We start from the raw sequence: 72089 nt of genomic DNA on the forward strand, positions 1-72089 counted from the left end.
CCCTTACCACCCGCCATGATGCGTCAGCCAGAGCCTGAGACTAAGAGGACAGAGGCAACCCTCACCCCGGATGTGGAACTTCATCAAACGTCTGACCAGGGGTGTGCGCCCACGACATCAGCGGATGATGGAGAAATGACTACTGAGAGTGAGGACTGGCTGATCGACTTCAGTGAGGAAATAACTCCCACCCTATCCCACCTGTTATCATCATCATCATCATCATCATCATCATTATCATTATCATTATCTAAGGACTGTAGCATTGACCAAATGGACTATGATTTCCTCCTTGCAGTGATCTGCATGAACTCTGTCATCCTTACTGTTGCTCTGTTGACACTGATTTCAATGCGAAGCTCAGTCAGTCCTCCAGCTCCACCGCTGCCGGATGTCTACAGCCCTGTGACATCTCCGGGGAGTCCCTGTGTTGTTGGACGTTCCCCTTGGTCAGTCGTCACACCACTTCCGCAATGGACTTGCAGGCCATCTGTTGCACTTAGTCCCTCCACCCTATACGGCTGCAGCGGGTTCCTCCTTCCCCTTGGCGTCACCTCTGTCCTCTGTCACACCGGCTCCGCCTCAGCCCTCGGGTACTCTGGCTCCGCCTACGTCGATCGTCGCTGTGATTTCGCAGAGGTCTCCTGAGCCAGTGATATCGCGGGAGTTCTTCTCCTCTCTGTCTGCGCCCTTGGATTCATCTGCCGAGTCTCCGTCGGTCATCCCCCAGATGCCGTCAGTCACCTCTTCACCATCTCGGCTCCTCCCCTCTTCGACTCTGACGTGGGCTGTCGATACTAGGAAGCTCTGGGTCTGCGCCACCATCCTTCACCAACCCGTCACCAACCCTCCAGCCTCTCACCATCACATTGCCATCACCTTGTCCACCTCCTGAAACTCTCCAACCACCCCTCTGTTCTGATACGGCACAAGGACGAGCCTTGCCAGAGGGGGGTGTACTGTCATCATTATGTTCTGTTCATGGACTTTCTGTTTGTCACTCCTGTCTCGTGTTCCCTGTTCAACATTGCCGCCACTCATCAGTCACCATGGACACTAACGATCTTCACAGCTGTCTGTCATTTACCTTTGTTTATTTAAGTTCCAGTTACGTGTGTTTGCTGTCGCCTGTCTGCCTTTCTTGGATTTATATTAAACTTTGCTGTATTGAACTTGAATCTTCTGCTTTCGTCTGAATCCCTGCAAGTACGTGACACATTTACAATGTAATTGAATGGGATCAAATTTTTAAGACCATAGGGTCAAGCCATCAAACACTGAACTGGACTAGATCCAAAAAGTAACAGAATGAACACAGAGAGGTCTGAGACCACATTCTTAAGTGGACCAAAAAAGGATCTGAGTCCTGTTTCAGGGACAGGGACAGTGTGAACGTAAAGAGAACTGGGTCCTTTTTCACTTGGTTCACCTCTTAGTCCACTTAAAGGGGTCAGAGTTTGGTTCTTTTAAAGAGGACCAAAATGTGAAAACACCCTAATGGTGTGGTGTTAATGGACCTTTACCACCAGTAGAATTCCCTGACATCAGGCTGTGTGACACGTTAGTTTTTTGTTCATTGTCCTAGGCCGTTCCTGACATGTACCATCTTTTACAACTATACTGAATACTCAGAGTTTAGACCCCAAACCAATTGCACCATCAACCTGTAATTTTAAAGCAGACCTCCCAATTTAAATAACTCAAATTCTCAATCACATTGGATAGCACTGTCTGGGCAAAAATCAAAAGGGGCATGGCTCAAATTGAGACAGGTCACTTGACTCCTCTGCAATAAAAACATGTCTGATATGGGGCAGAGTGCTGGCCCACCCCAAAGAAGTACAAGCCTCAATGCCATGGAGATGAGGATTCTCTGGTGGACACTCGTCCTGCCCGTCTTGACCATGTAATGAATGAGGATGTCAGACAAAGACTTGGAGTTGCTTCGATTGTTGAGAAGATGAGTGAACACCTCTGATAGTATGGACATGTTATGCACAGTAATTAGAACTCTGTTGTGACAGAGAAAACTGGGCCCCTGAACTGCCCAAACTTGGCTATGGAATGTCACTGTCCTGCAGAGTTTAGCTCCAACTCACCACAACACACCTGCCTGGAAGAATCGTGTATGCCTAAAAACCTTGATTAGCTGGTTCAGGTGGGTTTAATTTGGGTTGGAGCTAAACTCTGCAGGACAGTGGCCCTCCAGGAGCAGGATTGGACACCTCTCTTCTAGTCAGTTAATTTGTTCAGTTCTCCTCCATTCTCTCCCTGTTTGTTTCTATGGTTACTAATTGATTATGTTCATCAGTTCACTTGTGTCTAGTTAGTTTCTCCCTTTGTCTGCTGTGTATAAGCCCTAAGTTTCAGTAAGTTCCTTGTCTTGCTTTGGTAATGTCTGCATGTAACATGGTTGTGTTTCTCCTCTGTATTATCCTGATTATTTTGTTTATTATTCAATTAAAAGCCTATTTTGTTTATCTTCTTCAGTGTGCATTTCTCTACAGCCACCACCCCAGGATATGTCGTCATCTTGAAATTATAAGGTTCTCTCTGAATTTTTTGTCAAAATTTAGTTATTCACAAATTCTTATTCTGTGACAACTTATTTACATTTTGTGATGTTGTGTACATTTTGGGACTTTTTTTTTTTTTAGAAAACAAAAAGGTTCTACCTACAAAGGAATATGGAATGCAAAAACTTTGAAGGTCAATATCGCAAAACTGCACTTTAAATAAATGACACAGTTGTTTCACTTTTTTTTAAGTGTATTTTTATTAACATTTATTTGTAATGTGCCATTACTTTCATGATATCCCCTTCAATTCATATCATTTGTGTATACCTTGCAGGTAAAGCTGCTTCAAACATCATGTGTTCACCCAGACCCTGAGCACGAGTCAAGTGTTATGTTTAGTAGTGAACACTTTAACCTTGTTCACAAGGATTCAGTCCAGTCTCATGGGAATCAGAGAGACCTGAACAGATGGGGGAGGGCTGCCTTCGTCAGAGAGAGTCCTCTGGGAGGCAGATTGCTGAAGCCTGACAACGGTGGGGGAGGGATGTTGTTTATATGTGTGTGTGTGTGTGTGTGTGTGTGTGTGTGTGTGTGTGTGTGTGTGTGTGTGTGTAAGGAGACTGAGAGAAAGAGTGGAAGGCTGCTGACGCAATGAGACTCATTGTGGGGTGTGTGTGACGTCCAGACAGCCATGTAAATCATGAGTGCAGTGAAGAGGCTGGCTCCAGCCTAACTGCCCAGTCAAGCGTGGCCTTTCACAGGCAGAGCTCTGAAGCACAGGAATACCTTCTCCACTACGGATAAACAGATAATAGATTGAATTCAGAAGTATAGACACAGAACACCACTCTACAACACAGAAAGCTGAACATTTTCATCATCATTTAGCTACACTAAAATGTATCATTTATCAATTTATCATTTATCAATTCTACAAACCAACATTTGATTTCAAAATGCCAGTGACAGCTAAATCTGCAACCATTTTTGTGTACTGTTATTTTTATTTTTTTATTTTTATTAATTTTTTTTTTTAAACTGCTAAACAATGAAAATCAAAACAAATCAGTGTTTAAAACTACAGTCAGACATTCCTAGTATTTTGTTAACAGGGTTGCAAAAATTGTAAACCTCATATTAAAGAAAATAAACCAGGTTATATATAATATTTAGTTTGACCTTTTGAGGTGGATGGACAACACTTTCTGCACAGACCGATTGGTGTATGATATTAAAAAACCGAGAGATCAGACGGCTCCGTATCCTTTCCGAATTGCTCTCGGGCAATTTTGCTATCATACATCGATCGATCTGCGCAGCACCGCTTCAAGTTGAATAGACATTTTAGTGCCTTATATTAAACATACATTTGCCATTTCTCTAAAAACAAGTCTTACTAACTGGTTTTTACTCTGTTAATTTATTTACTTTTAAAAAATAGTGTTTAAAGTCCCACTGTAGTCAATAATTTTATCCCTTAAAACTCTTCTTTGATCACCAAATTACATATTTAAACATTTTTCCTTGTGAAAATAGTTTCTTCATGCCTTAAAATAGCTTGAATGTTAAATGTACACTTTTGATTCATTCAGTATACCCGGATCCATGAATAGGCAAATTGGTCTCCACCTCCACTCAATCACACAAACTCAGAATACCTGATCCACTCTGTCAACTTTACTGTAATAAATGCTGCACTATAGCAAGTGGAAATACTGGGTTAGTTCAGCCATATATTTTTGAACCAGAAACTGATTCAGAAGAAGTGGAAGAGTGAATTATACAGGGTCGTCATCTGCAAGTTGATCTACAATGCATTAGAATGGTAATGCGTTTTATGTATTGCTTTCTACAACGTTGGACACATGATTGACTATGTTATCAAACAACTAATAATGTGTTGCTAACGTTACACAAACTATGTTCCCGTTCACCATCTCAGAGTCAGACAGCTGCCTTCTAAAAATCAGTATCCTTAGAACGTCAGTGGAGAAAGGCATATACTGTAGTTCATCATAACATCATAATATACATATTTCACCCGCTATATTGCTAAATGTACCAGATTTTTCATATCTACAGAAAACTATACCGGGATAACCTGGCTTCTCTTGAGACCACCCACCCCCACCTCGCAGCATAGTTAATGATATGCTAAAGCCCATCTGCACATTGACAGGATTGGTTAAACCATATTTGTAACGTAGAGAACCAGGGTGATTTCAAACTGTGTTTTTGAGACCGTCTTCAGTTCACTGCCGTTTTAAGAAGAAAATACCCAGCAATGGTGTCAGTGGAGAAAGGCATATACTGTAGTTCATCATAACCTCAAAATATACATTTTTCACCCATTATATTGCTAAATGGTTTGTCTTAAAGCACATTTAAAAAGCCAGACAGACATATAAACAATGTTAGAAACTTGATTTTCACCACAAGGAGTGTTTAAGAAAAATTATTTTTTGTAGTGTGACAGCAGATAAGACACTGCTACAATTCCGTCATCACCCCAACAGCTGCTCAACTGCTGCCTGTTTTTCAGTCGGGTGGAATAATGTTGCCTTGGAAACAGTTAACATGGCAATTAATATTTTGTCAAGCTGCCACTGTGCTGATTCTTCCAAGACAGTTTGGGTAACCGACTAAGGACTGTTTCACATTGCATTTATTTTAGTACCCATACAGGTTACAGTATTCAAAGAAGCCACTTGAGCAGTGTGGCGCTACAGTGTAGCTTCAACTATTTTTGTTAAACTCAACAGAAAATATGAAGATGTAAATCTTTTCCCACCATCCAAATAAAAGAACCAATCACCAATTTCCAAAGTCATTGGTTTGTATGCTTGACAGTTCTTGATTTTTGATGATAACATCAATGCAGCTGCTGTTAGAAACTCCAGATACTATAGAAACAGCCTTTGCTGTCGAGAACAGTAAGCACAGTCTTTGCTCTGTCTGCACATGCACATTCTCTGGACCAACCTGAAATATACAATTCCCTTTAAAGGGAACTCAACGCTGCGTCAGAATGCTGACTCTATGGGAACACTCCTGCATGATTGCATCTGAAGCATGTGTGGAATCACTCCAATCTCACTGGTGTAACCTCACCACGTGATGCATGGTGGCATACAGCGGAAGCTTAAAGGATACCCGGACCAAACAATGTCAGCTTCTCTGCCTTCAGTAACCACTATTTGTTACTCTGCCTATTTGGTGTTGTCTGGTCTAGTCTGCTTGGGATCGGAGCATGCACAGTCTCTTAAAGGGGACTATGTTTATTATGAACAACTTCCACTCAGGATGCTCTGCTCCAGCCTGGAAGAGGGTGGCCAGGCTTGTGTCCCTCATGGTTCAGGTCCCGCATCTGCTTAGGCAACGCAGCAGCTCAGGTCATAATGGTCGCAAATGGAGCTGGCAAAGGAGCTTGAGATAGGTCTGTCCCTTTCTCAGCTTTTACCTGCTGGTTCCAGTGCTTTCACTCAGGAACAAGAAGCACAGTCTGTAGTTTATTCTGCCCCAAGAGGTTCTGGAATAAGCTGTTGTCTGCCCATGTCTTTAGCTCTATGGTCTCCAACTGCTCTTCAATCATGGGGCTAAATGTGCATGGGTATGGGGTGATGGCCAGGGTTGAAGAGTCTGCATCGTCTCTTAACCGTCTGGGGTCTGAGGTGTTTTCTGGGCCTTGAAGATGTACATGCTCAGACATTTGTGCTTATTTCAGTTACATTTTCATGGCTAAAGTGGGACTGTACTGTACTGTATACTGTATTCAGCATAAACTGTATATTATAAATATTTGAGCAGCATGTATGTACAAGTTTGTAGTTTTGAGAAAACTGTTTATATGTGGTTACAGAAAAATTCAATTTCTTAAGTCACTGAAATAAGGCCAGTAAAACAAGACTTTTTAGAACTGGAGCTTGTAGCCTTGAGTTTTTACTACAAAATTATGTGAAAATCATCCTGATCACTCATTCATACAAAACAATACATTTATTTCATTTTTAAGACACTTTTTTGTGTGTTAGAATGGCCGTATGTGAGGGAGTGTCAATGGTCATGAATATTGATATCATTCACACCTGCTAAGAGTCCCTCCAACAATGGGCCTATCAATGTGAATGTGAGGAACCAAAGAAAGAAAGTGAGGAGATTAAAATGATGTTTTTTCTTTGTTTGTAGTTTATTTGCAACAAAACATAATCAATACATAATGAAGGTCAAAGGAACATTATTGAGCACACTGATCAAAACATAGACACTTGAAATGTCAACACACCTTTGTGCCATTCTTGGAAACAGTTCCTGTTTGACTGTAGATACAAGTAAACCATGCCTGGCAATTCCAAGGTGTTTGCATGTGTGAGCATGCTGCTATCAGGAGCAGCTATATTATTCCATTAGAAATCACTAATACTAATGTTGCCCACTCATAACAAAAACATGATTTTTGTAGTCATGGAGTCACACATGATTTGTATGTATTATCATATATACAGTACAAAAATGACATTTTATATTTTAGAAATTATTATTGTTTATCACTTTATACAACATTTAATTTTGAGCTGATATTCGCAAAACATCATTTCACAGTAAACCTTAGTCTAAACATTCTTCAACTGTAACAATCACCAAATTACAGTGTAAACACTTGTTACTTTTAAATTGTATTATGTTTTAAATTATAGAGCAAAAAAAAAAAAAAAAAAAAACATCATCGCATTCTAGGACATTAGATGCAATGAAAGGTTGCTTATATTTTACATTTCAAGCTGGCAATATAGTTTAGGAAAAAACAAGTAAAATGTGTACAAGTCTATGTAAAAATAACACGGTAATGTAAGAATTAATCACTTACTCATCAGAAATGATATCCGCGGCTGGATCAAGTCACGCAATGCATCACAATCTTCTTCTTCTTCTTCTACTTCTGAGGTAAATTCAAGAATTATTCCTCAGCATGTCTTCTTCCAAAAACTATGAAAAGTAGAGCAATGTGATGAAGCTTGATGATTTGGTTATCGAGGTGATGGAGGCGTTTACATACTTGCGTGAATTACATGGATAATTACTGTATGAATAGCCTGAGCTGTGTGTGGGTGGGACTGGCTCATTTTGTGACATGTTTAAGAAAGTTCACAGAGACTGAGACAGCAGAAAAATGCACCTTGTCTTTTCTAGCACTGAGGTTCTTTCTCCCAGACGAGAGGTTATCATGTTCTTGTCCATTCAAACAACACATCGGTAGTCTAATACATGAATCATCAGGAAGGTCTGTATATGTCTCTCCTAGACGGCTGTACCTGGAAGATTCCTGTCAGGAGAGACCTCCTGTCACAGTCCAGGGGCATAATTTATCACCCCTGGCCGGAGATATGGAGGCTGTGGGTTTGGCCCCTGAGGAGGATCAACTCCTGGACTCTGGTCTCTCAACAGAGATTATTGAGACCATTTTAAACTCTAGTGCTCTGTCCATGAGGAAACTCTATGCCTTAAAGGGGAGACTCTTATCTTTATGGTGCAGAGAACGACAGTTAGACCCAGTTAACTGCCCAGTTGGTTCAGTGCTAGAGTTCCTTCAGGATTGTTGGGTTAACTCCCTCAACGCTAAAGGTTTTTAAGGCGGACGTTGCTACTTACAATGCACCTTTAGGCGGTGGGTCTTTGGGGAGACACCCTCTGGTATCTTGTTTCCTACTTGGTGCATTGAGGCCAAGGCCTGCTGTTCATGTGAGAGTTCCGGCCTGGGATCTGGCCATGTTTAGGAAGGGTTGTCCTTGACACCCTTCAAGATTATTGAATCAGCTTCATTGAAGTTCCTGACTTGCAAAATAGCTTTCTTGCATGCTATTACCTCCCTTAAAAAGGTAGGAGATCTGCAGGCCCTGTCTGTTGCCTTCTCCTGAAATTGCTCCAGGTAGTGTCAAAGCAATTCTTCACTCTTGACCAGGTTATGTGTCTAAACTTACTAATAACATAGAATGCTCAGTTGTTCAGCAGGCCTTTTGTCCTCCCCCATTTCAGTCGGTGGACCAATAGAAGCTTGAGTGTTATGTCCACCATTCTGCCCAGTGGCATAAGACTGATCAATTGTTGGTTTGCTTTGGTTCACCCACATGGGGTTCCTCAGGAGTTTCCCTCCAAGAAGTATATGATGTAGCGGACTGAGGCTGTCTGTACACATTTATCAGATCTTACAGCCTGGATTTCGATTCCATGCCAGCATCTCAAGTGTTTATGTTCTAAGCTGTGCTAGCCATGATTCGCACTTGATTCAGGACAGGCATTTGTCAGTATGCCATAGTGAGAATTAACGTTCCCATAGCTTCAACATTCTGACTCAGCATTGAGTTCCCTCAAAAAGGAACATCTCGGTTCCAACTGTAACCCTGGTTCCCTGAAAAGGGAATGACACAATACATCTAAAATACATCGCAACACATTGTGATAATCTCGCCATCATGTTGAGGAAGGCAATTGCTAGTAAAACTGTTGTTTTACCATTTATAAAAATTAGACTTAAAATAATAACATAATATTAATCCAATTACTTTATGCTCCACTTGGAAGAACCTGTAACATGTTTTAATATGCTGGTAGAAAATCACCATCTACTGTCGGAAATGGGAAATGTATCCCGTCTGACCAGAAACAGGGATAAAAAGAAAAAGCAGAGACAGGGGAATCCCCCCATCCCACCATGGCAAATCACATCCTGATGGTGGTAATGTTGAAGTCATGTGACTTTTGACATTCACTTTGCTTATTTTCTGCAATAATCCAAAATCTTTTTGTTGAGGGAACCAGAGTGATGCTTACTTCAGACTTCAACTACAGGAGCTGTACTTATTGAAAGATGGCCGCATAGTAAACTGACTTGAAAATGACTTTAAGTTAAAATATAATGAATATGTAATACAGTGCATATATTTACCAAAATGTTCCTCTCTAAAGTATTTGTTTTCTAGCTGACTAATGAGCTATGGTCATTGGATGGCTTTCCTGCTGTTAATCTAATATTGCATCACATTTATTATACATATTATTTAGAGATGATCAGTTTACTCACGCTTTGTGCTGCCACGTTGAACAGAGGTGACTATTTATTGTTCCAATTTTGTTTTGTTCAGAATTTGATAGCTCAGATTTTGTTTCATATCAAAAAAGCACAAAGCACAAAGCACAAAGCTTTTACTGGATGCCTCAAAGCTAATTGCAGTTATTGGATGTTAGGCACTCTACAAATAAGCCTAATTTTTAGTGAAGTTTTGTAAAAACATCAGCTGAAAACAGCACAGACTAAAAGATCATAGCCATAGACACAGCTGACATGTTTATCTGTTGTAGCTTATTCATATTGTGTGCATTAAATAGACATTGACAGTCATAATGTTGCTTTGGAGAAGTGTTAATTAAACATAACCATTTCAGTCTATGATTTCGAATGTCCAAAACTGAACACTTATTTTCATTATAATTGAGAAATAAATCTTAATGGCAAACTCCTGATAACCATTTTATAATTATGGCAGATAATAAAAGAAATAATGTAATGTAGTAACTGCGTAGAGCTGCAGCTCTTTTTTTGTGCAGCAGAAATGCTGTCAGTGTAAAAGTACAATGTGAGCCTGCTGTTGCAGTCATGCTTTGGTGCCACTTACTCTCTGTTTAAGTGTGTAGCGTGAAACAGGCCAAACACAGTGTCATACTGTTTTTTTTTTGTTTTGTTTGTTTTTTTTTAGCTACATAAACTGAGCGATGACTGAATAAATGCTTGAGGTGTTATTGGTATAGACCATGGACTGCAGTCACCTCTCTACATACATATGACAGTATGACACAGACTGAATGACTCAACCGAGAGAGAAAAGGAAAGCTGTCTAAGAGACAGGGTGGAGACATGAAGAGCAGTCAGTGCCAGCACAGGACAGAGACTGTCTTAATTTTGACTTGATTTGTGTGTTGTGGGGTAGCATATTGTAACACTGAGAGATTACAGCTGTTTGTACATGTCTGCATGTCGATGTGTATCAGCATCGGAGGTAATATGGCTTACGACGTTCTTTGAAAAGCTTGTATGACTAAGTTTAAAAGAATCTGATTTGCATTTCATGAACTTATTAGGGGTCCAAGCACTGAAGGTGCTGGAACCTTATTGTGTTTGTTGAATGGACATTTTATTGCCGTCAGAGACCGTAAATTGTAGAGACCCCAAAACTGGCAGAATGGTCCCAATAGTGCATTACTACTCTGGCACATAAACACGCACCTGTCCGATACTAAGTGGTGTCATAGCATTGCAAAGTTATTCAATGGACCGGCAACACCCATTTTTATGAATTGACCTATATCTGCTTAACAAAATGTCCAAGCTTGACAAAACTTGACACACAAAGACAACAGGACATTCTGAGGACACACACCAAGTTTCATAAAACTCTGCCAATAGGGGGCGCAACAACTAAAAAAACATTATAACTCTGCAACCGAATGATCCATAAAGTTGAAAATTGGTATGCATCTTTGGTGGATGTCCTGTCCTCTAATATGACTTGGATATATATAAAGAAAATATGGCAGCCAGCAGCCAATCAAATATCAGCAACCAATAACACCAAATCTGAATGGACTACCATTACAAAAATGTATATTTGTATATCTTGTGAGAATATTTGTCCCATGTCTGGTATGACCCAGTATGACTATTATGTCTGTATATATTGTGTACACAAAGTCCAAACTTCTCAAAAATTTGTGCATTGAGCAAACATGCTTAGTTTCATGAATTAACGATGCTCGGGAGGAAAACAGAAAATTCTAAACTATCTGCCATTTCAACTGATATTAATGTTACCCTCTATAAGAAGCCAACGGAAAAGGAATCTTTTAAAAGTAGGGTAGGCAATTTCAGAGAGGCTAGCAATAGCAAGCTAGCTTAGAAAGCATGAGATCCCACCCACCCTTCAGAGCACTCTCCAAAGCCACGCCTCCTCCAAAACATGAACGCACACAGCAGAGTCTGCAAAGCTTCATGAGAGACAGTGTTGCCATCACGTAATTGCGGATATGACATGGCTTGAACGCAGCATAAACTTGTTGTTTTGGATCAGGAGGAACTGCAAAGATGGCTGTTGTTTGTTTGTGGCACCCGATGACTGTCTGTCTACAACTCTGCATAGCCTTACAGAATGCACTGCTAACATGTGATGTATCCGCGTGCAGAGTGCACAGAGGTATTGAAATACATATGTTGACAGGCAGGTAGATTTCGGTCCAAAAAACAAAAACAAAAACAAAAAAAACACAGTCTGCTAAATGACTACTTATTAAATGTTTATATTAGGCAGGATAACAGTGACTAGAATCAATAATAATCGTAAGAACAGGTTATCAAATTGCTATAACTATTCATTTAAAACATATCTAAATTCACAGAGCTCAGGCTAAAAAACTTATGCTGTTATAGAAGAGTCTGGTTTGAGGGAGGTGCTAGACAGTGACATGTCATGGCTGTGACTGGAGACTGCGATTTGATTAACATGCAGTGTGGATTTGCAATCATTCAGTGGTATATAGCACTGATGAATATCCACTTTATACATAAGGATTTTGGTGTTTATAGTTACAAGATGTCCTGTTTGAACATGAAGGCAGGATAATGTAGAAAAGCATTGGCTAATATTGGTCTGGTAAATATTATAGTACATTATGTACTGTCCATATCCACTCTATGGTAACATGTTTTAGCCCATCCCTGTTTTATGGTTTTTATGTAAATTAAGTCTGGTGTGTTTGAGACAGAACAAAGCAACAGACTGTGAGCAATTGTCCATCAGATGAGACGCTCAGACCTGATCCCACTGAGTAAGACAGATTAGATCATCAGCTATGGGAACATCCACTCTCGGAGGCTTTTTACATTGAACGATGGCACTTTCTTCCCTACAGCTGCCATCCTTGCTGAAAAATCCTTCATAAACCAGCATGGATTCCATGTTGGTCCAGCTGGTATATGCTGGTTAGAGATGGTATACTGCTGGTCTAGCTGGTAGACCAGCAATTTTTGCTGTTCTCAAGCAAAAATTCGCTGGTGGAGCTGGTCACCAGTACTCCCGCTTCCAATTCTGTGACCAACAAGCCAGCAACCAGCTTATGCTGGATTTTTCAGCAGGGATGTTGGGTGCTTTAATATCTTAAGTTTTATTTAACAAAAAAGGCGCACGTTCAGGTAATCAACCAATCAGCGCAAGAGGAAGCCGGTATATAAAGCCGTCTCTCACCTCTATCCCGCGACAAGTTTCACAGCATCCCTCCACCACCATCTCACTCTTGTCTGGTTTCTATCCCAGTTAAGGAGGGGGAGTACTCTGGGTTCGGGCCAGATTCCGAGCTCGGAGCCCTCCCCTGGACAGCACACCAAATACGCATAAATTACTATGCAAATTACTTTATTTTGATTTTATGTAAGTGTAAACTCATGAACTAGGTGTTTTGTTGTTGTTGTTTTGTCTCATATACAGTCTCTGCTTTTGCTCTGTGCATGTTCCATACAGCATCTATATACACTCTCTTATCTAGGTAAGAGAGTATTTATGAAACTAAATGAAAACCCATTTTGAAATTGTCAGACACTGGTTTGATTTCACATTGAAATATATATTTTGTCATTTTTTTTATTTTTTAACCATTTTAACCATCACCTTTTCCCAGTTATTGTGTACAGTTTTGTACTGATATAAGTATTTGATGAAATAAACACATTCAATAAAAATCTCTGCTCAGAAACTGTGTGAATTTGTACCAGTAAAACGTGTGATTGTCACCATCAAAATTAAATTACACATACAATGACACTTTATGAAACTACTTCTTTAAATAAATATTTTATTTTCAATGAAAATAAATACATTTTCTTAAGATAGAATCAACAACATTTAAAAAAAGCATTTGTGGGAGCATGGCGACAGTACATGACAGCACACAGTTTGGAAGAGGACATACAATCTCACCTGCAGGGGACATTCTGCGGGGTGGTTTGTGATTTACGATACACAGACTGACAAGCTCAAGTAGCATTAGGTTGAAATTTTCACATATTCCCTCCCTTTAACAAAATAAAAAAATAACAAGATTGGATTGCTGGGAATGTGAAAAATCATTCAATCATCAAATAATAATCTACAAATCATTTCATTTTTCTGTTGCTAGATGTGGTTTGTCTATAATTATCCAAGATTCACAAATTACAGAATAAGCATACTGGGGAAGACATCCCAGTCTCTACAGATGCAATAAATACAGCTGACAAAATCAAAGTCTGAAACTGAATTTCCCATTTCGTATGTATCAAAGCCCTAAACAATCAGCCAAGATGGAGTTGTAAAACACAGAATATGATCAATCAGGTTCTGTCTTTTCTTGTTTGTGTTTTTTTTTTTTTTTTTTTATTTGATCGCAACTGTTCACATTTCCAAGCCGTACGTACAGCAATTACGGGGCGGGTAAAGCCGAGGGAGTTGAGCCCAGCTCTGGTGGAACAGATTAACCTACTACTACTGTATGCTGTGCTATTTCCATACCAACCCAACCCCCACGGAGTACTCAAGGCAAGAACTACCAACATAACGACACAGGAAGTTCTCAAACCCAGCAGGGCAGCCGTTCCCAACCTGAGCGATAGCAAGCAAATGAACATTTCCATTTTGTAATTATCAGGCCATCTGAGATGACTGACCATTCTGACCTCAATTAAGAAGAAGGTTGTAAGTGTAATTTAAATGTAATCAAGTTTAAACCTGCAGTGTTCAAGCAGCGAAGAAGGAAACAACATTTTGTGCTGTTTTATAAGGTTGGCTTTAACGCACATCAGGAAATCAGTGCTGTGGTTAGCAGTTATTTCGACAGTTGTTTTTTAGTTGAACAATTGACATTCAGGTTAATTTAGAAACAAGTGGAATCTTTAATTCTTTATGCAGAATGTGGCTTAATGAATATCGTGTTCCATGTTCTTCACTACAATAAGGAGCATATGAGCAAACACTACATTTGAGCTGGAATTTTGATGTCACTTTTTGAATCATATAAAGACAGCAGTTTCTTCCTCATTTCATGGAACAAGGTAGGAATGTCTACAGTGAATATTCATCAGTATCTGTGTAAAAAAAAAAAACTATAAGGCAGTTTTACAGTTCAGACTCATCAGCAGGGAGCACAGGCTCAGCATTTAGCAAGGGAGGCTACAAAACATTCCACCATTTTCCAGTTTATCTAACACAGAAATATTCCTGTAAGCATCAAGACATATCCTATATTCAAGACACTCATTTTGGGTCTAATTCAGTCATATTTAGAAAAAAAAAAAAAAAAGTTTACTGTAAGCAGTCATTTTTAAAATTGTGAATAGTTGTAGAAAAAAAAAAATTGATCAAAGGGACAGTGTAACACTGCGCACAAAGAATGTTTCATATCCAACCGCTACCACCTCACCACCCCCTTACTATTTCAAATATCACTAAGAGCTACTGGAAAATCGACCCGTTTTGAAGTACCAGCCTTCAATTCCCACATAACACTCATTCAAACATTTTTATCAGAAGTCTTGGGGTTAGTTTGAGAAAAGGCAAGTATCTATCACCACAGAGCATGTTTGATTTTTGGTAGGTGTCATACATAAATACATTTCTAAATGCTATTGATTCTAGTTGCCCCTGAGGAGGCAAAGCAGTTTCTGCAAAGTTCCAAGCAGACTTCTTTTTCCACCATGTGAAGTTACATTCAGCCGTGGGACTCTCAGTCACCATTAATCCAGGATGACCAATGGGACAAGGCCTGCTCACCAAAGCCACACTTGTGCCCAGTTCTTCAAAGACTGAAGACCATCCATAAGTCTTTTCCCTCATTGAAAGCAAACAGTGTGCACTACAACATGCATAGCACAGCTTCACAGATACAGAGAACCTGGTTGTTTTAGCCTTTCTCGTCTTGCCCCGGCTTTTTCTTGATGACAAAGTCTTTCTTTGATTTAAGGACCAGAAGCAGAATTTTAGCAGCTGACAGTGCTTGGTTGCTGCTTGCACACAAAGTCCGAGATGAAATCAAACTCGTTTTGTCCCAGGAAAAGCTCAGGCAGCTCTTGAACACGGTCTAGCCCGAGCTCCAACACCAAAGATGTCAGTACCTCCTCATCAATCAAGTCCATGTCCATGACGTTGAGGCCCAACGCTGGCCCGCCCATCCCCATCTGCATGCCTGCCAACTGAGCAGGACCCATTCTGTGCTGGACACTTCCCATGTGATGCCCATTCATGGGACCGTGAGGGTGCCCGTGGTACTGGGTATTGAGTTTCTGAAGATGCATGCTCGCCATAAGCTGCTGAGATGCTGTAAGGCCTCCTCCACCCATATACTGCTGTGGGTGTTGGTTCTGGGGGTGCATATGATGGTGCTGGGTTTGAGGGTGACCTTGCGGTTGCTGATTTGGACCTCCGTACATCATATTGGCTTGCTGCATTTGGTGAGGGTGTCCACCACTTATCTGGCCGTTGACCTGACCGTTCATGACGCCATTCATCACATTCCTCTGCCTCATGGCCGCTTCCATGGAGTTCTGGGGCCCCCTGCTGTAGTGCATGAGCTGCCCATTGGGAAGGGTCCGCAGACTGGGCTGGTGTCCGTGCACTGAAGGGCCGTTCATTCCCATGCGATACCCATGCAGGCCTCCACCAGCAGAGCCATGGGTCATTGGCATCATCATGTGTTCAGCCATGCCTTTTCAACTGCAGAGATATGAGAAGAATAACAAATATTCAAGCAAGTTCTCTTTATCAGCTGATAAACACTTTCAGTTTCTTGAAAACCATCAGTAGAAAACATCTGTGGCACAAACCAATATTATTTGGCTAAACAATTTCGGTTTTGAAGACCAGTCTCACATGCTTGACAATGAATTTCAACTGACTTTCACTGATTATAGTCGGTCCACTGCACAAAAAAAAGAAAAGAAAAAATAAATAATTTTCTTAATCAGTATCCGTGATTCGTTTTCAGAAAATATCTTAAATAAAGTTTATTTTTCTACCTGATTGACAATTTTTTTTTTTTTTTTTTTTTTTTTTTTTTTTTTATGTTTTATGCTTAATTCAACACAATTTAGTGAGGGTTATGGTTACAAGTAAGCAAATTTGTCTTGTTTTACGGATATTTAAATTATATTTATAATTGAAATTAAATTATATATATTAAGATTCAAATACTGATTAAAATAAAATAATTCCCCCACATGTCCCACATATTTTGATAACGCATCCTATAACCCAGTTGCAAGCTTAAACAAAGCAGATATATTATGACTTGAGCCCTTAGCAGAAGAAATATTGCAGTAAGGAGCATCAAAGAGCCAACAGCAGGATCAAAACAATAACAGGCAGGGAGGTGGACAAAGTGTTCAGCAAACAAAGCCAACCTACTGTGAGCAAGAGATAATGACAAAATGCATGATTGATTGGATCTACTCATATGAGAGGGTAGTGTTTAAAGTTTTGAAAATGTATATCATTATATTAAACTGAATTGGAAAGTGCAATGCAATTATAATTAGCATTAATCTGGAGGCATACATCAGTTGGTATACTCTCTAGTCAAAGCAAATATATAATCATAACATTTTGAAATAAAACATATAATGAATGCATCTTCCCAATTCATTCAGTTGATGGCATGGGGATTTTTTTCTTTTCTTTTTCTTTTTTTTTTTTGTTGTCAAACCCACAGTCCTGTTCATTGTCAGTAAATGTTCTGTTTAGTGTTGTTGTCTGTCATCCCTTAAAATCAATAGCTTCAGGAGTGGATCAGAACATGTTTAACAATTACTAACATATTTTTAGAAGTGCACAGTTACGTCTATGTCATAATATGGGATAGAAATAAGAGATAAAGAACAATGTCGTATGGGGTCTATGGGGCACCTCTCTCTCCCTCTCTCTGTGTCTGTCTACATAAAACAAAGAATTTCTCCTCTTCTTTCTGCTAAGATTTAATCAATCTTTAAATGAAATATAAACTACAGACTTACACAATCCCTGTCAGACCACAGTGAAACTTTCATTAAACACCAGCATGTAGACTTACTGTGTATTTAGTGTATTTAAAAGTTGAAATGTCTCCTACACTTATGATATTTAATGTTCAGTTGAAGCTCTGCATAGCAATACTGCTCATATAAAAAAAAAAGAATATTTGAAAATACTGATACTAAAGTATTATACGTATTATATTACCATGATATATTCCTATGCATACTGCGCATTATTTTCTGAAAAGAACAAAAGTCATACTAGAGTAACATATTTTGAGTTTTAAGAACACTTAAAAACCAGAACAGAAATAAGAACACACTTAACCTATCCAACCATATGTTCAACAATACAGATATCTAAATATCGCTAATATACGCTGATTTCATAGATTACAAAAGGACAAAAGGTCCAGTCTTTTCGTTATCACAGCTATCTCTATATAAAAAGCACATACCGTCAAACAAATCCTGTTCTTGTAAAGATGCTCTTTCGTGCTATCAGTCTCTGTAAAGCAGCGCAGGTATCTCCAGTGGCTGTACTCAGATCTGAACAAGCTGCTGCTGCTGAGCGCTTTCTGGGTCAGCACAAGGATTACACACACATACATAAAGACGACCAGTGAGAGGGGCGGAGCAACATAAATCCCGCCTCTCCTCTGCTGTGAGTGGCTCTTCCTCTAATCACAGACGTCACTGGCCAATTACTCACATGGCCTTCAGTTTAATGTGCACTGGCAAAACTCTTCAGCAAACTAAAACACAACGCATAAGTGCTGCTTGTTGTTTAAAAAAGTAATTATTTTTTTAAAAGGAACTTGATGTTGTTAGTCTCAAAAGGAAACCTGTTGATCAGGAAGTTCATTGAGCAATTTACCCACCTCATTTCAGAGAGGTACTTTTGGTTTGACCTCTTTTATTTTTCATCTGTATGGTATTCTTATCTAATACACCTCAACAGAAAATGGTCATAAAGCAGGTCGCAGCCTTTTATCTGTTATGTAAACTGCATATTTACCATTTTAAAGCGAGAGACAGACTGTAAACAGAAGAAAGAAAACCTCCTGCTGGCGTAAAGCATGTGCAATTGATTGACACTAGCAGTGTTGTACTGCCTGAACATACAGTACTATATATATCCTCACACATTCATTTACACTTTTCATTGAATTATATGTTTTACATTTCCTGTGATCTTCAAAACCTCTTGATCTAAAGGGATTGTATGTAAATGCTTGACAAAAATAAATTGTCTATATGAATATATTCATTAAAAAAGAAGTTTTAATGGATTTTAATGTGGATGATTTGGAGCTAGTAGCCAGTATACATGTGATCTCATTCAATACTGTTCAAAATGCATACCATCTAGATTAATGGTGCCATCTTTGAAGAACCACAAATATAAGATTAATATAAGTGTGTTGAATATTCATTCTACAAACACTTTCACATAAATGGATTCAAAACAGTTAAAAGTCATGCAGAAAACTCTTGACAAATTGAAATGTCTCTATTTCCTCACTCCTCCATTTCTAGAAAAGAATGTGGTGACCAGTGTATAATCTCTCTCTCTCTCTCTCTCTTCATTCTCCTGTTCTTGTATTGTTTCCTTTGTCAGTGTGTAAATTAAGCCTGAATCAGCCTTGAACAGATTAAACAGTGTGTTCAAATGTCTTTAACTTTGCACAGAACCTTTCATCATAGCCTAATGTGCCCTAAAAAGACCAATAATCAATTGTTAAAGGACAGAATTTGCGATTATGTGTGTTTAATAAGACAAGCATCTCTGTTACTATTTCTGATGCTTGGGCCTTTGAACGATTTGAATGATTAAATCTGCTCTGTTTAACTCCTTTGCTGTTTGGCTACAGACATGAATACCTCAATATGTGCAGCTTTTTGAAGCTTTTTACTTTTCTAAAAAAAAAAAACATTTATGATTTTCAGTTTGCCAAATAAGCCTATAGACTTGTATTGAAGGAGCCATATCTAGGGAATAGAATATCATAGATGGGCTCCTATGGCTTGGGCCAGTAACTAATCATAGTAAACAACCTATCAACTGCATAGCAATGTGGCTACTCCCTACAACACCCAGGACCAGTGAATTTTGCATGGGTCACCACCTTTCTTTCTCATAAAAGAACATTTTGAGAACATTTTGTCCTAACATTGTTACTTGTGTGTAGGTGTTCAGTGCTAGACCCAATTTATTTTAAAATTCCTTGCGGGGTGTCAAAATGTGTCAAGAGCGAAAGGCCTTACTAATGCAATAACAAGATAAAATTAGTCTATCTTCTCAATCTGGATATATTTTACATCAGAGTATTGCAGAGGACCATAATGGCCCATTTACAGTGCACAGTTTTATTCACTTGAAAGTATTCTGAGAAATAGCCTATTTAAAAAAAAAAGAACATTTGAAAATTGCATAATATTTAAAAGTGAAGTGTACAATTTTTCTGCAACTATTGATGCCAGATGGAATTGCAAAAATGATATTTTCTAAACAGGTTTCCCAAACATCTCATCTTTCGTCTCTTACATGGTTGGATAAGTAGTCACACCCCATACTCATGGCATGACTTACATACTTAAATGATCTTATTGCTGACTTTGCATATAGATGACTAGGCAAAAGTACACATACACAGAAAAGTATATTTCACAAAAAAAAAAAAAAGAAAAGAAAAAAAAATAGACATTTCACCATGGTTACAGGCTATCATCTTAGGGTGAATTTCATTAATGACACTAACAAAAACTCTCCCAAAAATGAAAGAATGTCGGATACCTGAAAAATGTCTCATGAGCAGTATCTGCTGCTATTGTTTTGACAACAATTGTTTGAAAATAACATTCCAAATGTTTGGTAACATTAGACATATCTTGTCTAAAGTATGCAGTTTCCTGTGAAATCATTCTGGACAGCTCTACAACATTTTTTTTTTAATTTAGGGTAAGTCAAAAACGTGGTTTGGAAGATGGAATAATGGCATTTATCTGTACAGATCGCATCTATGTATATCACTCATTCTTACTCTCACACTCATGCCATTTCATTCAGTTCAATCACGAGTCATTAAGTTCCAACATGATTAATAAAGTTATTCCAAAACAATTACAGGCTAAGACTAACAAAATGTCATTGGGAAGGTAATTACAATGAACAGGTTCAATTTGTGACTAGTTCTCCATTTGACCTTCAGAGGGAGAATGAAAGCGTTGGTAAAAAGGTCACAGCGATGGACGGTCTCTTCTGACGCGTGTGGCAACACTGCAAATTATCCGTAGCAATTTGCAGGTGGTGTGTGCATAGCATTTCCATAACAGTGCCTATATTTTCTCTTTCTCAGTCTCTCCCTCTGACATTTCATAATAAAAGTATCATGAATATTTTCACAGCTGTTTGGTTGTGTGTTTATATTGGTGTTTAGCACCCACACTAACAGGTCAGTACTGAAACCCACTGAGATGGACATGGAGAGCAGAGCGCTATGGAAACAAAGATAAATCAGTTTTTTTTTTTTTTTTTTTTTCATGGAATAGGTTTGCCTATTGAGGTTTTTGAAAGTGGGGTTTCAAAAAAGGGAAAGCTTTTCAGTAACATTTCCAAGGGAGAAACATTGCTTTTAAGGGAAATTACACCCTAGAGAAAGCTCTGAAAGAGCATTTGATAGATAGAAATGTGTAGCATACAAGTCTGAAATTCTCATTGATCAAAACTTGGTTATGTCTGTTGCAGAAAAAGTGTAAGATGTTTAAGATCTACTTTGACACTGGTTAGGTTTGAAATCGAATGTGAATACAGCAAAGTGGATTTCCAGAAGTACAACCTTACACACCTGTCTGAAAATCTAATTTATCAACGGATGCTTACATTAGATTGTGTTGCAGTACAATTAGCACTTTCTAGATAGGAATGCATAAGATCTGCTTTGACACCACTTCAATTTATAATCAAGTGTAAATACAGCAAACTGGATTTCCGAAAGCACAACTGTATACATGTGTTTGCAATTCTCATTGGTCAAAAGATATTTACTTCAGACTGTGCTGCAGCAAAAGTTAATATTTGATAGATAGGAATGCATAAGATCTGCTTTGACACCTGTTTAGTTTGTAATCAAGTGTGAAAGCAAACTGGATTTCAAAAAGTACAACCGTACTCACCTGTCTGAAATTCGTATTTATCAAAGGATGCTTACATCAGACTGGGTTTCAGAAAAAGTTAAAATTTTGACAACTTGATGGTTAATGGGGCACCACTTTCGCAAACCCTTGTGTTTTTACTCTACATCTTTGTTACTCAAAAGTATTTGCAGAATTTACTTTCTTGGCATAAATGGTAATGTATGGTACCAAAAAGCCCAACACATATTCTTGAACACAGCACTTCTAGTTATGCTAGCTCAACTGCACAAATCAATAGCTGTGTTTCCATTATTGGGCCAAAAGTGAACCTACTAGTGCCTTTTAGGGACAAACACATTTCCACTGTCACTTCTGGGGCTTGATCGGGCCTCCTTGGGGCCAATGGCTTTTTTTGGCCTGCCAAATCCCTTGGTCTGAAGTGGGAAACCTGGGGCTTAAGAAGCGGTTATGAACAAAGGCAGAGTTTATCTGAGTCAGAAGATGGTCAACGCTACTGCTCATTTCCCATGTTTTCACATCATGCTACCAGCTAACCTTAACATTTAAGACAAAATTCCCCTGGTTTCACAAAGCTTAAGCCTAGTCCCAGACTAAAATGCAAGTTTGAGCTGTTTTAAAACATGTCAGTGCCTTTGTTGATACCCGACATCTGCATATGTCATAAATTACATATAGTCCTGTTAACTCATATAACCCCTGTTTTCTGTCTGTGAGCTCCCTCTATTGCTCTAGTGGAAAGGATAACAGTATAGTGAGATAGGAATGATCACTCAAACCTCCTCAGATCATATAATTTCATGGCAAATAAATAAAAATGATCATACTTTCTGAAGAAATGTAACATAAACGATAATGATATTTTATCAATCATTTTCTAAAGTTGTGAGCCTTAAATGGATGCAGGCCATTTTTATGTGAATTTATGTGCACTCCTGACACAAATTAATAAATTACTGTCACTGTAACATTTTTGGGGAAATATCGATGCTGGAGTCTCTGAAGACCAAACGTCCACTTCTTTCATGTTCATTTTGCAATATAGTTTCCAGTCAGCTAGTTTCCCCATGCTGGTGAAAAGGTGGGGTTGTGTGGCAGGTTTTAGGGTAGCACTGCAAGGTTACTGGCACACAGCTTGATTTTGGCCTCGGTACTTGAGGTCCAAGGCTATTGGCCCCACACAGTATGTTGTTAGCCCTGGATCGCACTGGCCCAACAGTGGAAAAACACTAGCGTAAATAAACTAGCATATTATGAAATGTGTCAGAGGCACTCTAATAGGTAAACTCTAGCAGGTATTAGCATAAACTGTCTTTTTGTCAGTTTTCTTTTTCAAAACAACTATATGTCAATTTGAAGAGGAACTTGCTGAGCAAGATAAATTGTATAAACATGTTTATAGCTATTGTGGTTACCTGAACAACAATCAATCTGGTATGTATAACAACTTAAATTATGTTTCTGTAAATTATGCTAGTATTTTGTGGTAATATGGTTAATTGTTGATTTTCCAAAGTATGGCATAACAGGTTGAGCTAGCCAATTTGTACATACTCATATTCGGCTAGTTAACACATGCACACACAACAGCCTACATTATCTCCAGTGCATGCTGTGTTGTGTACAAAGATCTCTCCACACCCCATGTGTTTATCTGTATGGGGGTGGAGTCTCTCACCTGTGGCTTCAGGTAACCAGGATCAGGTCATGTTTGTGCTAGACTGCTCGCTTGATCATGTGTGTCCATGTGTTTGTGTTTTTTTTTATGAATGTTTATGCCTGTTGTGTGTATGACTCATCACATGCATTTGATTCACACACCGCTGTAAGTGTGTGTGCAAATGTGGTTTGTTTATGATTAGGAGAGAGGACGAAAAGGAAAAAGACACAGAAAAGGGGAATGAAAAGCAAGGGGGAGGGGTGATGCGCTGCATGCCTGTGTCTCGTGGTGTTAAAGTCATGTTTTGCTTCACTTGTTCCATTTGGCAGTCGTTGACCCCTCCCCCCAATGAGTCTACCTTCCCAAGACCGGCCTCCAAACATCCAGTACTTGATGAAGCTTATGAAGTACCTAGGACAGTTCAACCAAAACTGAAGATATAATTTACTTAAAATCATGTGAATACAAATTCAGACATTAGGCACAATTTTGGCATTGATCTTTCTAATCATAATCAGTCTTATTAAAAAAAAAATACTAATAAAAAAGCTCAAAAATAGTCTATAGAGCTTGACCACTATATTACAAGTCTTTTAAACCTATACAATAACATTGTGTGAGGAACAGAACCAAATTTAAGTTGCTATTTGCAGAAAATATTTACTTCCCCTGCTGAAAAATTCAGTATTGCTGATCACCAGAATATGTTTTGCATGCTGGGATGAGCATGGGATGCTGGTTTGCTGGTTTACAGCTATACCGGCACTATACCAGCTCTAACCAGCATAAACCTGCCTGGACCAACAAGGAATTCATGCTGGTTTATGCTGGAATTTTCAGCAGGGTCTGCATTTAAATTTGGCAATAAAAATCTGAAAGGTATGGTTTGACATCAGTGAAATCAAACAACATTGGTTCGTGTAACCAATCATGATGTGGCAAGTTCAGTACATAGAAGTGCAAATTACATTTTAGAGCTACAGTGAATGAGAACAATTTCTGTGAATAAAGGCTTAAGGCCACAATGTACTTCAAGCGAAATTGAAGAACAAACTAGTTTAATGTCATTTCAAATAAAATTAAATAAAAAAATTCCTTTCTAGAGTTCAAAACAGTTTGTCAAAGTGAACTTTCGAGAAAATTTCAACATCTAATTGGATCTTCTTTTGTGTTCCAGAGAACAGGAAAAATGTTGTGGGTGGAATAACATAAGGATGAGTAAATGATGACAGAACTTTCACTATCTCTTAAAAAACAAATTAATGCAGCCATGTGAGCTTAGTGAGCTCATCAACATACTCATCTGAAAGCAATTCCAACCAAAAAATTAAAATAACACACTACACACCACTTATATATCACATAAACACCCATTCTACAGGGTGATTTGTATGACAACAAATGCTCATCTACAATGACAACCCATGCAATCTAAGTTTGGTTGACTTTGGGTGAGTTTGGTTGGGTTGTAAAATGCTCACAGATGTTGTGGTTGTCCATGCGTAGGGAATTGCACATACATTCAGCATATAAAGTGTGAAGCCTTAACGATAACATGGGATAAAAACTGACTTTATGTACTTTTTGAATTCACGCTGATATTTTGTACTATTTTTACTATGAAGGAATCATCATTGCACTTTATTCCAAAGAAAAAGTTTGTTTTCATAATTTTCCACCACAATTAAATCATTTGTATTGAAACTTTTGTTTCTGGTGGAGATTAAAAAGTGCTTTTATTAAGGTTCATTAATATAAGCTCTTTATATGTGTCTTGGTTTCTCTCTTTGGAGTTCTCACAAGAGTGCTTAATTTGAAATATGGGTGAAAAGTCATGTGAAAGGAGGCTATTGCTCTACATCTCCATGATGAGGTGATTGGACTGTCAATGCGATAATGTCCACCTATGGTGGCTTTAATTCGACTTGAATGGGTCAAACTAGTTTAAATGGATGGTCTAATTACACAGTAATCAACTTACCCACTCAGACATTCCTTTTGTTCAGAATCTAAATTAATTTGAAATTACTTGAAACATGATATAATCTTTGAGTGAGCCAGTGTTTAGTGACCACTCAGTTCATTTAAATGAACCATGTTGACACCAACAGTATTGGCCACAAGAATTATTGAATAGTCATCCGAAAGTTACTGGTTGTTTGTTGAAATCAAGATGAAACCTAATCCAAAATAACTGGATTAGTCTGAACTTTGGACTGGAAGAAACAAACAGAGGGAACTTTGCCTTCTGATTTTAGAAGACATACCACATGAAGAGCATAGATGGTTTACTAAAGAATGAAATGTTCTTTACAGAATGTACCGTTTTTTTCAACTGCTTACACACATTTTCAAAACTTTGCCTCTTTTTTTTCAAAACTTTACACACAAATCCAAGAATTGCACACACAAAATGCCTCACATCTCTTGCAAAATGAAGCACTGCATTTAAAATATCACAAACACGCCTCAAAAGCAAATATTTGTCTTATGTTGCAAACACCTTTTCCATAATTTTCTATTTTTTGGATATATCATATACACACAGTTGTACAAAACCTAAACATTTTCTTTTATGAGCTTCTATGCACATTTCTGTACAATATTGAAAGTAATTGGCAGAGAGATGCTAAAAAATTCATGTTAAACATGAAAGCGAGATTGAAACCAAACTATTTATTTTTTTACTGTTAGCATTTGTGGTTGTGAATACAGTATTACACAGTACGAAAGAAAATAAATGCATCATCCACATGTAGTTGAACAGAAACAAAGATTGTGTTTGAAAAAGGAAATCAAGATACTTCCTGTTAGAATTGTGTGTTGTGTTTTGCAAAAAGTGTTTTATGAAAATGAGTCAAAGGCTGAGAATTATATGGTTTTGCAGATTTGGTGTGTGGTTCTGGTGTTTGAGTGTCAGGTTCCAGAAATTGTGTGACAAGTAAGGATTTTGTGTGTAAGCAGTTGCAAAAAAAAAAAAAAAAACTGTAAAAAGGTTCAAGGCCCATACAAGACTTGAAATCTTATCTTTAAAGCTGCTTTTCTGAGTTATGCCAATATGTTGGTCTCCTCCATGCAAGTACACTAGTCGTCTCTCCTCGACTCAAAGCAGGTTCTCGTTTCTCCCCCCAGGATCCCATTAGCTATTCATAGCACTCAAGGAATGTGGTTTCCCCACCCCATGATTTGTTTGCTCTTTCTTTTTTCCTCCTTTCTCTCCACCCTGGCTCACGCAGTGTTTGTGCATGTGTGTGTGTGGTTGTGTGTGTGTGTGTGTGTGTGCGCTAAGCACTGGGCAAGACCGGCTCTTGTCCTGGATCTACATCTGGCATTCAGTGTTCATGTAGGTCAGAGGCTGGTTATGACACAGCGCTCAGTGAAGGGAACGCTGGACTCTGATCAGAGGGAGTTCAGTTGCAAAACGCTTTCAAGAAACATTACACAATAGACCGTTTCATACAAAGTCATCTGCTGTAGAGTGATTTTCATCTGGAGGTTTTAGTAGTAAACAGTAAATTAATTAATGTGACAATGTTTATTACCACAAAAATCATTTCAATTCGTCCTTTGTATTCATTTTTTTAAAAAGGAAATGTTATGGTGAAACATTGTAAATGGGGATTTGAAAGCAGAAATGTGAAACTTATGATTTTATGAAATAGCTTACATTGATTTTGCTTAAAGTTGTCATGGTTGTCTTACGGTTTAGGCTTTAAGTTGTCATGACAACAGAGTTGTAAAATTACATATATCATTGACAATGTTAACTATACAATTAAAATAGTAAGCATTTTGACATTTACCAGTGTAAGTGCTTTAATTTGTGTAAGACTCTCTTCAAACTTTTGCCATGACAGTAGATGAACTAAAACTGAAAAATGGCCATAGAAGAAGACTAATGCCTACACATTTAATTTAATGCCCGCTAAGTACCTCATTTACAATGCTGAGAATGCAGTGGATACTTACGTTGCCAAATACAATAACCTAAACAGACAGTTTAACATGTCATAAGCAGAGTCCAGTAACAAGCAATTTATCTCTGAATGTGAAACTCTTGCATGACGTGACACAATTACAACCAATCAGAAGATACTTGATGACTTTTATGAACAGTAATGAGGAGCTGGATTTTGGACTAATGAGATTTCATTGTGGATGTAGCTACCCTGCATGATAGATGTTCTAATGCTCATTGAGGTAGTTACTAGTTTGGACAAAAATGCCGATTAGCATGCAATTAAAATAGTAAGCATTTTAACATTTACCAGTGTAAGTGCTTTAACTTGTGTAAGACTCTCTTCAAACTTTTGCCATGACAGTAGATGAACTAAAACTGAAAAATGGCCATAGAAGAAGACTAATGCCTACACATTTAATTTAATGCCCACTAAGTACCTCATTTACATTGAGGTACTTGGATCCATAATGTCTAAACACTGTAAAAACTGCAGTTACCATGGTAACCTGCAATTGTTAACTTAAAGGCCAAAGCACACTTCACTGTCGAGGCTCCTTGAATATAGTCAAAGTCCCTTTCAAGGAAAGTCTGTTCACTCAGCGGCCATATTTGCAATGCCTCCGGGCAGCTATTTCGGGTATCCAAGACCAAGTCCTATCTATATGAATGGGGGAATCCTGAAATCTCAAAAACTGCTTGGCGAACTCAAAATTAAATAACATATTTCAGATCAGCAATAAAATCTGACATGAACTATCCCATTGTTTCTTATGCTTAGATAGCATTAAAAAAGCTGATTTTTCAGGCTAGACGAGCTAATGCGCATGTGCAGTCCTAAGCGCAAGTCTCAGGTTTTTATGGGAACCAGGGCTTCTAATGGCAGCTGCAGTGATGCAATGACTTTATCAATCAGCAAATGCCTCTTTTACTTAGAAGGCGGGACATATTATTATATTGCGCGTTGCAGTTTCTCCCATTTATAACTAATAGGAGTGAACCGTCTTTATAGTCTTTGGTATAGTGAACTCATTGTCATGTTCAAGTAACCACTTTGAGATAATTTGAGCTTAGTGACATGGCGTGTTATCCTGCTGGAAGTAGCCATCAGAAGATGGGTACACTGTGGTCATAAAGGGATGGACATGGTCAGCACAGCAGTCAGGGAGGCTGAGGTGTTTAATGCTCTAAGGGGCCCAAAGTGTGCCAAGAAAATACCCCCCACAGCATTGCACCAACACCACCAACCTGAACAGTTGATACAAGACATTATGGATCCATGTTTTCATTGTTGTTTAAGCCCAATTTTGACCCTACCATTTGAATGTCGCAGAAGAAATCGAGACTCAACCAATTTTTCCAGTCTTCCATTGTCCAATTTGTGTGATCCATTGTAAATTGTAGCCTCAGTTTCCTGTTCTTAGCTGACAGGAGTGGCACCTGGTGTGGTCTTCAGCTGCTGTAGCCCCTCTGCTTCAAGGTTCGATGTTTTGTTCATTCAGAGATGCTCTCCTGCAAACCCCAGTTGTAACAAGTGGTTATTTGAGTCACTGTTGCCTTTCTATCTGCTCAAACCAGTCTGGCAATTCTCCTCTAGCATCAACAAGGCACTTTCATTCACAGAACTGGTATACTGAATATTTTCCCTTTTTTGGACCATTCTCTCCAAACCCGAGAGATTGCTTTGCATGAAAATTCCAGTAGATCAGCAGTTTCTGAATTACTCAGACCAGCCTGTCGGGCACCAACAACCAGGCCACTTTCAAAGTCACTTAAATCACTTTTCTTCTCCATTCAGATGGTCAGTTTCAACTTCACCAGTTCGTCTTGACCATGGGTCAATCAGTTCCCTAGTTCAGTAGTCAGGGAGTAGTTTCAGTGCACTGAAATGTTTGCTCCCTAAAAAGTCCCACAAAGCATAGTGAAAACCAGGGAGTATCGATGCTCACTATGTTCCATTAATGGAAGTTCTGTAGCATGTGGCATTCTGTATCATGTGAGCAAACTCACTACACATAAAGACAAGATCGAGATAGATGTTTTTACCATTATTTAATTATATTTCAGCACAGACAAATAAACATAATCTAGCTAACATTTTTAAATTATTTACAGCTGAAATGTTGCACGTATATGTAACAAGCAAAGTATTTAGCATAGTGTCCTGTAAATAACATTAAAAATAATGTCAGAAAGATATCAGTTCTGCTTTTGTTCATAAATACCAGTGATGCTGTACAATGAGGACGGAAATAGAGTCATCAGTGTCCCAATGTGTAGTGAGTCAGTATCCTTTACCAGTGTCCAAATTTGTGTACATGATATACTGATTCATGACCTAGGAATCCAGAGAGCCGATTGAGACCCATCCCCGTCTACATGTCTAAATGCATTTATTTGCTGCTATGTGATTGGCTGATTAGATATTTGCATTAACGAGCCATTGAACAGCTTGTACCAGTGGCTGGTGAGTGAATTTATACAGCCAAACACAGCTTATTGAAGTATACCACAGCTGACCAAATTAGTGCATAAAGCAAGCATATGTGTGAGCTGAGTGTACAAATTATCAGCGGTTAGATAATCTGTATGTATACAGTGTGAACGTACTATGCTAAATTTACAACACATGCACGGTACGCATACGCATTTCCTAGCGTACATGTAAAAAACAAAGTATACTTTTGGCTTAAGGAGCTTTTTTTTATTTTTTACTAATTTTAACCCTTTGATGCACAACATGGGTCAGAAATGACCCGGCTGAGTTTTTATTTTCTATATCTTTGCAAGAAATTAATTTCATCATTCAGTATTCCAGGTATTCGTCAATTAACTTCTTTTTGATCCTCACAAATCCTCATTTTAATTGTTTTTTTCTCACTTTTGTATCACTACCCTTCTAATGCGCAACATGGGTCAAAAATGACCTGTATTCATTTCCTATGTAATTTCAATCATGGTTGAGTGTTTCTTTGCTAAATCCATAAAAGAAATGTATTTTATCATTCATTTATTCCAGGTATTCCTTAAATATCTTGTTTTTGATTGTGAAAAATCATTATGTTACTTTTTTCTTTTTTACTTTATAAACAAACACAGTTTTTGTATGTCTACATCAATTTTACACAGATGGGTCAAAAATGACCCGTATTCATTTCCTATGTAATTTCAATCATGGTTGAGTGTTTCTTTGCTAAATCTATAAAAGAAATGTATTTTGTCATTTATTTATTCCAGGTATTCATTAAATATCTTGTTTTTGAGTTTCTACAAATAATTGTTTATTTTTTTCTTTCTTACTTTATAAACAAACACAGTTTCTACATCAATTTTACATACATGGGTCAAAAATGACCCATATAGAAATCTTTAATATTTGCAAATTTTTGCAAGTATAGGAACATATTTACTGCAGACAACTGTTCATCTGCCACACATTTCACATCTTAACAAGGCTACTTTTGTATATTTGATGGATGCAAGTCTTATTATATTTAATATATTAGGCTATATATTTCATAATTTTTTGTTTTTTTTTGTCATAAATCAATGCAATTGGTCACCCTTTAAATCTGTCAGTGTTCCTGAAAAGTAACAGTTTTGGACATATACAACATGGGTCTAAAGTGTGCAACCTGCACATACACATTTAAATTGTGTTTGACTGTTCGCAAAGTAAACTTTCAACTTTTTTTTACAGTGATGTCATCATCCACCTCAGTTCTGCTGAGGACCAGCCACTAACACTCTAAATAAAGAAAATCAAAAGCACAAGATTATATTCAAATATTCAAATTCAAATACACTTATTATATACTTTCACTGTTGGACAGAAACCTTGTTCAAAACTATTACTTTTTAGGAACACTGCCTATTATATGAAATATAATATGACTTTCATCCATCAAATATACAAAAGCAGCCATGTTGAGACGTGAAATGTGTGGCGGATGAATAGTTGTCTGCAGTAAATATGTTCCTACTTGCGAAAATTTGCAAAGGTTTCTAATATGGGTCATTTTTGACCCATTTGTGTAAAATTGATGTAGAAATACAGAAGCTATGATTTGTGAAAATCAAAAACAAGATATTTAAGGAATACCTGGAATAAATAAATGACAAATTACATTTCTTTCAAAGATTCAGTGAAGAAACATTCAGTCATGATTGAAATAACACAGGAAATGAATACGGGTCATTTTTGACCCATGTGTGTAAAACTGATGTAGACATACAAAAACTGTGTTTGTTTATAAAGTAAGAAAGAATAAATGAACATAATGATTTTTGACAATCAAAAACAAGATATTTAAGGAATACCTGGAATAAATGAATGATAAAACACATTTCTTTCAAAGATTCAGTGAAGAAACATTCAGTCATGATTGAAATTACATAGGAAATAAATACAGGTATTTTTGACCCATGTTGCGCATTAGAAAGGGTTTTCATAGCTTGCGCATCAAAGGGTTAAATTAGCTTTGTTGGTGTAATTTAATATATTTATTTCATAATGTTAATATATATTTTTACTTTTTCTAAAATAAAGTAATTAAAAATTAAAAAAAAATAATAATAATAATTCAGTGTAGCTTTTATCACTTATCACCATGCATTGTTATGATTTTATGCCTTGTTTTGTTGTGATTTTAACATCAAATGTGTTTTCTTTCTCTAGTTCTTCCTTGTTTTGGAGGTAATAAAAGCCATGGATGAACAAATTTGTTTTTTTCCTTTGATCTGGGCTCACTCACACTGGAATATCTCTTTATGTCTGTCAGTATAATTTAGCACTTCCATTTTCTGACTCTTAAGAAACTTTATTGTTGTAGGCTACACAGTATATAGTGACTTTGAAGATGTGACACATTTTAATTTCAGGCAACTTAACTTAAGACGACTGCATTCTGGTAGAATGATGTTAGACAAATGTCAATTACAGTTTTTTAAGATTGCTTAAGCACAATTTTAAAAACAAGGCTCATTTTGTCAAAACACTACATACAATTCACAGATCCACACACACACACGTAGCAGAACACCTCAGTTCTTTTGCAAAATAAAACACTTTACACTTTATTGAAAACTTTACATTAATTTAACAAAACCCATCTTTGACACCGTATGGAACACACATGGTTCATACATTCTGATTCTGTTTGATTCATTTACACACTGCTGTGCTCAATCTTAAACTCTTGTAACTTTTATACTTTTCTAATGATATAGTCTGGGTTTGATTTTTTTTCAGAGATATTGTTAGAGTAAAGTACATGAATATATTGAAAAAAAAAAAAAAAAAAAAAATCCCACACACGAGACCAGTACTGTACATTGATGAAAATATTCATTTCTCCCCACATTGTAAAACCATTCAATACATCCATGCTTTTAAAAGGTTGCATTTTGCACTGAAAATCAGAACATTCTAAATACAATATAGTACACAAACAAATCTCACACATCTCTTTGCCTAGCTGGATCTGGCCATAGCACTTCACATCACAGACGATGTCCTCTATCGCAAGACAGCGAGGGAAGAATCTTCTTGAATGGCGAATCCATCCTTGCACTGACCCTGCATCAATTAGGTCACATGCCTCCTCCATGGCTTGAATGAGGGGTATCCTGACATAGGGCTGGAGATCATAAACCTTCCACTGCCATGCCGAAATGAAACTCTTCAATGGGGTTGAGGAAGGGAGAGTATGGTGGGAGGTATTGGAGTGAAAATTGTGGATGATCATGAAACCAGTTCTGGACCAGAGCAGATCGGTGGAAAGATACATTGTCCCAGATGACAATATATCTCATCTGCTCTGCATCCATTTGTTGTTCTGCTGTGACAATGTTGTGAAGTCTGTCTAAAAATGTGAGAATGTGGGCTTTGTTGTAAGGACCTAACTTGGCATGGCGGTGGAGGTACCCATTCTGTGTGATTGCAGCACACATTGTGATGTTGTCTCCACATTGGCCTGGGATATTCAAAATAGCTTTATGGCAAATGATGTTTCTCCCTCTTCTTACTTAAGTCAGATTAAACCCAGCTTCATCTATGAAGATAAATTCATGGTGGATTGGATCAGCATCAATTAGCAAAACTCTCTAAAAAAAAGAAAAAGAAAGAACAGGTTCTGTGTGCAGTGTACATACCTACTGAAGTGGATATTACTTACCTCCACATATTCATGCCGTCAAGTCTTTTACTCTTTCAGAATTTCTTTCAAATGGCACTAGGTAGAGTTGTTTCATCTGTACGTGATGTTTTTTTAAGGGTTCGCCCCAGTGTTGATTGAGAGACCCAATGGACATTATTGAAAACTGTGTGGTCATTCAGGATTTTTGTCTAAATTTCTCTAAGACATGTCGCATTATTGGCCAAAACCATGTTTATGATAGCCCTCTCTTGTTCTTCTGTGAATATGGGGCCCCTTCCTCCTCTACGTTCTCAACCCTCAATCCTATGTAGATCAATTAAAATACATGTTACAGTAAATGTCAGAAGACAGCACACAAGACATTGTCTCAAACATGGAACAAAGTGAATTGTACCAAATAGTACTGATGTAGGTCATATAGTAAGCTATATTGTACTGTAGACAGCAGCGAAAAGATGTTTTTTTGGTTTTGTTGTTTGTTTGTTTTTTTACCTGTACTCTTGTCGAAATGTGCAATTTGCTAAAAAGTATATCTGCTGAGGTTGGGCTGAACTCTGTCCAACTCTCTGTCCCTGTCAACGTTAACCCATGGTTTAAAACAAAATTGCTCAAATTGCATCTGATAAATTAGGTCCCCGCCTTCTTTGTCTACGTCCTCCAGGTCTACCTCTTCCTTCCCCTCTTCCTCTCTCAACCCCATTCCTCTCTCTACCCCCCTTCCTCCATGGGCTGCCCCTCTCTTCCTAACTCTTCCTCTTACTGTGACAATGCCTTCAATTTTTGTTGAAGACAGGCAAACTCACCTGTTGCCTTTTTAAAGTGCTTACACCTGATTGTTGAGTTTACAGTTAAGCACCTAAGTGTCTACACACCTGACGGCCATGTTTAATCAATTGGTTTGTAGGGGTGGTATTTTGTGTCTTGAAATGGCAAAGAAGTGACATTATGTTAGATGTAGAGAAGTGTGTGTAGTGTTTTGCAAAAAGTGTGAGGCTGAGAATGTGCGTATAGTTGTGCAGATCTGGGCTGAGGTTTTGCTCCTTGGGTGTAAGGTTTCAGTAACTGTGTGTTATTTTTAATTTTAGTCTGTAAGCAATTGTAAAAAAAACTGTAAATGGTTTGTGCCTGAACAGAGAGATGGTAGGCATAGTACAACTTTTTTCTCGTGAGAAAGTGGAGATCAGCACATGTGTTATGCTGAGATCACAAGAAAATGAAATTGTAATCATAAGAAAACAAGACAAAAATAGCCATCAGGGAAATCACTAAGGCCCAGGTCTTTTTCATTATTATAACAACTTCCCCTTTTGTATTGCTTGACTAAAGTTACACTACATGTGACACATCTTTATGTTCGAGTGAGCGCCTGAACACAGATATCTGTTTGTGTAAAAGTGAAACTATAACTCTCAGAAAACATTTGCACAGATAAGAAGACTTTAAGTTCTTATCTAAGCTGCACATGGCAATTGCTGTGGTTCTGTGTTTGTTTGGGTGTTTGTAATAATTTCACTTTATTTCTACATCCCTCCTGGGAAACAGTATTTATTCCCCCTAATAAAGTAAATGAATGACTTTACTGTCAGTCACATGCATATTTAGACAGCTCAGTGTGAAGCACGCTGGGTGCAGACTGTGACCGAGCACGTGCAACGAGCGTCCATGTTCCCGCTGGGTGAGACAGACAGATAAAGACAGCAACACGTGAGGAGGAGTGGGGGATGTGGAGGTGAACAGCGAGTGACAGTGAGTGTGAAAGCAGCTAAAGAGGCATGGTTAACCAGCCAAAGACACACAAGACAGCCAAGAAACAAGTTGTGGCTTGGGACTTTATATCCTGTTGTACCACAAACAAACAACACACACATGTATTTTTCTGCACACCTGCTGTCTTTTGCTTTCGCTCCGCCCCATCAGCTCAGTTTTACCCAGCTTCCTTCAGCTGTACTGAGAGAAAGCCGTTAGGCCACTGTTTTTCTTCTTTTCTTTTCCTGCAGCCTCCCCCTCTTCTCAACTATAGCATCAGGTCCTTCCGTCCAGCCAAGACACACACACATATGCTGCTACATGCCAGGCAACCTGATATGTCCTCTCTCAGAAGAGCCCTCAATGACTCTGAGCACTGCTGCGGTCTCACATTCAACACAAACACATCTGTAAAGCACCACAGCTTGGACAAATACTATGGCCTGACCATACAAATAACACTTCTGTGATTCATTCCATGTCTTTTCACATCTGCTTGGCTAAACTCTCTTTTCAGTCTTTACCTTGACTTACAAAAAGAAAAGCCATGACAGAAATACGTGATGTGTGGTTTCTATTTCTGCGACATTGCACCTGAATGAATACATAGTGCATGCATAATTGATTAAATTATATTGATGAACGTTTTCATAAATGATTTTCTGATCATATTTTTTTCCAGACACATTTTACCAATCCCAAACCACATCAATCTTAATAACTATTATTAATTTTATATGTGATCAAGTGATATAGTGATATATAATTGTTCATGAAGGCTGGAAATGAAAAACATATAAAATGAGCCAAAACAAGAGATTTAACTCAGACTGAAAAGTCAAAAATTATTAAACGCTCATGAGAAGGATGCAGTACTAATGCAATACTAGAAATCGCAGTTAAGGCATGACCATTGAACAGCGAAATGCTCATTGGGTCAGCCAAAAACAGGTGGAAAAGACAAAAACAGGTGGAAAAGAAAAGATGCATGTTAACTGAAAAAGAATTAAGGAGATGAAAGTGAACTAATCCTTATCAGGAACCCTTTAGTTTCCAGCGCCACCATTTTCCAGAACTGCAACCAACCTGGAGTCTCCAGAAGTACAATGTGTCATGATCTCAGAGACTTAAGGTTAGGTAAAGAATCCTAAAAAATAACCCCCACTTCATAAGAATCACAAGCTGAAGTGTTGTAAAATACATGAATATTGTGGTTTTTTTTTTTTTTTTTTTTTTTTTTTAGATTGAGAGTGACTCTTGAAGGACCAGCACCATGTTCTCTTGTACCACTGTTTGAAGAATCTATCTTCCAGAATCTGGCAGTAAGTTTTCAGTGTTCATTTTTAGCAGTGATGGACTAAAAATGATCTTCAAAAACTTAATTAGCAAGAAAGTTAACCTACCTATCCCTGGTTGTAAGCCTAAACTTAATATAAACTGTAAACGTGTCCTTCACATCTGATTGGAATGTTGTACTTGGTGAAATCACGTTCACCTATTGGTCCATGGCAATAACTCTATCCAACTCCTAACATTTTTAATGTGTAAACTTTTAAATATTCAAGAAATCTTAATTTCTTCTGTTTAGTCCGTCAAGGTCAGACATGAGTTAAAAAAAAAAAGAACACACCGGAGAGCTACTTTAAAGAAGAAATTGAAGTTGTAATTCTAATTTAAACAGAGACAAAGACACTTTTTTTCATGTTTAAGAATGTAAAGCTGCTTGCTTTAAAGCAGTCAATTGTATATCCTATTGCAGTCCTATATAAATAAACATAACTTGAATGGAGTGCCGAATTGCAAAGCTTGCAATCAAACATAACCACATCACTATAATCAGATGTTTTCTTAACTGCTGTTTTCTCACTGCTGACTATTTATTTATTTAGTGTAGTGTGTGGTGTTATTAAGAAGACAGCACACATCACATATTTACATGTTTATCTATTTATGGGTCTTAAAACGTAAAGTCTTGGTCTGGATCTTGGCCTTGGATTGTAGACTCATACATCTCTGATTTGCTATTTGCTAAAGGTGATATTTACCTCAACCAGAGTTTGGGACAGTCCATATTCACCATAAAAGATCATTTGAAAGACTTGCATAATCTGATCTGAATGGATTTTTAGCCACTTTACAAAACATGGACAGGCTGGTTCTTGGACTGAAATCAATCGGTCTGGGTCTTAGGGCTTGATGTTGGTCTAGTTCTACATCTGATCTGGTATTAGATCTGGTCTTGACTACAAATCTGTTAGTATCATGGCAAATATCAAGCACTGTGATATTAACATCATCACTGTACCATGGTATTGACTGAGAATCGTGGGGAAAATGAAATAATCACACAGTTCTATGGCAGATTTATTTTGTTTTAAGGATGTTTAGATATTTTTACTGGTATCAAAGACAAGATAATGAAGGAAAAATATTTTTGTAATGTTAAAAAGGTTCAGATAACATGTCTTAGATGGGTGAAGACTGAAGAAGAGACCTCAGTTGTCCATTAAATTATGAAATGAGTGACGTAACGCGTACCATGTAACATGTCACGATGAGGTCCAATGTTCAACTGCTGGAGCAAGCTTTGTTTTCCCTGTCTTCCCACACCCTCCTCCCTCTTTCTGTCTCTCTCTCTTTCTGTCTCTCTCTCTTTGGCTGAGTCACTCTGACCACTGCTGCTTAGGAACGAGTGGATTCTTAACGGTGTCTCCATGGCGACCCTGTGGGGAAGGTCACAGTCTGCGGGTTGGGAATGTTTGAAGGTCTGTTGGAAACACACACCAGCAGAAAGTGGCTGATCTTTGCCCTGTCTGCTTGTTTTTAGGACACTTCGTGTTGTTGTTGTTGTTTTTTTTAACTCATTGGCTGTTTGTTCAAACAAATAATACTTACAATCATTGTTTCCTACCATTGACCTGAATTTAGGAGCAAGGTTACTCAATCCTACTTGTGAAATTACGGATTTGGTTGTGATCAAGTCAGAAAGATAAAATAAATCTCATCTCGTAAAACTGCAAAATAATGTGAACTCACTGTCAAAAGGAGGTAACAGTATGAGAACAGACCCTTTAAACAAAAGTTGAATTTAAACAAATTACACTAATGTGATTAAACTTGTGTCCAATTACGTAAAGTTCAGTATCTCATAAATCAAGTTTACAAAGAGGGATCTTAACCATTTAGGTTAACTAGTTCTAAGTAGACTCAACATTGTTTCAACTCACTAATTTCATTAAATTGGCTAAAAAATAGAACTTATAATCATACTATGAATCAAGTAAAGGAAATTATGTCTGAAATCAACCATGAATAAACTGGATTATCCCCATGAATGCACATAAAACTCCATTTCTGAAATATAACATACTGTCATTTGAGTCTCTGTAAATGCTTAGAACAGAATTTTCTGAAAGGAACAGTATCACAGTAATGTGACCACTCAAAACAACTATAAATAAAATTGAAAATATCTGAAGCCTCTATGAATTCTTAATAACCATAAGTTATCATCTTTTGACTGAGCATACTTAATTAAATTATTTAAGTAAGGGCTTGTGGGTATTGTCCACAGCCTAAGTTTTCTACCTAGTGATTTTGAGTTGTAACACTTAAAATGATTTATAAGCCAAAAATAAATAAATAAATAAATTAAAATATTGATAAAACTGACAGCTTTCCCTTGTGAAAAAAAATAAATATACCAAAATGTATGTGTAAGTAAATGTGTGTACTACACATACACATGTAAGTAAAAGTATACTGCAAATACATTTACATATGTACTTAATATACATACCCTGCAACTGTACTTTTGGTATTCTAAATTGAGTCTGCTAAATTGGAACTAATTTTGTACCTAATGCACATTAGTTATCCAGAAGTAGTGATGACATCCAACTAAACATTTACTTAAGTATACTTGATTGTGCTAAAATGGAACCATTGCAAGTATACTTTCAGTACACTTTAAATATCTTGCATTTAACGACTGATGTTATACAGTGATCATCCTTACTAATAGTGATATTAAAACATATTTTATGCTTAATATTTTGTGCATTGTGCAATAAAGATGTGCTTCAAATAAAGTTGAATATATATAATATTTATATATATTTATAATGTTTATAATATTTATATCAGCGAAGTCTCAAGCGATATTTCATTATATGTTAACAAATTTGTAGCATAGTATAAAATAAATGTATTTTAAAAATATTTTGTTGTAGGTTTTTTTCGCTAGGGTTTTCTGGTGAGAAAATTATTTTCACTAATGACAGGATGCAAGATATAGCTCAGAGAGAAGTGATTCGAAATGTTATTGCTCAGAGGTTGCCCTTTTAGTTTTTGGAGCTACATTTTCTTCAGATGTTCCCTCAGGAGATAATACGAAAAAAAAAAAAAAAAAAATGTTCAGATACATGGCATCATGGATTCTATCAAATACTAACAGATAAAAAATCAAAACCTGACCACTTCTGCTAGAAATCCAATAATGGGAAGTGGTTGGATCATCCATCAGGACAATGATCCAAAGCAAACACCAAAACCAACACAAAAATGTGTCACTGAGCACAAAATGAAGCTTCTGTCATGGCCATCCCAGTTCCCTGACCTGAAACCTAAAGAAAATGAGTGGAGTGAACTGAAGAGAAGAAGCACCAACATGGAGCTGGAATCTGAAGGATCTGGAGAGATTCTGTATGAAGGAATGGTCTCTGATCTCTCCTTAAGTGTTCTCCAAACTCATCAGGCATTATAGAAGAAGACTCAGAGCTGTTATCTTGGGAAAAGGACATTGCAATAATTGGGTGCCAATAATTGTGGCCAACATGAACTACAGAAAAAAATAAATAAAATAAAATAAAGTGTTCAGATGCAAAAGCCGCTAAACGCCATCTCTGTCAAAAATGAGATAATGACATTGAACGAATGCTTACGGTACGTAGTACACGTTCAACAAATCACGTGCTTCAAATCCTCTAAATCGCAGCGTCAGCCCATTCAGAAATATCGGTTTGTTTGCAAAAGCCTCTAGATGCCACTTCCCTTTGGCAGCAAAAGCCGCTATATTCCGAGAACCAATCAGAAGGCGCGAATCGAATCATATGATTCTGAGCGGTTTCAATATAGCTGAGGAGATTTTTTTAGAGTCAGATTCAGATTGAGATTTTTTAAATAAATGATGGAGTACAATGAAATGGATCAGCCTGTCCTACTAATATTGAATGGCAGAAGAAAACGTTATTTACCTCAAAAGTCTGTCTGTCATAGGGCAAAATAGCCTACAGTGGAAATGGCTTGGTCGCAATTGTATCATGTACTCATAAAAGTTCTTTGTGCAGTGCCGTTACTTTGAAGGAATCAGATTTATTATACATCAAACAACAGCTCTATTTCTCCAAAGACAAAGTCAAACAAGATGCCATTCTTCTGTCTCATATGGAAGCTGTGCCATATAAACGGAGGAGGCAAAAAGTGGAGGCTGAATAGAAGAGACGTGTTAGATCCCTGTGTAAAGAGGTTTGTCTACTGTTTAGTTTTTAAGTGATAAGTGCTCTCATCTTTTTCAGGGTTTTTAGTTGCATCTTTAGTAATTTTTCAACTTTTTACCATGTCTTGTCCCATATAGGTGGATTTAGAGGTTTTTGCAAAAAAAGCACAAGTGGATTTAGCTGGTTTTGACGCAAAAGAAAATCTAACTTGTTAAAAAACAATAAATTGTCTAGAGTGACATTTTTGAGAAAAGTTATTTTATTCACTAGCTAATAACCTTATCATTACCTTTAAAATGAAACTCCTGGACTCTAAAAGCCTGGTAAAAAATGCTCATTTTAAAGAAAAGATGTCTGATGGATTTAGAGGGTTTTGCATCTGAACTCTTCAAATATTTTAGATCATTGTCCTGATGGAAGATCCAACCACGGCCCATTATTGGATTTCTAGCAGAAGCGGTCAAGTTTTGATTTTTTTTATCTGTTGTTATTTGATAGAATCCATGATACCAAGTACCTGAACAAGATGTCCAGGACCTCCAGCAGAAAAATTGCCCCACAACATTAAAGATCCAGCAGTATATTTAACCGTGGTCATGGGGTACTTTTTACCCATGTGTGCACCAAACCCATCTGGTGGGTTTGCTGCCAAAAAGCTCTTTTTTTAGTTTCATCTGACCATAGAAGCCGGTCCAGTTTGAAGTTCCAGTCTTGTCTGACAACTGAATATGCTGGAGATTGTTTCTGGATGAGAGCATAGAATTTTTCTTTAAACCCTCCTCCCTCCTGAACAACTTGTGGGGATGTAGGTGCTGTTTGATCATTTTATTAGGCTTTCTGAGACTCATGACTCAACTAATCTCTGCAGTTCTCCAGCTGTGATCCCTGGAAAGTCTTTGGCCACTCAAACTTTCCTCCTCACAGTGCATTAGGACAATTTAGACACACATCCTCTTCCAGGCAGATTTGTAACATCTTTAGTTGATTGTAACTTCTTAATTATTGCCCTGGTAGTGGAAATGGGGATTTTCAATGCTTTAGCTATTTTCTCACAGCCACTTTCTATTTTGTGAAGCTCAATCTTTTGCTGCACATCAGAAGAATATTCTTTGGTTTTACTCATTGTGACGAATTATTAAGGGAATTTGGCTTTTGTGTTTCCTCATGTTTATACTCCTGTGGAACAGGAAGTCATAGCTAGACAATTTCATGTTCATGATCACCCTGGTGTGCTAAAAAAAAAAAAAAAATGTAAATGTAAATATGAATGGGAATATACTTCAGAGATATTTTACTAATAAAAAATTCTAAGGGTGCCAATAACTGTGGCCAATGTGTTTTGGAGTGTGAATGTGTTTTTTCCCCCACTTTCATTTCTTTTCCTTCAATGAAAGGTTAGATTTTTGCTAATGTTATGAATTAAGGATCAAAAGGATAAACAATGCAGATTTATATTTACAGTCATCTTTTATCATATTTATCAAGGGTACCTTGGGTACCAAGGGTGTGTGTGTGTGTGTGTGTGTGTGTGTGTGTGTGTGTGTGTGTGTGTGTGTGTGTGTGTGTGTGTGTGTGTAATGTGAGAGAACGTTTCGTAAAACAAAACAAAGCAAACAAACAAACAAACAAAAAACAAAACAAAAAAAACAAAAACAAAAACTTGCCAGTAGGTGACTGTCTGGGCATTGTTATGAGGTAGGGGTGTAACGATACCCTCATATCACGATCAATACATATCACAATACTGAACTCACGATATGATATTATTGCGATACTCCAAAACATATGGTAAAAGGATAACAAAAATTGTACTGTTGATTAAATAGCTAAATTTGGTATTACATTGGGGTTGGAAATGAACAGGCTTGGACTGTTAGACTTGGAAACCCAATGCACAGGACAATGGTGACACCAGAATAAAAATATTCTAATATGATACTAATACTGAAACACAGATTTATTTTAGATGAATATGTTTGCACCCTGTCACTGACTAGATGTGTTTAAATAATGCCACATTTACTGGTAACATAAGACATTTGGCATTGTCAGGGCCCACATATGTTCCCCCACTGCATTATTATACATTATATTCAACACTTAATGTAGTACTGACACTAAAACTCTGTAAACTTGAATATTTTCTCACACAGTAATTTTCATTTTGGGTGAACTATACATAACATATTATTACTATCCACAATACAATATTTAACAATATACGATGCATTTTGGTATTGCGATATATGTGACAATATATTGTTACACCCCTAATTGCTTGGGCATTGTGGGTAGTTGCCAGGTCATTGCTTATACTGGCCCAAATCAAAACAGTCCACCCCCAGGTCTCCATGATATTGTGTTTGTTTAATTGGCTTATTTTTTAGTCTGTTTTATCAACCACCAGTTGAAATGTCTAAACACTATAGCACATTAGCAAATTCCACTAATGATTCTGCAAATAAACTATGCTCTTTTGTGTTTGTTGTTGAATCCAATGAAATATGGCTATAATTTCAAAAATAAAATGCTCTCAGTTTGTTTTTTAGGACATCAAATAAATTCACAAATGTTCCACACTTTCTCTGAATGGCTCTCACATTTTGCACGTTCTCATTCTCTCTCTCTTTCTGTTCTCCTTTGTGTCTCTCTGTGGACACTCATGGTGGGGGAGGGGTGTTTGACGCTCAAAGGGAGTTTGAGAACAACAATGACTGCTGACCTTTACACACATACAAACACTCATCCCTATGCATTTCCATTCTTTCACAAATCAATGAACCATCTTTTAGATGTCACACTTACATCGTTAACATAATTAGAATGAAGTAAACCAATAGTTTCCCTGCACTGATAAATATTTCAAAATATTTTTCAGTGTTTGTACAGCAGCACTGTACTGATATTCCTCAACATTCTTGTTTCGATTTGTTCTAAAGTTCAAAAATTATGTGTTAAACTGCAATTAATTCAGCTTGAACCTGAAAAAGAAATGAGAACAGCTGAAATCAGAACTGAATTTGAGAATGGAACACTTGGCATTGCTCTAAGATCTAGAGCATGTCTTTAGATAGCAGCATATGATTGCTGAGAGTAACCAAATGCTGAAATGTTGTGGAAAGCCTTTATATGGACATGGTTTGGGCATGTTTCATGCAAATGACTAACCTCACTCATTTAAAATACTTCAAATTCATTAAAATGGAATGATAAGAACAAATTCATGTGCATGTGCATGTGTTGAGAATTAGGCAGACATTTTTCGTGATAAGTTCTCCACTAAATAATAAAGAAAATAATCAATGCAATTATTAGTGAATGAGACCCATTGTCCCTTATGATTTCTTTCAGTAAATGCAAATCTACTTTAACAATTAACTCAGAGGATTAATCTGTACAAGTTAACACAAGTTAAGCTCATTTGAAAACATCTGTGACATGCTTTACCATCAATTAACCCTTAAATACATGAATGTTTCGCCAATCATTCTTACATATTCAGTGACCCAGATCTATATCTAACACGGATGGATGTCTACCTGTCGCGATAATATAAAACTCTCCTTATATTATATTAGAGTAACAATTACAGAAGAATAAAATAAAGCATATTTTGTTTCCTTTTAGAGCTTAGAAGGGTTCAGTTTGAGCAGGTGTTTTATGCCATCATCACTGTCCTCATCAGAGCTCATTTCCCAGTACATTCAGCTAATGATAGTTTTAAGATCGTGAATATGAGCCATTTCACAATGTGAAACATATTCTCAAAAGTATAATTTTCAAAATCAATATTTTGATCGCTGACAGCTTATTCACCAGATCTACCATCAAGAGACAGTGACACTAATTTGATTGCGTTCAGTCATTGCTCTGCAGTAAATCACTGAGCCATTTCAAGTTTTGCTTATGATACATCCTTTTCTTTTGTTTTCTGCCTGCACTAACTATGAGTGAAACGTCACTTCATCACTGTGTATCAGACATTGCCATCTTGTGGAATAAAGGTAAATTGCACTTATTCCATCATAAAAGATTCAAGTCTTGTTGTGCAGAAAAAATATATGTACAATGATACACACCTCGGGTCGTTAGCGACCCTATACAATTTTTACAAAAAATTAATGGGAAAACAGGCATTCTTTTATAATTTTATGATTTTTTCTTGTTATATTGTTTATAATGAATTGATTGAGGAATACTAAGAAGGTTGATGTCTAACTTTAAAAAATGAATGACAATGAGGGTAGTGAATGATATATAGTCGATAAAGACCCGAGGTATGCATTTAAGGGTTAACACACACACATAAACACACACTGACACAAATGTGCATACAAATTACATCTATGGAACTTCTACTATTATATTATTATCCCCCATTAGTACCACTTTAAGAGCATAAAACATGAAATATTCTACACAAGTAATGCTAATATTTATACAAGCTTGATTTCAAGTGTTATTGCGTGTAATGTGTCAGGCTACAGTTCACATTCTCAACATTAGTGTAAACTGTCTTCTTCTATGGTAATTTTCTCTTTCAGTTCCACAACTGTCAGAATATTGCTGAGCTAGTTAAACTTTCAACATGTTTATAATTAGCTGCCTAAATAATAACTCTACTTCCCCTCTCTTTCTGAACCAGGACAGGCCTACAAGTTAACTATGTGCAATAGGGATGCATGTTTACGTACACTGAAAAAAACAATAAGCAAAATGTACTTATTTTTTCTTTGCAAGTTTTTGTATGCATATCTTTTATGTAAATTTCAAATATGGAATTAAGTAACTCTACTTAACTAAGTTAAGTAAAATTAACAAAGAAAATAAGTGATTTTAACTTGGCGAGTAAAAAGTTGAGTAATTTCTACTTAGTTGAAGTTTCTTTTGCAATACATTTCACTCAAACAATAGAACACTGAATTAAACCATGCTTTTAACGTGTTTGCTTTACTTAGAAACATTTAAGTAAATAATACAATAGATATTGTGTAGACACCATAGACACAGAGACCTCAATAATTGGTACACAATACACAATGACGGTAATATTCGATGGATTGTTTTTGAGTGTGAATGTGCCATTTTGAGTAGAAAATGAACTCCAAATGTCACAGAATGGCAAGTTACTAAACATTACCACAAAAGCAATGATAAAACAGTGTAAATACAGCTGGAAAGCAGATATGGAAAAATCAACCTCATTAATTATTCAAGGCCCAGTGCATGATGGGAACACCAGTATCCGAAAAGTTGAGAGTAGTTTTACTTAATTTTATAATGTTGATATTTATGCTTTAATTTCTACAAGCTTAAATTGAATACTAATATTTACTTAGTTTTTTTAATTCTTGCCTGAACTAACTTTTTTCATGTAAAAATTCCATTTGTTTTTTCTGTAGTATTTGCTTCACCATAAAATCATTTTTTACAGTGATACCATTTGAGTTTGTGTACTTGTCTACAGTATGTTTCTGGCATGAGAGTGACCTTTTTTCCCCTATAGAACTTGTACTTTAACTAGAATATTCCTTTAAGAAAAATTCACTGGAAAGACACTGTCAAGTCATCTGTAAAAACAAAAATACCATGTCTGACTGCAGCCTCCACAGCTTTAATCGTACGTGACAAAAGCTCCACCTCAAATTGGAGCCGCCCAGTGACATATGCCACGCTGACCTGCCCAAGCCACGCTGCTTGGCTGGGCTTCGCTATTCTCAGCCTCAGTCAGCAAGAAGCTCAGAATAATTACTGCTAATGACAGGATGGTGAATTTCACTGTTATGCCTCTCCCGTTGTGAATCATTACAACTGCATTGTAAATAACAAGTAGAATCACATTGTACATGAAGCCACGGGGAAGGGCCTTTCACTTTTAGTTTTAGTTTTTTGTTTTTTTCTGATGTATACGTTCCTTGCTTTGTTGACATAAGAATATATTTGGAACTAAGGATATTAAAGTCAATTAGCCCTCTGGTGTATCATTTTTTTATAAATGATGCAGAGAAAATCGTATTTAAAATACAATAATAATATTCAACCAAAAAAAAAAAAAAAAAAAATTACATTTTAGCATTATCATATGACATCCCCTGTTAGGTCACATGCTATCAAGGCTCTATTGTGAGTTCATTTTAAACTAGGAAATACATATATTAAAAAAAATTATAAAATACATATATCTAAAAAAAAAAAAAAATATATATATATATATATATATATATATATATATATATATATATATATATATATATATATATATATATATATATATATGAAGAGTTTCGTTGCAAAACGTTTTTAACATTTTTGTCAAAACATGTTTATTATTGTTATCATGTTATTATTTTGTTTTATGGTGCTACTTAGCTGTATTTAAGTTATGAAGGTTTAAATCAAAACAAACCAACTGCAGTTTAATTGATATTAATTGGAATGCACAACCAAAAAACAAGATTTTTGAAAAATTAAAAAAACGGACTTATCTCAATTTGCAACGAAACTCTTCATATATATCATTGTACAAATGTGTTTTCTAAAGGGTTTTTTTTTTTTTTTTGAAAAACCTAATAGGACAATGACAGTTATAAATGATGAAACCCTAAAATAAGGTCAAAGATCAGATGTAGAGAACTAATTTTGGAAAATTATTTTTTGCCTTAAATCCATGTAAATATAAAGTCATTCAATTTTTCTAGCTGTGATTTCATAATTAGTCCCATAGTGGGTAAGAAAAATAAAAACATATGTGAATGAGGTGAAGATAAAACAATGGAATGATATTTAAAGTAATAGTCCACCCTAAAATTAAAAATCTGTCATTGTTTATTTGCCCTCATTTCTTTTAAAACCTGTATGCCTTTCTTTCGACCATGGAACAAAAAAGATGTTTAGCAGATTGTCTTTAGTGTACATAGCAGAAGAAAAAAAGGAAAAAAAAGACACCACCCTGAGCCTCTTCTAGCGTTAGAATAGTTCACGCACTTTGTGTAGGTGGCCGACAACTGGCTTTCCCAGGAATATCAACACTGGCATGTCCAAATTATAATAAGAACAAGTCACAGTTATGTGCTGCTTATAACACAAGAGTGTGAGATCGATTTCAAAATAGCCATAGTGAATACAATTGAGTGAGGCTAAAATGCCTGAGAGAGTAGAGAAGAGGACACTAAAGCTCTGTTCCAAAACCTAGTGTGCTGCCTTGCTGTCTACTCTTTCATAAGCAGCCTCTTTTTTAAGAGTCTGATGTTAGTACGTTGCAAAGATAATGACGTGACAGAAATAACACTCCTTAAGTAACAGTTACAGGAGACGTAACCAACAACTTAATCCAGTAGAGTCTATGCTAGCATGTTGCCAGGCTAATGTTTAAGAATAGTAATAATTTTGAAAATACTGAAATGCACACATAAAATATTGTAGAAAATAGATTAATTCATATTGTTTATTAGATTGATTTATTGATGATTAAGGGGACCAACACATAATCATGTGTAACAATTTGTATAAAAAAAAAAAAAAAAAAAAAAAAAGCAAGCCTGCCATTTTAGCTGAGTTCTCTCAAGCAATTTTAGCTGAGTTCATTCTCAAGCAAGTCCTTGAGATCTTTTATTAAGTGTCGGGACTTGTGTTTCATGGAAATCACTAACACTTTATTACTTAATGTCCACTTTAGACATTCTTCTAACTATAAGCAACTTTGCAACTACATGTCAACTACCAGTCATTAGAGTATTAGTAGACTGTCTGCTTAATATATGGCAACACTTTAGTTTGATGCTCCCCCAACAGACATTCTACAGATAAGTAACTTTGCAACTACATTTCAACTTATTCTAACCCTTACCCTAACCTAACAGTCTAATAATACTCTAATGAGAGTTAGGATAATGTCTAAAGTGAACTATCGAATAAAGTGTAAACTGGAATCCATACCAGAGTGTTCTGCATTGCAAGTGTAATGCTGAACCAGGTGAGCTACTGAGCAAGTTTACTATGTCAGAAAAAAAAAAAAAAAAGATTATGTGATGCAAAAATAAAAATGAGTTTACAAATAATGCACTATGATAAAAGTGTTTTGACGTCATAATAAAATATAGTAGTCAACATTTGAAGTGGATCAAAAAAGTTCATCAAAGCTGTCCCAAGAACTAATTTTTTTCTAAGAAGAATTATTTAGGACAATTTTGATGAAAAGTTTTGATCCACTTCAAATGTTGACTACTGTACTATTGTGCAAGGAACCATGCAAAATAGTCTTTATTAATTGATTGATCTGCCCCTATAATCAAAAAGAATAAAAGTTGTTGATGTTTTAGTGCCATTAATGTTCATTTCAGCTGGAAACTGCAGTGAATTTTAGGTATAGGTATGTTTTTGGAGTTTTCCAAAAATGTAAGTAAAAGCACTAAAACAAACTATATTGTACGTTATACAACCCAAATTCCAGAAATGTTGGGATGTTTTTTTTTTTTTTTTTTTAAATTTGAATAAAATTAAAACTAAAAGACTTTCAAATAACAAGAGTCAATATTTTATTCACAATAGAACATAGATAGCATAACAAATGTTTAAATTGTTAAAATTTTATGCACAAAACTTTACAATTTTATGCACAAAATGAGCTCATTTCAAATTTGATGCCTGCTACAGGTCTCAAAATAGTTGGAATGGGGGCATGTTTACCATGGTGTAGTATCTCCTCTTCTTTTCAAAACAGTTTGAAGACATCTGGGCATCGATGTTATGAATTTCTGGAGTTTTGGTGTTGGAATTTGGTCCCATTATTGCCTGATATAGGTTTCCAGCTGCTGAAGAGTTTGTGGTCGTCTTTGACATATTTTTCATATTCTCCAGTGAAAGATCTGGAATGCAGGCAGGCCAATTCAGCACCCGGACTCCTCTACGTTGAAGTCATGCTGTTATAATAGCCGCAGTATTTGGTTTTGCATTGTCCTGCTGAAATAAACAAGAACTTCCCTGAAATAGACGTCGTTTGGAGGGGAGCATATGTTGCTCTAAAACCTTTATATACCTTTCAGCATTCATAGTGCTTTCCAAAACATGCAAGCTGCCCATACCATATGCACTTATGCACCCCCATACCATCAGAGATTCTGGCTTTTGAATTGAATGCTGATAACATGCAGGAAGGTCTCCCTCCTCTTTAGCCCGGAGGACGTGGCGTCTGTGATTTCCAACAAGAATGTCAAATTTGGACTCGTCTGACCAGAGAACACTTTTCCACTTTGAAACAGTCCATTTTAAATAAGCCTTGGCCCACAGCACACAACGGCGCTTCTTTACTATGTTCACATATGGCTTCGTTTTTGCATGATAGAGCTTTAGTTGGCATCTGCAGATGGCACAACGGATTGTGTTTACCGACAGTGCGTTCTGGAAGTATTCCAGGGCCCATTTAGTAATATCATTGACACAATCATGTCAATGAGTGATGCAGTGTCGTCTGAGGGCCTGAAGACCATGGGTATCCAGTAAAGGTCTTTGGCCTTATCCCTTACCCACAGAGATTTCTCCAGTTTCTCTGAATCTTTTGATGATGTTATGCACTGTAGATGATCACTGTAGAAGCCTTTGCAATCTGACATTGAGGGACATTGTTTTTAAAGTACTCCACAATTTTTTACACACTCCTTCACAGCTCTGCCCATCTTAACTTCTGAGAGACTCTGCCTCTCTAAGACATCCCTTTTATAACTAATCATGTTACAGACCTGATACCAGTTAACTTAATTAGTTGCTAGATGTTCTCCCAACTGAATCTTTTCTAAATTTCTTGCTTTTTCAGCCATTTGTTGTCCCCGTGCCAATTTTTTTTGAGACCTATAGCAGGCATCAAATTTGAAATGAGCTCATTTAGTGGATAAAAGTGTAAAATTTCTCTGTTAAACATTTGTTATGTTATCTATGTTCTATTGTGAATAAAATATTGGCTCATGTGATTTGAAAGTCTTTTAGTTTTAATTTTATTCAAATTTAAAAAACATCCCAACATTTCCGTAATTCGGTTTGTACATTTCACATAATCATTAATCATAAGAGAAGTTGCATGTTTAATGTATAGATCTAGCCTATTGCTATAAAACATATGCAAAATAATACTACTACTAATATTAATAAAAATAAGATAAATAAGTATCAGTATAAATATTTAAGTATAAATAAGATACAGTTGATAGAAATCTCTTGCAACCCAAAGGTTAAGAACCTCTGGCTGAACTGTTCTGTGATCAGTTGTGCCGGAGGTTAAGGGATGATTATATTAGTTTACTTTAAAGAGTCAGAAGAAATGTGAGAAAAGGTACATTGCTCATGCTGGTAAAACTTTATTTTTGTCTCTAGCCTCTTGAGGTTTTGTTTCTGGATGAACTGACAGACTTCTGTGAAAAGAACTCACACACAAACACAAAAGCAGCATGAAGCCACCTGCCACTGCTGTTGGAGTTCAACTCCTCCCTCCTCAAGCAGGAAACACGACTCATCCACAGACTGCTTCAAGAGACAATGAACAAGGAATGGAGAAGAGTGGGGTGGGAGTGAAGAGGGACAGAGGCCTTGGATTAAATGAAGGACAAAGACAAGCTTGAGTTACAACAGCACTTGACTCACAGACAGTAGAATATTGTATTGCTCTTTTTAATCTTAAAAGACATAAAGGAAAATTCCTTGGATTGTCTCAGTCTATTGTTGATATACAGTATGAATAGAGCCATATAGCTCAGATGATTTGGTCTGATTAGAATTTGATGAAAAATATTTGAGTTCATTTTGAGATATATAACTTGAAAATCTGAGACATTGTTGAGATCTGAAACTCCAGAAGAGCAACATATGATGGTGTCTTTATTTATCAGGAGAAACATATAAGAAGCATGATTTATTTGTTCTCCATTTCATTGCTGTATAAAGGCAAGATATAATTGAGATCATTTCACTTATGGTTTGTCTCACTTACCATGTGACAGTCTGTGTGTGTGTTGTTAAAGTTCATTATAAGCAAGTAATTAGTGTGAGATGTGTCATGATGTGCCATTGTGATGATGCATTCTCTGTACAACATGTATGACATGCAGAGGGCCCTTACTGTTTTGAAACCTTATATTTACTCTTCTGAATGTTTGATCACAGATTTAACAGTATTTAACAGTACTATTAGTGTCACATGAAAATGAAAATCACTGGACCTAACAGAAAAGTACAATTACATGCTGCACATGGTTTGTCCCTGAGAGCAGTGTAACCAGTCTCCAAATATTCTTGACTTACCGGATTTTTGGAGAGTAAACATGCATACGTGCATGCGTATGGGTTTGTGTGAGTGTATGTGCATGTTCAGCCGGACCCTCCCCCTCCCTCCTCAGTGCCGTCGCCGTGGCAGCCTGATTATGTAAGTTGTTATCCAATCAGAGTGCGCCTGCATTGCTGTGTCCCGTGCAACTGCTGTTTGTTTGCATAGCAGATAGTCCTGGGGTAGTTTAAGAGTTCAGGACAAAAGCAGACACACACACATACCTACAAAACATTTATGTAACACTTCACACGACAAGCCTACAGAAAGTACAGAAAATATGTTCATTGTCATCGGAGAATTCATAACAATAAGACTGGAGGTTTGTGATGCTTTGAATACTGCTACAGTATATCACAAGATGTTGTTGCAATGCTATATATATAATTATGTATACAGTTATACATTTACATCATACATAAGCTTGTATATTTAGTCACTGATTTACTGATTTATGAGAGTTTATACTGTAATAACATGTTATTACAGTATAAACATAAAGTTAGATGTTGGTAGTAATAATATCAAGTGTGTCAAGTGTGATGTGTGAAGTCAAGCATCACTATTTGAACAAGCCCTTAATCTGAGATATTTAACTCATACTACTGTTTGTGCTAAAGACATGAATTATGCCACAGACTGCGTGGTTTGAACACCTAAGCAACCTCTAGCAATTCCTTGGCAACCACACAAAACTCTCTAGCAACCACTCATGTCACCATAACAACCACTCCTGCAATCATAGCAACCAGCCAGAGCACTACTGCAAATACATAGTAGTGTGCTAAAAAAATCTTATAAACCCTCTAGCAATACCCTAGCAACCACACAAAGCACTGTGGCAACCACCCAGAACACCACAGCAACCACAAATATCACCATAGAAAGTGCTTAAAAATACTTAGAACTCATTATTAAATATCTTCCAATACCCAAACAATCACCCAAAACTTCCAAGCAACCACCCAAGAGGCCATAGCAAAGTATACTTAGAACATCTTAGCAATGCCTTAGCAACCACCCAAAACCTCCTAGCAACCACACAAGACACTATAGCAATGCATTAAAAACTACGTCAAACATCTTAGCAACTTCCTAGCAATGCTGTAACAACCACACAGAACACTGAAGCAACCATCCAGGAACATCACAGCAACCCTAATCACCACAGCATGAGCATAGCAATGCACTAAAATGACTTAGAACACCTTTGCTTCCACCTGGCAACGCCCTAACAACCACCAAAACACCACAGAAATGCTCTAAATCACTCTAGAACACCTTTGACAACTGCATTGCAATGCCAACCACTCAACCAACCACATTTTTCTTTTTTTCTTTACAAAATGTAAAATTCTTGTAAGCATATTTGTAATTATCCACCAGGCTGTAACTGTGTGTGAAAAGCACACTGAGCTAAAGAAGCATTTCAGATGCAATGAGCTTTGGGAGCTTAGCCAATCTGCTGATTGAGAGAGAGAGAGCTGTGTGGTGAGAATGAGGAAGAGGAGGAAGGTGCTGTTGGTGAGAGGTGAAAGAGAACGCACTGTGCTGCTTACTCAAGCACTGATGGCTACAATAGAGCTTCCTCTGCCAGGCGTCAGGGTGCACACACACACACACTATCGTGTAGCAAGATGTGCCCACAGATGTGTACAAGAACAGCAAGAACAGACACCTTTTGCGAACTCACACACTCATAGAAGGACAATATGGTACACTTAAAGTGGACACAGTTTTAGCCGAGTGCACACAATGTACAAAAATTGATAATGTTCTCTCTCTCTCTTTCTCTCTCTCTCTCTCTCTCTCACACACACACACACACACAAACACACACACACACACACACACACACACTAGGAGTTCATGAACTGTTCGTAGAAAAGCTCACTCAGCATTCTGTGCTAGAACACTCTCAGCATGAGGGAGATATACATCATTACAGCTCACAGTGTTTCACACATCACTTTTTTCTTTATTTGTAAAAAATTTCATTCAATCATATTTAAAAGTGTTTTCTGTAATTTTTTTTTATGTTAAAAACCTTTCTTTTCTCCAAGTTTAATGTGCAGAGACTGTAAGCAAGCCATTGGTAGGTTGACTTCCAAAAGATACTGTGACTAGTTTATTTAAGTGGCCCAAAATGTCAGCCACAGCCCTAACCAATAGTGTAAGTTTGGAGGTGGAGTTAAGTGTTTGTCTGACCAGTGGAAGGTGAGGGTGGTGTTATGGAAACCTGTTTATGAACATCTTTAGTAGGGATAGAACAAACATATTTCCCTGAAATCACATACGTTTTTGAGAAAAGGTGTGTCATTCGGGTTATGCACAACAAACGTTGCTTCCAGTTCAGGTCCTCTGTACAAGAAACAGTGAGCACTAGGTGCGTCCAAAATTGCATACTGTTAAGGGCCTGATATGCTCACAGTAAAGTTCTTTTTCATTCTTCACTTAAAGGGGAAAAAAAGGTTGAAATATATATGACCAGCAGTATACAGAACATCCTGACTCTGACTTTTCATGTCAAAGAAGGCAAAGCCCCAGAGCACAACTATCTACTACATAATCGCCACAGACCAATAGTAGTTTAAAGGTGTTTACAGTCCGCTCCTGCTGAAGTAGCACAGCACCCTCAATCGTAGACTCATAGGTGGGCAAAGTAGAGGCAGATATTATCGATTAAGCCTGCCTCCAACTTGCGGCTCTTGGTAAGTCATATGCGAAGGCAAGTTAAGCCGAGTTCAGACTGCACGATTTTAGCCCCGATTTTGGCTCGCCGACAGGTTTTGAGAAATCGCCGACAAATGCCCGAAATCACAGGCAAATCGGTGCTCGTTCACACGAGTGACAATCACGCAGTGTGAATGAGCAAAGACGCGATCTGAGAGAATCGCCGACGAGTCGCCGACACCCGTGAGATATTTGGCATGCTAAATATCTGGACCTGTCGGCGATTAAAAATCCTGCAGTGTGAAAAGTGTTCTGACTGAAAACTACATCGGTGATGACTGACAGCCAATGAGAGAGCAAGAGACAGAGAAGTGTGGAGTTCGGGGAGGAGTTATAGACCATAATATCAGCAAGCATGGCTTCATTCACATAAACATTACAATTCTATCAAACAGAAACAAAGCACAAACATTTGCTTGAACATCCGCAACAGCAGCACATTGAAAAGTTATGTATTTAGCTCCAACTGTCATTGCAGAACACACAATCCTTGTACTTTGCGTCTCCCCAAACATTTCCTCCATATTCTTCTTTTCTTTGTATTGTTTTCGCTGCAAATCAGCGCACAGGCAATTCGTATTTCAAGCTTCATGTGGGCTACTATTTTTAATAATAATCCCACCGTGTGCCTCAATCAGCTCCCTAGTTCAGTAGTCAGGGCACTGATCAGGGTATCAACCACATTCACTTTCATTATGTACTGATTCACTACCTAGGGAGCTAGGGATCTGATTGAGACGCAGGGCCAGTCTCACGTGAGAACTCTGGTCTTGCGCGCGTTGTTTCCTTGTCAGGTCTCGCGTGTGTTTGGTTGTGAAACGTAGTTTGCGTGCCAGACAGAGTTGTCGGCGATTCTTCCTATTGTAAAGTCATGCAGTGTGAAACCTTCTGTCGCAGATCCATCGTGCAGTATGAACGCAGCAGCGACTGAATGCTGGCCAAGATAGTCATGCAGTGTGAAAAGAACAGTGAACCGACTACTTTGAAAATCGTGCAGTCTGAACTCGGCTTTAGGCATGGGAGACCCTGCACACCATGATATCCACCCAATCTTTGCTCAGCAGTGCTGCTGGAGGGTGATAGGCTGTAGGATGGGTATATGTCTGAGAACATCCTATCCCCATCATCTGCCCCCAAGGTGAGATTGGCATTGGTCAGTGGCTATGGGTGGAGGTTGATTTTCTCTGGCAACTCTCTTTCTCCACTCTGATATCCTGTAAGTATCCTTTTCCAGGGTTGAGTTATATTCTCCCCTATCTTAGGGTCCAAAGTAGAATTATGCTCCCCTGTGAATGGATGCTTGGTAAGTACACCCTTAAGGGTGGATGGAGGGTGAGCGGAGTTATGTAGGGCAGTATAGATTCCCTCTACTTATTTTGTCTCCCTCTCCAACTTCTGTTGGATCTTGAAGTAGGGATGTATGCTCCCCTTTGGATGGGTGCTTCATAGGCTGCTCTAGTATGACTCATGTTCAATACTATAGTTAGCACTGGAATAGAGCTTTTATTCAAGTCAGGGTTCAGCTGCTCTCTCACAGCCAACATTTTTAAGGGCATGAACTCTCCTACAGCCTCTTTGGGGTTAGAGTATATGGTGGGTGAGAGCTATTGGCAAACTGCAGCCTGCCTTCTCTTGGACATTTTTTCCCCTTTGGATGGCCCTATCTGGGACATTTTTTCCCTTTGGATGACCCTAAGGGTTGATGCAAGGTAGATGTAGTTATGTAGGGACGTATAATTTCCCACTGCTTTGTTTACCTCTCTCCCCAACTACTGTTGGGTCCTGAAGTAGGGATAGAGCTTCCCTTTGGAAGGCTCTACTATGGCCCTGATTTGACAATGCTACCAAGTAAAGGTTGAGCTGCCCTCCCACAGTTACATTAGGGCCTTTAAGTAGGACCTAAGCTCCTCTGTAGTTCTTTGGGGGTTTTAAAGCCTGGGAGAAGAGAGTTACTGGACAACTGCAAACTATGTGCTGCTCTTGTTTGACTTCTTTCATGAGTAGAGTAAAGATGGTGACTTCCCCTTGGAGGAGTGGCAAGGTTATAGCCTACAGTGCTAATTACTGATGTTTTAGCGGCTTGCATGCTCCCTTTGGTAGCTGTTCATTATGATACCCCTTAGAGTTGAGTAAGTTGAACTTAAGTACGGTGGACAATTTGTTTTCCCCAGTGTTGTGTATTGTGTCTTTTGGATTTACCCTTAATTGACACTCTGACTATGGCTAAGTATCTGTAAAGTCAACTTAGCTATGCCCATTATGTTTGTGCACATATCCACAGCTAAACGAGCAAGCATTCCCTCAGCATGGCGTAGTGGGTATTGGTTGCCCATACTTCCACTTCGAAAGGGAAAATCTCAGGTAAGAATGTAACCTTGGTTCCTTGAGAAGAGGAACAAGACATTGTGTCTTGTTGCCATGCCTCAGGCCTGCCTGCACATCTCCTTCAAACAAAAGAGTTGACGTGTTTTACAGGCGCCCTTTTATACTTACAGACAGGAACTTGTGATATCATGGACTGTCTTCAGCCAGTGTTTGTCACACCTGCTTTAGACACCAGCCACACTAAGGGCATTCCCTATAGCGTCAATCCAAGACAAAGTCTTTAGTTCCCCTTCTCAAGGAACCAGGGTTACAGTCGTGACCTGAGAATGTTTTTAACATGAGCATATATTTAAAGTGCACCTATTATGCTTTTTAGATAATACCTTTCATGTAGTGTGTAATATTTGTGTATGTAAAAGGTCAGCAAAGTTTTAAAGATCAAAGTGCCAAGTATCCCAAAAGAAAGAATTGATTCTGAACTGCCGAAACGAGTCATCAGTAATTCCAGCCTTACTTCTGTAACATTCATACGTAACAATGTAACAAATTTGCACAATGCCCACCTATGGTCTTCATTAGCTGCCCGTGAATATCTACTTTGGCCCGCCCTCAAACACTGTAGCTGCTTTGTGTTGTGTATATATATCGAGAAGATACTGTTTTCTGCACTGCAAAAGCAAATTCTTTTTGTGCCTAGATAGTGCACAGAGATCTGTAATATCTGCCTGAGGGGAGAAGTGCAAACAAAGTTGTGGCTGAGGTGAGAGGGGTATGTGATGATGTTACCTGCCCATTCCTTCACTATGGAGTTGTACAAGTCCTGAATGTTAGGCAGGTGCACAGCAATTATCCTTTCAGCTGTTCTAACAGTCTGTTGCAGTCTTCTTATATCTGATTTGCTGGCAGACCCAAACCAGACAATTCTGACTACTTTGAGTAATGATATAGGATGAAACAAGATTTGTTTTACAAACTTTGATGTTACATCAGTCATTCACGTTAGTGCTCGGCTAACATATGTACTGTTAATGATACAGTTAATGATACAGTTCCCACATGTGCACTTCAATAAATTAGAAATATACATATCAGTGTTACGGAACAGACTCACAACAATGTAGAAATGAATATGAGAATTTTATTGGATGTAGCAGGTAAAATAAACAGGCAGGTAAGTAAATCAGTCAAAGCAGTAATGCAATAATGGATGGAAATACTGACAGTTATTTGTATTGCAGGTGATTTGAGGATGTAGTGGACATGAGCAGCCGAGCACAAACTTTGGTGACGTGAGTGGAGCATGGAAGGAGTCCAGGGAATGAAGACGCTGAAGACACAGAGGATCAGAAGAGACAATAGAGCAACAACACATGAAGGTAAGTAGACCAGGCTGAAGTGTGTGCTTATATGCTGCTGTGGTGATGAGGAGATGACGATCAGGTGCGGGTGATTAGTACTCTGGGGACAGTGATCTCTGTGACTGGGTGGTGATGGAGCCTGGCCGATCTCTGACAATCGGTTCGTTGATTGACATACACTTGTTAATGCTGATGTAGAGGAATTACAGTTGCAAAATCTCAAAATGTACAACAAACTGAGGAAAAACTTATCTCTGAGAAATGTCCTGCTCAAATTGTCTTTGCTATGGGGGTTCTGGTTGAATAATTAATTCTTCCAATGTTTCGTCATCGGACTTCCGCTCAAATTGATATTGTAAAACTGATGCTATTGTTGCTGTCTTTACAGTGTGTACAATCGCTGAGCTTTAGGAAACCTCTGGAGCTTAAATTCAGTTATGGTATTGACTGTTTTTTTCCAATACACGCTATAACCGGTGGACCAATCACAACAGACTGGGCCATCTGACCAATCAGAGCAGAGCAGGCTCACAGAAAGGAGGGATTAAGAGAGACGGAATCTTCAGACAAGTTGTTTTAGAATCTTTGAGAAATGAGGTGATGTGCAAAGTATATTATAAGAAAATGAAAGTGTTTTTTGTTAGTTTGTTTTTGTTTTTTTTTACCTTTTATGCATGTGAACCTGTTGTAGGATATCTCCAAACAAAATTAGGAACCTTTAAAATAGCATAATAGGGGCACTTTAATTTTTTGACTTTTTATGGTTATTTTTGCAACAACAACAACAACAAAAACTCTGTGTGTACCCTCAGATGAAATCAAGATACCTTTAGGAGCTAAACAGAAGAAATCACTGTTAGGATTATTTTGCTTCTGGTACTTTATTGGTCTTAAAGAGGAACTATAATGCGCCTTTTACATGATATGTCTCTGGTGTCTCGAGAATGTGTCTGTCAAAATACCCCACAGATCATTTATTATAGCTCAGTTAGTCAGTTCATACTGCTGTTACCACCTTCTCTGACAAACTGAACTTTTCCTGTTTGGTCATGTGACATTTAATAGAAACTTATTACTTTTATAAGCATTTGGACTTGCAACTTTTGCCTGGCACATGATAAAACTAAAAATATCATGGACTTCAAAGGACCTGGGACATATCTAGAGACCAGAATATCATAGAGACTTGGCACTGGGTTTGACTAAGGCCAGTAAGCAACCAATAAGTAAAAACCCTATAGCAAAGTATTAGGAACCACTAAGTACACCTTAGTATTGTGATGTTTGTTGCCACAATTGGTGTAGAAATTACACTGTTAAATAAACAAAACTTTATATGAATAGCTGTTAAATGATTTCTTCAGTTAGGTTAATTATTTTTCAGTACAAGATGATAACAAGAGTGACCTTTTTTCCCTCATTGTCCTTTGTCATCATTGAACCAACTTCTAAGCTGTATCCTATTTACGACATGTGTTTCATGTTCTACAGTTCATTGCTAAGTTGTGAGACACATTCTTTTTTTACTTTATCACTGGCATTCTAGAAACTCAGAGGTCAATATGTGCCAGATTATGTGCATGTGTGCGTGCGCGTGTGTGTGTGTGTGTGTGTGTGTGTGTGTGTGTGTGTGTGTGTGTGTGTGTGTGTGTGTATGACTGCTGTCTGGGTTACGATTTTTGCAAGAGTATGTGGTTTGGCATATTTAACTCTTCCTCTTTAGGCTTCAGTCCTTATCAGGAGCAAACACCACACCATTTACATGCACTCAGTATCCAAAGAAGCATGCTTACAAAAGACAGATGTTGAAAGAACGAGGGCAGAATCATAAGTGTTGATTTGATGAATAGTGCATAATAACAATTTGTATAATTTGAATACATAGAGAGATATGCTTAGCATTATTCTTGTAATGTAATTTCTGAAAGAGATTCATAATAACAGACAGTAAAATAAACAAGGCTATTACATTTAATTTGCTAGGTTTACCAGTAATCTCACTGAGAAAATCATGTCAACAGTTTACTAGGTTGATAAATCACTTTTGAGGATGAAACAATCAATGGATTTTTCAAAGTTCTAGTAAAGTGTTTATTATTATAATTATTATTATTATTATTGTTATTATTTTCACTGAAAATAAATCTGAAAGTTAGAGTTGATTAGAGGCTTTAGAGTTGCGATCTGTCCAGCATAGTGCAGTTCCGCTAAAAGTTCTGTTTTATTTTCTCAGACATCTGGAACATAGATTGGCTGTAGACAGTAGAGTAGCGAGTACGGGTGAAAAGACAGTCTGAGAGAGAAATTAAGGTCTCTCCATCACTCTGTCAGATCACTCAGTGCTGATTTCCATATCAATATTTGAGTGACACTAAATGATTTCAAAACAACAGGGGTGCGTGACAGAGTGGCGCCCGAGCAGCGCTGTCTATTTTGCTTGTGTGGGTGTGTGAGAATTTGTGGCCGGGACTGTATATGGGCAATTTATGAATATTGCTGTTCATTTATTCAAATGAAAAAAAAAAAACAAGTTTATTCCATACCATGGTGAATAATATTTTCAAGTAATCGTTCATCCAATAATAAAAAATGCGGTCATCATTACTCACCCTCATGTTTTTACTAAACTTACTTTCTGTTGTGGAAAACACAAAAAAAGATCTTTTGAGGAATGTTTCTCACTAATCTTTACCATACAGCAAAAAATGAAAAATGGCATATACAAAATGCTAATTTTCAAAAAGAAGAACCACCACTGATTCTCCATGAGTATGCATGTGGTCGATTTTTCGCTCTGTTCCTCAAACAAAGCTATTGCATGGCTTCAGAAGACTTGTAAAATAGCACACAAGGTAAATTGACTTTTATAATACTTCATGATGCTTTTCTGTCCTTTTTAGAGCTTCACAGCCCCTTTCACATTCATTGGGTTGAAAAGAGAAGTGTGAACATGCCAATTTCTTTTTTGACAAACTATTTCTTCAAGCTCACCTGAATCATGTATGGTGGCAATGTGCATGTTTATGTGAGAGTTCACGTCTGTTGTGGTAGATACTTCCTGCGTTTGTGGGTGTTTGCAGCAGATGCTGAGTTCACATATGACTAACACTGGTTCTCTCGCACCGGCACATCCCACTGTTGTCTGATTATGTGCTGCGTTCTATCCATTCTGTCTGTAGCTTTTAAAAGTTATTGTTTATCCACAGCTTAGATCATTTTGACACTGAGATCTCCTCCTTCTCAGATTTGTTTCTTCATCTTCCTCCAATGCATTCCCAGATGTATAGTTAAAATGTACAGATAAACAAAGAGAACTGGCCAATAGTTGTTCCACAGACTAGAGAGCTGTCTACCTAGACATAATTTTAAAAATTAAGCTTAATCATACACATGTTCCAAATGGGAAGGCTTCCAGAAAGTATACAAAAAAAGGTAACTTAAAAATGGCAACATTTTAAATAAACAGTTTTTTTATTATTATTATTATTAAAAATTATTATAAAATATATATGAAGCAACTTTATTTGAATTAATTTACACAAACAAAAAATTTTAAGGGTTAAATCAGGTAGCTCTTTAAGGTAACAATTGCTGGTTACCAATTTTTACAGTCAGCAAATATTTATGCTGCCTTCTACCCTCTTTTAGGCATTTTAGCCAACAGAGCGAATATTACTCATTAGAAAAGTGATCTTCGACTCAAGACAAAGGAAAAGTCAATCAAACTATATGGATGGTTAATGAGTAGTTTAATGATCTTGTTCTGTTTGGAAATCAAGAGTTGTTGAATTTATTAGTAGCACTGTAAACAAAACAAAAATCCCCATAAAATCTACATAAAAAGAATGAATAAACAGTAGCTGTGGATGACAGAACTTACTGTAAAAAATATGGTAGCAACATTTTACGGGACAGCACTTACATTACTGTCTATTTTACAGTTCAGAACTGTATAATTCAAAGGTTTATATTGTAATAGTTATGGTTCATAACTGTTTATTTTACACACTTAAAAAAAGCAGCTGCTTTTTGACAGAAATGTACCATAAAAAATATAGAAGCAACATCTTTCACTGTAAATGATTTATGTTGTTTTCACAATAATATACTGTATAATAGTTCCATACTGTAGAATCTGAGTACAGTATGTTACTGTACATTTAGTCTTTTTTACAACATTATTACTGTATTCTTAACAGTTTCAAACTGTATAAACTGTGTACAGTATGTTGCTGTAGATTTTCAATGCTTTCTGGGAAAATATTAGCCTACTGTAAATCTAAATACAGTACCTAAATGACCACGAAAAACAACCACACACCTCCTCACATGCAACGGCTCTATGACAGGCATCAAAATCATCAAAAGATTGTGAAGTATTGAAGTGTGAAGTAATGAAGTGAACTTTTCATTTTTTTAATGTTTTTTTTTTATTTTTTTATGTTTTTTATGTTTTATTCTGATGTTATTTGCAAGATATAAAGCTACGTTTTAGTTAATACATTTCTGTAAAATCTGAGCAAGCATTCATTTTCTGGCCTTTTCCTCCCGCAGCATTGTGAAGGTGAAATTAGGAGTACGTTAAACTGGTAGATATACTTTAAAACACATGTAGTCACCTTATTTGCATTGTTATTTGCATTGTATAAATACTTTTGTGTCATCTGTAAGAACTCCGGAGCGGGTGCTCAATTCCCATTTAAGCCACACTAACTAGTATTTTTCTCTGGCAGTGACGCTGGCAGACCGGCTGGACCATCGTGAGACAGGCGGGAAGAGTCGAGACGAAAAGTCTACTATTTTCACTTAAAAGTAGTACTACTACTTTCACTTACAGTTTTTTACTGTAAATTATACAATGACTTGTTTTTTTTTTTTCACTTCCAAAACTGTAAATTTAACAGTATTTTACTGTAAAATTACATTAAATGTATGGTTAGATCGATTACAGTTATTCACCATATATAGTACGGAAACTTTCTGTAAACCAATTAACTGTTTTTCACCGTAGAATTTTTATAGTCTTTTACCATTAAAATCACAATCATTTTCAATATGCTTAATCGGCAACAAGGAACTAATAGTGTAGTTTCTTACACTATTAGTATAGTATCTGGATAATACAAGTGACTAAAGTAATTGAAGGGTGACCTTGGCAGCCATGTGCTCAAGAAGATACATATAATACAAATCATATTTATTTCTTGTGTATGTCTATGCACTTTTGCCAGTATCTGATTCCTTTCTTTTTTCTTTTTTTATTCACCCTGTCCTGTTTTCTCCCCATCTCATATGTGTTCAGGTAGAACACACATTGTTGCATCAATTACTTCCCGTTTACAGACATTAGGACGCCCCACTACCTGATAACATTTTTTTTCCCCCCATGCAGATGGAGAAAGAGAATGGAAGAAAGTGATCACCAGAGGCAACAATGTCAGTATAATCCTGTTTGTCTTACATGGGTCTGTTTCCTATAATTCAACATAAAATTGAATAAGGATGTTGTAGGCCATGGATGTAATATGCCTCATTTAAGTTAAGGACAACAACTCAATATCATTGTGTTTATAGGTCACATCTGGGACAGCTTTACCATTGTCAAATTTACTGAAAAAAAAACAAAAAAAAACAAACTATGTTAAATACAAACAAAAGTTTTTAAATATAAAATTCACTGATAGAATCTAACCTCTGTTCCAAAACCTACTTAGATGTTTTGCTGTTTACGACATCCTAACTAACATTCATTCATGCTTGCCACACAAATAGCTACCGCACGTGAATCACACTGAACACTCAACTCACAATTGATTCCAGGAGTTTGGTGTTAGCACATGTTGCTAGGCTAATGAAGTGACAATACAAACAAAAAATACTGCACACACAAAAATTGTGTGTAATACTTTAACTTGGTTATTTTTAACAATACTCTGTGGTACCGAATTACGTTTATATAATGATGCATTTATTTAAAAATAATAATTTTGCAACTTTCCACTATATTGTTGGAATGTTTACATTTACATTTATTCATTTAGCAAATGCTTTCATGCAACGCCACCTAAAAACAAGGAACATTATAGCCAACAGTCATTGTTTAGAGTAAAACTTAGTACACAAAGAAAAAGAAGAGAAAGATAACTTCTTCTTCTTTTTTACATAAATAAATAAATGAATGGGAGTTGAAGTACATTTCTTTGTCAATGATTGTGAATTATTTAAGTGATGGTAAAGAGGCATGTCCTGAGCTATTGTTTTCACTGAGCTTGTTGCAAGGTATTGTGGGAACTTGCCTATGATGCAGTAAATGCTGTCTAGCTGGGCAACTCATAAATTTAGTATGTGGTCTGCATGGAGCTCCATGTTTCTTTGTTTTTAAATACAATATCTTTACAATAGTTCCTAATGAGCCTTGTTTTCCATAAATTAACCTTGAATGTGATCACATTCTGTATGTGGAATACAGAACTGATCCTCTCCCTTCTTCCCAATCCAATTCCACCATCCCACCCAGAAAAAGATGCATGGTTACAATCCTCCTGTGCTAGACTATGTGAATTGGCTTTGTTAATTACAATATGAATAACACATGGGTGGCCTCATTCCTGGTTGCAGAGGATAGTAGTGTGTGTGTGTGTGTGTTTTGTGACATATCAGGACACAGATTTGTATAATGACATGGTTATGACATAGGTAACAAGGAGCGGGTGACTTATGCGGACATTACCCCATGTCCCCATTTTTAAAAGGTTTATAAATCATAAAGAATTCTTTTTTTTTTTTGGAGAAAGTAAAAATGTGCACAGTTTCCTGTGATGGCTAGGTTTAGTGTAGGGGTAGTGTAGGGCAATATAAAATACAGTTTGTACAGTATAAAAACCATTACGCCTATGGAGTGTCCCCACAATTCACAAAATCAAACCTGTGTGTGTGTGTGTGTGTGTGTGTGTGTGTGTGTGACAAAACTAGCATCACAGCCTTGGGGTCCAGTGGAATGAGCTTATTGATTTCTGGAGACTGTGGCCAAACAGTTTTCTGCTGCCCATATTGAAGAAGCAATGGGGAAGAACTGAATTAATGCTCAGATTGTACTGTTAGTATTCACTTGGCACCTCTGAGATTGCTTGGACAGTCTCTGGACATGCTGGAATTGCAAAGTGAGATCCACAACTGCCAGTCTGTTTCCAAAATCTTTCTTTCTTTGTTTATTTATTTAAAGTTGACCTAAACCAATCCTCTATAGGTAAGAGGAAATTAAATTAATATAGGTATCCATTCTCTGTGCATAGTGAACAAACCAATACAAATGGGGAAAAAAAGTCAATCCAGTCACCATGTGGAATGGAGTCTTACTAAACAATTAGCAAAAATGTTTTAAATCAGTCAAAACTGGAGGCTTTGGAAACAGAGATAGACTCAACATCTGGAGTGCTTCATGTCTGAAGTGGCCCTCTGTACTCTGCTGAGTCCATAAGGTCTCACTGAGGGGTGGTGAGTCCTCAGGGCAGAGTCTGAATTGTTCATTCTTGTCTTTTGATGGCACAGGGCATGTTTAAATGTTGGACAGCTGGTGGTTTACTGTGGTCAAGCAAGCATCTTGTGTGAGATATCATCTAAATTTGATATTTAATATGTTGTGGTAGAACACAACAGCTTTTATGTGTTAATCTTTGTTAGAGCATTTGATACAATTAACTTATTGTATACATACATGTTGTTCTGCGTAATTATCATGAGATGGCGTTAGGTTATTGTTATGGTTGTGGGACTCCATATAAACATAGGCTAGTGCATCACATGAATATTTGATATGAAGGCTTCATTTCCCCATTGTTTTATTCTCCACTGTCACAATCTTTATGACCATTAAAGTTACTATTGTGCTATTAGAATAGTATATACTACTATTTGCATCTACTGAGGTGCAACTTAAGATCAATATTTACAACAGTAAATACAATGACAGATGTAAGAACACATAGTTACTTTAAATGTGATTACAGTGTAACAAAACATATGGACACAATAAGTATAAGCATAAATATTAAGGTAAGCGCATAATAAAACACATAATGTAAAATGGGACCATTTTCATTTTTGTTGTTGGTTTGCTTAGAACAAACCACCCATTTGTAAAACATGACAAAAAACAACTTGGGTCGTTCTACAAGAATTCCCTGTTGGTATCTAAAACATATTGCTTGCTTTGAATAGGTTTTCAATTTCCCAACTACAAGAAGGCTCCAATTTCACAGCACAAATGGAAAAGCACCTAAGTTTCCATTGCCCCACAATGTAGCATCTTATCTCTGAAAAATAGGCCTCTCTTTATTTCCTGTTGCTCTGGAACACGGCACGAGCCATTGTCACATCGCAAAGTTACACCTCTGCCTGCGGCTGATTTGGGAAGAAGAGTTAAGTTCTTATCTACAAACATGTGGGTGTTGAGACAGTACTGATTTTGGATCTGCAGGCCTTGTGATGAAAAGAACTTAAAGGTGCCCTAGAATCAAAAATTTGATTTACCTTGGCATAGTTGAATAACAAGAGTTCAGTACATGGAAATGACATACAGTGAGTCTCAAACACCATTGTTTCCTCCTTCTTGTGTAAATCTCATTTGTTTAACAGGCGAATCTCAACATAACACCGACTGTTACATAACAGTCGGGTTCATTAATATGTACACCCCCAATATTTGCAAATGCCAGCTCATGTTTAAGGCATTAGACAAGGGCAGGCAGTATTAACGTCTGGATCTGTGCACAGCTGAATCATCAGACTAGATAAGAAAACAAGAACAATAGCGAAAAATGGCACATGGAGCGATAATAACTGACATGATACATCATTACATGATATTTTTTGTGATATTTGTGAATTGTCTTTCTAAATGTTTCGTTAGCATGTTGCTAATGTACTGTTAAATGTGGTTAAAGTTACCATAGTTTCTTACTGTATTCACGGAGACAAGAGAGCCGTCGCATAAGCACAGCTTCTTTCTTTATAAATCTCTCCAACAGTGTGTAATGTTAGCATAAGCCACGGAGCATCAAACTCATTCAGAATCAAATGTAAACATCCAAATAAATACTATACTCACATGATCTGACGCATGCATGCAGTATGCATGACGAACATCTTGTAAAGATCCATTATAGGGTTATATTAGCTGTATTATAGTTGAGCTCGGGGGGCAGGGAGCGCGCGATTTAAAGGGGCCGCAGCCTGAATCGGTGCATAGTTAATGATGCCCCAAAATAGGGAGTTAAAAAATAAATTTAAAAAAATCTGATCTTAAAAAAAGTCTGATCACGCTCTGACAACGGCAGTGATGTCTCGCGCTTATACTTCAATGAGTTCTAGACATCACTTCGGTTGTCAGAGCGCGATCAGACCTCACTAAGTGCGTGCTGAACGCAGTTGGACATAGTGGTTTATTAGAGGTAAAAAATTATATAAATACTGTTCGGTTTCTCGCACAAACCGATCGTTAATTGTCTAAGGAAATCAGTGTGTCGTCACGAGCCGCAGGGTTTAATTTGGATTTTTTTATGCAAGTTTTTTTTATTCTTTTTGATAGTGTTCCCATTCACTCCTATTATTTGACTGACAGATGACAATGGTTGGAGTTAAAAATCATCTTTTGTGTTCTACTGAAGAAAAAAAGTCACCTACATCTTGGATGCACTGGGGGTAAACAGATAAACATCAAATTTTCATTTTTGGGTGAACTATCCCTTTAAACTACACTTATACAAAAGGTTATAATTTAGTTGAATGATTTGGTCAAAACAGCATAATAAACCTTGTTACCTAAACCTGCATTTATGTACTGAGTGTTTGGCTCATTCTTCTTTGTCCAAACTGTTACATTCCTTTCCAATTTGAAGGGTGCCTTCTTCGCACAGTTGTTTTCAGATCTTTTCAAAAGTTTAAAATGTAATTTAGATCTAGTCTTTATTGTGGATACTTCAAAAGAGACAAACATTTTAAAGAAGTCATTTTAAAATGTGTTTGGGCTTGGTGTCTTTTGACAAGTTGGATATTAAAATCCAAAATGCTTTGGTATTATTCTGAATGTTGCAACTAAGGTGCCAGTAAATCAACACAAAACCTGGCAGAAGTAAGGAAGGAAAGATATTCTTTTCTTTGATGATTTGTGAAGCGAAGACTTTCCAGAATTGAGCAGGGTGGAGAAGGGATCCCAGGGGAAGAAGGTGGAAGCACTTAGGAACTTTCCTCAACCTCAGACAAAGACAGAGTTACTTGTTTTGCTTGGACTGTAAGGCCAGGATTAGAGTTACAGTATCATTGCTAGATAAGGATATCTAGAAAGGATCCATGGTCTAAAGAGGAAGAAAAATTGAAATTCTCTTACTTTAATATACACTTTACTTCGCAGATTTATCTGAGATAGTTTGCCACAGATCTTTCCCATCCTATCCGGGAACATTTGTCAGCCATAACAAAAGTAAAGATACCCTAACAAGAAAATGGGACGTTCATGAGTTTTGAGCTGAAGTTTAACATATCATGGTTCACTTCAGTTGATGGCTGAAGCTAAGGAACACAAACCCCAAAATGGCACACTGGTTCCTCACACTCAGGATAACAGGATGACTAACAGAAACACACATATTATATATATATATTCTGTTTCAAAGATGTACCTTACCAATTTTGCCATTTAACCCTATAAGACAATTCATTTTGGCACTGATTGATTGATTGATTGATTGATTGATTGATTGATTGATTGATTGATTGATTGATTGATTGATTGATTGATTGATTGATTGATTGATTGATTGATTGATCGATCGATCGATTGATTGGCAAACTGCAATCAGACAGACAAACTTCAATCTGTGGAGTCCTGCTGGATCTACAATCCCCCTGTTACTGATATATCAATTGATGGTGCTTAATGAAAGTGTGATACTTGTCAGCTTGAATCTGCCTTCAGATAAAGTTACTTTCTCCACCATGTACAGTTAAACCTGTCCGCAAAATGTATTATGATGAAATGTTTTATTGTTGTTGTTGTTGTTTTTCACTTCCTTCCTAGATCACTGAAGGACAGGCCGTTTATCAATATGTGTTCTTAAGCAATCTCGTGAAGAACGGTCTTCACAAGAACATAAGTCTGTTCTTTCCATTCTTGGAATTGAGAAACAGCTGTCTGTATCTCTAATAAATAGCTTATGTCTGTATCTTGAATAAATGATGTGACTGGTAAATCATCAAAACTCACCTCAGGTAAACAAATTCCAGAAAGTTGGAATATCAGATCCCATACAAAAAGCAACAATATCCATTCCTGAAGGTGACCTGGATGAGTGTGGCATTAGATCATGAGTTTGATTCAGGGAATGTGTATACTGATAATATGCATATGTTTGTCTTGAATGCAGCATTGCTTGGATGAAAGTAAATATAGAAAAGGTCCCTGCCTTGTAGAATGTGTTCACACTTGTAGTTTGGTTCACTTGGTTCATTTGGCCTGGACAAAAAAAAAAAAAAAAAAAAAAAAATTTAGTCCAGGTGTGTTTAGCATTCACATTGGCATTTTTTAACACCGAACCTAAAAATACCAAAACTATAGTCATATGGACACGCTCACAACCTGATTGGTTGGCTTTTATGATGTATATTTGTGACAAAACATCCAAAACAATGCTGCGTGCTGGCTAAATTCTCTCGTTGTATGTGCGTAGCCTATATATGATGGTATTTTGACCAGCTTAGAACTTGTGAAGAGCTTATAAAATGTGTAAAGGAGTCAAAATAGCGGCCAGAATCCATCCGTCACACACACAAATGAAGACCTGTTGCAAGGAGATGCGATTCTGATGCCTGTACCGAACTGTGATGGGCAACATCATGACTATGACAAGAAAAAACAGGTATGCTTGAACATTCGGGGTTGCATCTTGTGACATCATATCCTGTTTTTGGTTCGTTTACATGTCTTTGATGCATGTTGAATTCATATTTCATTCAAACCACATCAGAGTTTATTTTGAACTGAAACTCATCTTTTCAGGGATTTGGGTCCACTTGATTGGTGCGCACCAGTGTTTGGATGGTAGCATTCACACTTATTCAAATGAACTGCACAAACAGAGAAAATATTAATAAATATCCTGACACATTCCGAGCTTTATAATGGCAGTAATCATTACCAAACGAGTATGAGCTGAAGAAAGTGCCTCCATCCACGTCCATTCATCATAAACATACTCCACATGGCTCCGGTGGGTTAATAAAGTCCTTCTGAAGCGAAACAATGCATTTGTGTAAAAAAATATCTATATTTAACAAGTTATGAAGTAAAATATCTAGCTTCCGCCAGCCAGACCACCTTCCGTATTCAAATTACAAAAAAAAAACAAAAAAACAGAACCGGCGTTTCATTTTTTTTTTTTTTACACACTTCAGGAGGCCTTTATTAACCCCCTGGAGCTGTGTGGAAAATATTTATGATGGATGGATGTGGATGGATACACTTTCTGTAGCTCATATTCATTTGCTAACGCTTACTGCCATTATAAAGCTTGGATGTGTCAGGATATTTATTAATAATTCTCCGATTGTGTTCATCAGAAAGAAGAAAGTCATATACACCTAGGATGGCTTGAGGGTGAGTAAAGCTTGGTGTGATTTTCATTTGAAAGTGAACTAATCCTTTAAGTTATTCCATGTTTGTTTTGTTCCACTGCACAAATTTAGTAGTTATGCAAAAACTACTAATGTCAACAGTTGTCTTGTCATGCTTCATTCTTTTAAAGAGCACAAATAAAGGGTGCAAATAAATTGAGTAAATGTGCCACATAATTGGCGGTAAAATCTTAGGAGTTAACAATAATGAATTTGGTCTTAGTTGGATCTCATTTGGATCAGTTAATGGGCTGTTGCTGAGCACACTTTGAAGTGAACCATCCATTCATTTTCTATAATGGAGCCTGGCTCCTCTGAGAGCCAGAGTGTGATTTTCATATGCAGGCAGAAGCAGTATTGTCCACAGGCCTTTCATGTAAATGAGCCATTTGATTTTATCTCTCTTTTCTGCTGTAGAGGTGTGCCACTCTGTTTGACTACATTGACTGTCTCCATTGTCTCTCTCCATCTTTTCTTTGTTTCCAAATCCACAAGGAAAGTTGGCTGCTCGCAATGTGAGCACTTCTCTTTTTCTCTCATAGGGGCTATTGTGTTTCTGTTTTTAGTAGGAGGAGACCAGAGAGGATTGGAGGTGGTCTATACACACACACACACACACACACACTCACTAAGTATATGCACCAAGCTACACACAAAATCATTGTGAGATTGACAGCAGGGACATTGCTAAAGTGTGGTATCTCCCTCAGAGCCCCCTATGACCAGAGTCACTTCCTCTTATTATGAACAGCAGGAAGTTAGCAGAAAATGGGTTTCCATTCTAAACTTTTAAGCCAAATGACACAAAAAATATACCAAAAAGAGAGGATTACAGTAAAACTATACAAATAAATGTAACATTTGTCCAAGTTTTGTATGACAATGTAAATTTAGCACCTGTTAGTTGTGAGTGAATGGATAAATGGGAG

At 37.2% G+C, this 72089-nt stretch overlaps 1 protein-coding gene across 1 annotated transcript; it reads right to left on the reverse strand.

Annotated features, from left to right (window-relative positions):
• Window positions 1-13243: 13243 nt before the first annotated feature.
• On the reverse strand, window positions 13244-18174 carry cited4a (Cbp/p300-interacting transactivator, with Glu/Asp-rich carboxy-terminal domain, 4a). The gene is made up of 2 exons (XM_067412385.1): window positions 18054-18174; window positions 13244-16300 (listed from the first exon to the last, which is right to left on the reverse strand). The coding sequence occupies exon 2, from the start codon at window positions 16288-16290 to the stop codon at window positions 15568-15570; it is 723 nt and encodes a 240-aa protein (XP_067268486.1). The 5' UTR covers window positions 16291-16300; window positions 18054-18174; the 3' UTR covers window positions 13244-15567.
• Between the last annotated feature and the right edge of the window lie 53915 nt (window positions 18175-72089).

Source organism: Chanodichthys erythropterus, chromosome 15 (genome assembly GCF_024489055.1).
Source record: "Chanodichthys erythropterus isolate Z2021 chromosome 15, ASM2448905v1, whole genome shotgun sequence".
Lineage (NCBI taxonomy): Eukaryota > Metazoa > Chordata > Actinopteri > Cypriniformes > Xenocyprididae > Chanodichthys > Chanodichthys erythropterus.

What these genes read in the sequence shown, in the direction of transcription:
- cited4a (XM_067412385.1), bottom strand. Translation starts at nt 16,290, where the DNA reads ATGGCTGAACACATGATGATGCCAATGACCCATGGCTCTGCTGGTGGA.